General features: G+C 34.5%; 3 protein-coding genes and 1 long non-coding RNA gene across 5 annotated transcripts; 1 reads left to right on the forward strand and 3 right to left on the reverse strand.

Moving 5' to 3' along the window:
- Positions 1-14220: 14220 nt before the first annotated feature.
- Positions 14221-15412, forward strand: LOC145116007 (uncharacterized). Its single transcript, XR_013711825.1, has 2 exons — positions 14221-14355; positions 14948-15412. It is a non-coding gene; the product is annotated as an uncharacterized LOC145116007 (long non-coding RNA).
- Positions 15413-31558: 16146 nt separating this feature from the next.
- Positions 31559-33857, reverse strand: LOC145116008 (putative protein phosphatase 2C 76). Its single transcript, XM_079052374.1, has 6 exons — positions 33470-33857; positions 32969-33149; positions 32800-32902; positions 32591-32705; positions 32180-32336; positions 31559-32026 (listed from the first exon to the last, which is right to left on the reverse strand). The coding sequence occupies exons 1-6, from the start codon at positions 33762-33764 to the stop codon at positions 31714-31716; spliced, it is 1164 nt and encodes a 387-aa protein (XP_078908500.1). The 5' UTR covers positions 33765-33857; the 3' UTR covers positions 31559-31713.
- Positions 33858-34140: 283 nt separating this feature from the next.
- Positions 34141-38323, reverse strand: EOL1 (ETO1-like 1). Its single transcript, XM_079050504.1, has 6 exons — positions 37980-38323; positions 37405-37892; positions 35414-37141; positions 35041-35332; positions 34647-34956; positions 34141-34534 (listed from the first exon to the last, which is right to left on the reverse strand). The coding sequence occupies exons 2-6, from the start codon at positions 37527-37529 to the stop codon at positions 34314-34316; spliced, it is 2676 nt and encodes an 891-aa protein (XP_078906630.1). The 5' UTR covers positions 37530-37892; positions 37980-38323; the 3' UTR covers positions 34141-34313.
- A 20634-nt stretch (positions 38324-58957) lies between these two features.
- Positions 58958-62259, reverse strand: LOC145114488 (protein TIFY 4B-like). Of its 2 annotated transcripts, XM_079050505.1 has the most exons (9): positions 61975-62258; positions 61742-61887; positions 61417-61538; positions 60199-60289; positions 59995-60109; positions 59848-59913; positions 59712-59772; positions 59440-59645; positions 58958-59268 (listed from the first exon to the last, which is right to left on the reverse strand). In XM_079050505.1, exons 1-8 carry the CDS (start codon positions 62102-62104, stop codon positions 59495-59497), a joined length of 882 nt encoding a protein of 293 aa, XP_078906631.1. In that variant the 5' UTR covers positions 62105-62258; the 3' UTR covers positions 58958-59268; positions 59440-59494. The 2 variants fall into 2 exon arrangements, with proteins under 2 accessions (XP_078906631.1, XP_078906632.1); XM_079050506.1 differs by lacking the exon at positions 58958-59268 and having other exon boundaries at positions 59548-59651; positions 61975-62259.
- Positions 62260-72089: the final 9830 nt, after the last annotated feature.

A 72089-nucleotide genomic window follows, 5' to 3' on the forward strand; every position in this document is an offset into this window, starting at 1 on the left:
TTAATAAATCATAAATAACCTTATTCTCAAAAGTCTATCCTATCAAATTGTACTGGTGAAGGCAACCCAAAAGGACCATGCTACAATCGGGTCAAGTACATCCCAGTTATAGTTATGGGATTAGACACCAAATCCAACACATAATAGCATCCTACTTTCATTTTTAACACATAATAGCAGTAATCATTCAAAATTTTCATTCTAAAGTAGCAACATACACAATTTGTGTCTAAAAGATGAACCATCCAATTTTTTTTTACAATGTTTACGACAAAAAAACAAAAAAATGCAATTAACCAAAATTGAAAAAAAAATACCTTGCAATTAACCAAAACAAAATTTTAGAAACCAGCTAGATTTTTCATTTTCTCATATAACAAAATATCTCATCATTGTTTCTCTTGCAACAATTCATCTGTCTGATACATGAAAATATAAATAAATTATATTAAAAGTTTTAATGGGTGTGGAAAAACACCACATGTTAATGCTAGGCGAGCTTGTTTTTTGTGCATAAAAAATTATAAAGTATTAGAATAATAATGACTTACCTACAATCGACATATGAGATTTTTTTGAAACGACAAATCTAATTTATTCATATTATATTCGTAATACTACATATGTCCCAAGTGAGACTTAAACCATCGACCTCATGGAGAGAGGCACACACCATATCGCTACGATAAAGGCCTTTTGGTGGCATATGAGTTTTGAACAACAATTCATCATCCCTTTGTAGTTAACTTGTTCATTACACTAAATATATGAACATAATAACACCTTAATGTAAGATACAAATGTTTGTGTTGAAAATGCTAATAAGTTATGTTATATACGCTTTTATGAGCTAGTCCTCAAAAGGCTTCAAGTTTCATCACAAGTGAAAGAGTCTTTTGAGTTGTAGTTGTTAACATCAAGTTTTAATTTACCAATTAAGTATCCTAAAGGAAAGAACCTTGTGAGTTGTAGTATTAGCAAATAACTTGAAGTTTGAGTACTTAATAATTATAAGCTATATATTAAAAACCTTTTGAATGGTTGTGATTAAATGGTTAAAAGTTTAAAGTTTGTGGAGATTTCAAATGAATATGGTACAAAGATATAACCTATCTTGAAGAACATTTATTTGGATGTCTTCTATTATAAGATTTACTAGGCGAATCCGCGCGTGTTGCGATAGAATAAACTTACAAATTTAAAAGAATGAGCACATAGTCTAATTAGTAGTTGCCTTATTAATATTTTAGGCTTATTTTTAATAAACTATCTTAAATTAGTAAAAAAAAATGGTTAACTCCAATCAATTATTATTTTAAATCTTTTACATGAAAAAATCACCCTAGTACAAAACAAAAATCTAGTTAACCTACTTTTTTTAAACATCATAATTTAAAATCAATTGTTACATATCTCATTCAAACTTGGGTTACATGATTAACATTGAACAAATTCCAAAGTATATATCTATATATATATATAAAACGAATAATAAATAAAATAAAATACTAAATACTACAAGTTTTAATAATATTAAAACACTAAAATATGTATTAACATTTATTTAAATGTATTGACACTTCTAGATCTTTTGAGATTTATTGAACTTTTCAATGACATGTTTAAATCTCGATATGCCCTTCAAGTTTGTGACTGGGATACCGAGGATCACAAACAAGGTGTGAATAACCATGCAAATATACTTGGTACCCTCGATGTCATTTATCACCTAATCAATGTGTCGTTTAACCACACACGCTCCATTGATCTATGATAAACATCGAGTCACCATTTGCCACCATTGCTAGTCCATATTAGTTTGCCGGTTATCCACGCACGCTCCACTAACGATTTGGCAAGGGTACAAAGTGTACTTCATGGAATAACATCATTTCACATTTTTCTTAAAGTAACTAAGATTGAGAATTTTATAAAAACATTTAGTTACTTTATATATTCATTATACTTTTAATGAGAAATTAGTTGCCCTATCCTACCCGTTCGGCTAACGACCCTCCACCAATGAAGGAAGCGGTAGGTGAGAGTGGACACCCATTAAACTGCCATTTTATAGGCAGCAACCTTATACCCCCCTTATAGATCGTCTTCGTGAATGAGGCCTACTAACGGTAAGACTAGCTTTATCTTATACATATATATAATTTATTAATCTTATAATATTATAATAGTATAAGGGTTGAATTTTAAATTTGTAAATTTCTAGGGTTTAAAATTTAAATATTTCAAAATTAAAACTTTTAATCAAAAAATTAAATTCCAAAACTTGAGGGCAAGTTTTGAAACTTTTCAGAACCTTCTAGATCAAATTTCAGATAATTTAATTATCTAAATTTGACCTAATTCAATTTATGGCAAGATAATTCACATAAAAAAATACAAATAATTATCTTTATCATATAAACTAATAATTATCTTATAGTTTGACAATTATCTTCCAATTGGATTAAGATATGCATTACCATAAGAGATAAAACGATTTTTTTATTAGAAAAACAATTTATGGTAATTATCCAAATCCAATCTTAGCCAAAATCCCGAAAAATTTTGTCAGATCCCATTCCGTGTCGTGGAAGGCTATTCCACGTCGTGGAATTAGACAGAATCAAAAGAACAAAAATTTTCAGCTTTGAACAATAAACTTTGCATCAAATACATTAGAATAAACATCCTAGGCTCTGATACCACTGATGGGTTTTGAGCAAAACAACATTCCTATGGTGTTCATGCAAACCCTAATGCTTGGATCTAGTTTTTCTAATTGTACATGCATAATTTTCCAAGACTTGCAAAACCCTAATCTAGCATATCACAAAAATCGAAATCATGTCTAATAAACTAGTTAGAACATTACCTTTGATTGTTGCTTGAAGATCTTGAGCCTTTGAGAACCTTAGCACCTCAAATGTTGTGCCTCTAATAGATCACAAACACCAAAACAATTGGAGAAGGAAAGAGAGAGGGGAGAGGTAATTTTCGGCTCTTGAACTCTTCTTAGGGTTGTGGTAGCCGAAAATTGCATGCCTAGGGGTTCCTTTTATAGGTGAGGAGTTAGGGTTTCAGTCAAACACTTATCCGGTTGCTTAGGCTCTAAGCAGCCCATAAGATCTTTCTGGAATCCCTTCCTTGGACGAAGTCTTAAAGCCATATACACAAGATTTCGTCCACCCTATCTTTAGGGTTTCCTCAGCCTACTTTGCAACTATCTAATAATTACAATATCAGTCCCCTAAGTTTAATTAATATCTTTTGATCACAAAATTAATTCCTAATTTATTGACCAATATTAATTTAACCAAATATGATTTCTCCTTTAATATATTATTCATATAATATATTAATAAACCATAATAACCTCTTTCTTTATTATTCATCCAGTCAAGTTGCTTTGGTGAAGGCAACCCAAAAGGACCATGCTACAACCGGGTCAAGTACATACCAAATATAGTTATGGGCTTAGACACCTAATCCAACAAAAACTAGAGTTGAGATACATACCTTTATTGTTATGTAGTAATAACAATGATTGCTTTGAAGATCTTGACTTTGAGAACAAGTGCCACAACTGTAACACCTCTCATGGCTCACAAACACACCAATGCAAGAGGATAATTATGAGAGAGAGAGAGAGAGGAGAAATGAGGGAGGCACTCAAAGTTTCGGCTCTTCTAGGGTCTCTTCAGATGGTCGAAACTTAGATGGGGTGATGCTCCTTTTATAGTCAAGGTTGCTTAATCCCAAAGCTAGGGTTTTCAGGTGGAAACCCTAATTTCCAGCTTAATGCCTAAGCAGCCCATGGATCCACCTTCTTAAGGCCTTGGACGAAATCCTAAGGGCCTTACTTAGAAATTTCGGCCAACCCTCTTTAGGGTAATCCAAGAGCCCAAACCACAACTATTAACTAATTGTAAAACAGCCCCTATACTTTCAATTATTTCCTTTAATCCCAAAATTAATTCAAAATTAATTTCTGATTAAATATTAATTAATAATATGACTTCTAATTAATATATTATTTCCATAATATATTAATAAATCATTTATTAATCAAATTAATAAATTTTTCCTCTTCCTCAATTAATCATCTTGTCTAGTAGTCAGTGTGAAGGCAACCCAAAAGGACTATGTTACTATCAATTCAAATATATACCAAATGTAGTTATTGGCTTAAACACCTAATCCAACAGTCTCCCACTTGGATAAGTCTAATGACTATAATTGCAAGTATAACTTCAAAAATTGACCAGCAAATTGTAGCTTTTAAAGCCACTGTTGAACTCTGGCCTAGTCAGTTACGTGTCCTAAGATTAAGGATCATATAATCCTCCATTCTGCAAGATATCACGTGGACAAGTGACATGGATCATAATCATTCTCATTGTCCAACAGTCTTTTTCCCGATTTCTGATTTGTAATGACAAAGAACTACAATTGAACACATCAATTAAATCCTGACCGGGCCAGTCACACAAGTCAACACCAAATCATGGAGGGGCCTAAGATACCGCTTTTCCCGTTAGGGTTAAAGGAACAGATAAAAATTGACTTATATGCATGCACTATTTACTCATCAGATCATGCAAATCAATACGTTTTATAACACCAAGTTACTGATGCGTTTACGCATTATCAATGCACAACCAACTCGTAAACAACAACTCATATATCTCGATTTAAAGATTATACGATATTATCGTCTCAGAATTACTCGTGATAAATTTCATGAAGTAATTCACTGAGCGTAGGTTTAATCCAATACTTAAATCTCTATTTCAAAAGTACTCATGAATATTGTATCAAAACATTGCTATGTCTAATCCCTTAGACAATCTACAACCCAATTCATGACAGTCTTAATTCACTACTTACTTCCAAAGTATGATCGACTGTGGATATTTGAATAATCTAATTATTCGGGAAGTAAAACATGAAAAATGAAACACAATGATAAACAATTGACAAAATATGGTAAACAATACTCATAAATAAATCTCCATTATTTAATAATCAAATGTCAATTACATTTATTTATTACAAGTTTCTAAATATCTATCTAATCACTAAAACTAATATCATCCTTCAGACCAATGCTCCTCGCATGCTGAACGTGCTTAACCCTACTCAGACCCTTTGTGAGGGGATCTGCTGGATTCTCTTCAGATGATATCCTATTTACGACGAGGTGTCCTTCTTCTACTCGATGTCTGATAACGTGATACTTTCTGTCGATATGTCTAGATCTCCCATGATCTCTTGGTTCCTTGGTCAAGGCAACCGCTCCTTCATTATCGCAGAAAATCTCCATCAGCTCCTTAATGGCTGACACAACTCCATGGTATCCAATGAAGTTCTTTAACCATATAGCCTCTTTTGACACTTCGCTCGCAGCTATATACTCTGATTCAAATGTAGAATCAGCTACGGTCTCCTGCTTGGAACTTTTCCAAGTCACAACTCCTCCATTAAGGGTAAACACCCAGCCAGATTGAGAACGGAAGTTGTCTCTGTCTGTCTGAAAGTTAGTGTCGCTATACCCAGTAACTCTCAAGTCATCACTGCCACCAAGCACAAGGACCCAATCCTTAGTTCTTCGCAGATACTTAAGAATATTCTTGACCGCTATCCAATGAGCTTTACCCGGATTTCCCTGATATCGACTAACCATGCTCAAAGAAAAAGCCACGTCAGGGCGAGTACATCTCATAGCATACATGATCGATCCAACGGCGGAAGCATATGGAACTCGACTCATTTCTGCTATCTCTGCATCGATACTCAGACTCTGAGTCTTACTCAACTTGGTATTACTCTGGATAGGCAACTCTCATTTCTTTGAATTTTCCATGCTAAAACGCTTTAACACCTTATCCAAAAACGTGCTTTGACCAAGTCCAATTAGTCTTCTACTCCTATTTCTCAAAATCCTTATTCCCAGAATATAAGCAGCCTCTCCCAGATCCTTCATAGCAAAACACTTTCCAAGCCAAGACTTAACCTCTTGCAAAAATGGAACGTCGTTTCCTATGAGTAGTATGTCATTAACATATAATACCAGAAAGGTGACTATACTCCCACTAGCTTTGACATATACACAAGATTCATCCTCACTTATAGAGAAGCCAAACTCTTTAACCTTCTCGTCAAAGCAAAGATTCCATCTGCGAGAAGCTTGTTTCAATCCATAGATTGATTTCTCAAGCTTACACACTCTATTGGGGTATTTAGCATCCAAAAAACCCTAAGGCTGGCTCATGTAAACATCCTCAGCCAATTTTCTATTAAGGAACGCGGTTTTGACATCCATCTGCTATATTTCATAATCATGAAACGCAGTTATGCCTAACATAACCCTAATAGATTTAATCTTAGCCACTGGTGAGAAGGTCTCATCATAGTCAACCCCTAGGGTTTGAGTAAATCCATTCGCAACCAATCGTGCCTTGAAAGTGTGTACCTTTCCATCCATGTCGGTCTTCTTCTTGAAGATCCATTTGCACCCAACTGTCTTACGACCTGGTACATTGTCAACCAAATTCCAAACTTGGTTGTCATACATGGACTTGATATCGCTATCCATTGCCTCTTTCCACTTGGCAGACTCATTGATCTCGCTATCCATTGCCTCTTTCCTTGTAGTTAGAAGGCTCATCCAAATTTATCAGTGTATTATCACTGATAAACGTATCACTATCCGTAGTAATATGGAAACCATAAAACTCTGGTGTCATTCTAACTCTGTTGGAACGTCTAAGAGGTAACGACTCGTCAACTGGTTCAACTGGAATTCCTTCCTCAGGTTGAGTGCTAGTGTTAGAGGTTCCTTTATAGCTTGACTTGTGAATTTCTTCAAGATCAATTGTGCTCCCACTACCCTCTTTGCATATGAGCTCTCTCTCTCGCGAAAGACTCCCCTTCGTGCTACGAAGACCACGTTTTCACTAGGTCTGTAGGACAAGTATCCAAAGGAATTTTGTGGGTAGCCGATGAAAATACATCGCTCACTTCGAGGTTCAATCTTGTCATGAGTCTCTCGTCTAACGAAAGCTTCATAACCCCAAACCTTGATATGTGCCAACGAGGGAACTGTCCCCGTCCACATCTCGTGAGGTGTTTTGGCAACCTTCTTTGTTGGGACTAGATTAAGAATATGGGCGGAAGTCTCTAAGGCATACCCCCAGAATGAGATTGGAAGTGAAGCCCGACTCATCATGGAGCGAACCATGTCCAAAAAGGTTCGATTGAGCCTCTCATCCACACCATTAAGTTGTGGTGTCTTAGGAGGTGTCAATTGTGAAACAATTCCACATTCCTTAAGATAGTTGTGGAACTCGATACTAAGATACTCACCACCTCTATCAGATCTGGGCATCTTGATCTTCCTGCCTAATTGATTCTCGACTTCATGTTTGAACTCTTTGAACTTTTCAAAGGTTTCTGACTTATGCTTGATTAAGTACATATATCCATATATGCTATAATCATCAGTAAAAGTCATATAAACTCGATTTGCATCCCTTGTGGTGGATCTGAAGGGTCCACACACATCCGTGTGTATCAGATCCAACAGTCCTTCACCTCTTTCACAAGAACCAGTGAAAGGTGATTTAGTCATCTTTCCAAGAAAACAAGACTCGCATGTATCATCTGACCTTAAGTCAAATGATTCCAACACTCCATCCTTTTGGAGTTGGGCAATGCATTTCTTGTTGACATGTTCAAGACGACAATGCCACAAGCATGCTTTGTCTAAACCATTAGACGAATCAATATGCAACACAATATTACGGTATTACCTAAATTGTCTACAACCATCACAGTTTCATACACGCCATCACAAGGTAATGCTTCAAAATAAAATACACCATTATAATAAGCATAAATAGAACCATTCTCATTATCAAAAGAATTTCTAAAACCTTGTCTGTATAAAACATGAAAAGAAATAATATTCCTCGTCCTTTCTGACGAATAGCAAAAATTGTTTAAATCTAAACTCAACCCACTACTAAGCACTAAATAATAAACACCAATCTTGGTAACAGGTGACGATCTCATGTCGCCCATAATCAGGTTCATCTTCCCATGCTCCACATCCTCACTTCTTCTTAGTCCCTGCAAGTCAGAACAAATGTGAAAACCACATCCTGTATCAAAGACCCAAGAATTCGAATGTGATGAGTTTTTAGATAGAATAGTGTAAATACCAGCCGATGTTGGCTTAATCTTACCATCCTTTATATCTTGCAAGTACTTAGGGCAGCTTCGTTTCCAATGCCCCTTGTCATGGAAGTAGAAGCAAGTAGCCTCTTTGGGGTCAGAGGCGGGGGGAGCTTCAGAACTAGATTTGCCTTTAGGGCCATTGCTTGACGACCCGGCTTAAGACTTTACCTTCCAATTCTGTTTCGAGGGAGCTTTCCTCTTCTTCCCCTTCCCTTGCCCAATGGCCAAGACGGGAGCAACAGCAGTAGGAGTGGAGGCAATACTCTTTCTCTTCATTCCACTTTCGGCGGTTCTCAGCAAGCTTTGGAGTTGACTCAATGTGGTTTCCTCCTTGTTCAGATGATAAGTCACAACTAACTGATCATAACAGCTAGGCAATGAATGCAAGACTATGTCAATAGCCAATTCCTCATCGAAGTTCACATTGAGCTTCAACAGACGATCCACATAACATTGCATGCGTTTCAAGTGGGTCGTGACAAAATCTTCGTCCTTCATCTTGCTCGTTGATGGTACTTTTCCATCAAGTCCTTGTTCATCTCATACGGCCAATAGTCCTCATAGAACCGTTGTAGCTCAGGATTCAAAGTGGCAACCATGATGCATGACACTTTGGTCGCATCGTTGCAGTTTCGCCTATACTCAACTATTTCTTTAGGAGTAGCTTTAGTTTCATCGATCTCGTTCAGCTCTTTTTCGAGAACATATTCCTTGTCCTCGAAGCGTAAAGCCATCTTGATGTTGCGTATCCAATCATTATAATTGGTACCATCAAAAGTGACTTTTGAGCAGATGCTCAAGAGCGAGAAGTGGTTGGAGTTTTTGTTGGAGGAACCAGAAGCGTTGGTGGAAGTTGACATCTGAAAAGAAGAACAAGTTTTGATTAGATAAGGAATTCCTCAATATAACACCCAAATGAATATTAAGGCAAGGATCTAAATAAATAATTCTCAATTCAGAAGAGGGATGTCGTAATCTAATTGCAAATTATTTAAAGGTAGGTAAATGACTATTTACCAATTTCACCACGAAAAACGAAATTTTGAATGAATTAGGTTTAAATGAAATTCCTAGATCTTTTGAGATTCATTGAACTTTTCAATGACATGTTTAATCTCGATTATTCCCTTTCCATTTGTGATTGGGATACCGAGGATCACAAAAAAGGTGTGAATAACCGTGAAAATTAGCTTGGTACTCTTGATGTCATTTATCACCTAATTAATGTGACGGTTAACCACACACACTCCATTAATCAATGATAATTTACGAGACACCCATTGCCACCCTTTATAAGTCCATATTAGTGTGCCGGTTAACCACACATGCTCCACTAACGACTTTCATATTTTCCTAAAGTAACTAAGATTGAGAATTTAATAAAAACATTTAGTTACTTTATTTATTCCATTATACTTATCAATGAGAATTAAGTTCCCTATCAAATTCGTTCGGCTAACAACCCTCCACCAATCAAGGGAGCAGTGGGTAAGAGTGGATACCTAATGACGTTCATATTATAGACCGCTTCCTTAAACTCCCCTTATAGATCGGCTTCATGAATGAGGCATACTAGCGGTTCGACTGACTTTTCTTATACATATAGTAAATATTTAAACTTTTAATATTACATATAGTATAAGACGGTATTTTAAACATTTCAAAATACTAGGGTTTTTTATATACATTTAAAATTTCGAAAATTAAAGACAATTTTAATTTAAATTTTAAAATTTAAAAACTTTGATTTAATAATTATCCTTTAATTAAACCTTTAATTAAATTATTAAATCAATTAAGGATTATCCATTAAATTAAACGAATTAATTTAACCTAATCCCTTACCCCCTAGATTTCGAAAATGGGGAGGGATCATTATAAGATTCTATAATTATCTAGTTAACAATTAAAAGATAATTACCAAATATAAGTACCCTATCCAAAACCCTAATTTCGAAATCCATTACTTGGGGTGGAAGGCAAGGCTTTGAACCTTGACTAATATTCGAAAACCCTAGGGTTAGGAAACCCTAGATTTCGACTTTAAGGAGGCCAAAAGGAAAGGGTTTATAAACCCTTTGCATTTTCGAAAAAACTAGGGTTATAAACCCTAATTGCGAATATCACAAGCCTTAGGGTTATATTGCCATAAACCCTAATTTTGTCAAGTTCAATCAATCGCATCAAATATAATTGAAAACAACAACCAATTACTCTGATACCACTGATGGGTTATGAGCATACAAACAATCCTATGTGTGCATGCAACCCTAATGATTGGATCTAGGTTTTCTCTATTAGACATACAAGCATTGAACACAAAAACTAGAAACCCTAGGAGGCATGTACAATTTTTGAAATTAACATAAAACTAGGGTTAAGATACATACCTTTATTGTTATGTAGTAATAACAATGATTCCTTTGAAGATATTGACTTTGAGAACAAGTGCCACAAATGTAACACCTCTAATGGCTCACAAACACACCAAGGCAAGAGGGTGATTATGAGAGAAAGGAGAGATGAAGGAGGCAGTCAAAGTTTCGGCTCTTCTAGGGTTTCTTCAGATGGCCTAAACTTAGATAGGGCGATGCTCCTTTTATAGTCAAGGTTTCTTAATCCCAAAGCTAGGGTTTTCAGGTGGAAACCCTAATTTCTAACTTAAGGCCTAAGCAACCCATGAATCCACCTTCTTAAGGACTTAGACGAAATCCTAAGGGCCTCCCCTAGAAATTTCGGCCAACCCTTTTTAGGGTGATCCAAGAGCCCAAACCACAACTATTAATTAATTGCAAAACAGCCCATGTACTTTCAATTAATTCTTTTAATCCCAAAATTAATTCCAAATTAATTTCTGATTAAATATTAATTAATAATATGACTTCTAATTAATATATTATTTCCATAATATATTAATAAATCATTTATTTCAATTTATTAATCATATTAATAAATTCTTCCTCTTGCTCAATTAATCATCTTGTCTAGTTGCCAGTGTGAAGGCAACCCAAAAGGACTATGCTACTATCAATTCAAGTATATACCAAATATAGTTATGGACTTAGACATCCAATCCAACACAACCATCTCCAAAGAATTTATGTATTGATTGCTTAGTTTTTGTTGTTGAATATTGTTATTTACTTATGTTACAAATAAGGATATTTTAGATATTATCATTGATATTTTGATATTTAAGAAGGACATATATATGATATTTTGATGTTTAAAAAAGACATGATACTTTAAAATTTTATGAAGTATAAATATGATATTTAGAATTTAAGTTGGACAAATATAATATTTAATGTTTAATAAAGGTATATAAGAAATTCTAAAAAAAATAAATAAATAAAAAAATTAAAGTTTTAACTGAAAATTACCATTTTGGTCCAAACAAGTTTGGACTAACACCAGAGGTCCAAAGTTTTCATTTTGTTACGAGTTTGGTCCAATTTGTTTTAAAAATATTTAAAATGACAGATTTGCCCTTGGTATTTTCTTTTTCTATTTTTTGATTTAAAATGTTTTTCTGATTAAAAGAAAAATAAAAAGAACTCTCTCTCTCTCTCTCTCTCTCTATGCCCATCGGCATCACGAATAAGATGGGCATAGCTTCTAGCCCAAAATCCGTTGTTATACATCGGTTTTATGCCTCAATATTTCAATTTATACATATGCAAAGTTAGAGACATTAACCTAGTATCATGAGGTGTAAGATTTTCGATAAACGCTTCAATAATTTTCTCAATGTTTCTCTTGCGTCGCCGGAGAACAATGGCCTGAAAGTCACCGCCACTCTGCCAGAGTCCATCACCACTGCTACTCCACATGTTGCCACCACCACTTGCTGCGATGCCAACCCTCACCCAAACCACCGGTAAATCGCAGCAGTCGCCATCTCCTTCATATGTGTCGACTCTTAGGTCTTTAACAACATCCACCACTTGACCAAAGTAAAGGTACCTGGAGCGAAATCATGGATGAGATGGCCAAATCGGAGACCAAATTTGCAGAAATTGGCACTCTACAGGTATGTGTGTCTAGGGTTTTTTATTGGGGGTGAGAGAAGGTTAGAGAAGGAATATTCTGATGCCAAAACGACTTTAGAATTGCTCGAAGCAATCCCGACGATCTCGATTCTCAATTGCCGCTCTCTACAACCTTCTAAATCTCGGAATCGACAATGACTCGTAAGCACTTCCCTCCTATATTTAAACCAATCGATTTTCAGGAAACAATCGATTCTCACATGAAATCGATTCATGAAAAACACTGCTCAATCAATGTTGTTCCACTTCCCCCACATCGTCATCTCCTACAACAAGTGGTCACCTTTGATTGCCTTCCTCTTCTCCCTTTGGCACTTGTCGGATGCTTCTTCGATGATGAAACTGATGAACTCAATTCCGTTTTTGCTTATACCCATTTCAAGGAAGAGGGAAAAACGGCGAAGTTCTTTGAGATGGGAAAAAAGGATTGAAGATTTTGAAGGACGAGAGAGACCCTTTGTAATTAAATAATAAAATAATAGTAAAGTAAAAAAAGGAAAAAAGAAATATAAAGGGCAAATCCATCATTTGATTTTTATTTAAAATACTTTTGACCAAACTCGCAACAAAATGAAAACTTTGAACCTCGCTAGTCAAAATTTGTTTGGACCAAGAGAGCATTTGTGCAATTTAGAGTAAATTACACGAATGGTCCCCATGGTTTGAGGTAATTTGCACGTTTGGTCCCTAACTTATTTTTTAACTCAGAAGGTCCATGTAGTTTAGTTTTGTTTCAAACTTGGTCCCTAATCAACATAAAAAGTCTAATCTACCCTTAATACTATTTTTATTTTCTATTATATTATTTTTCATTTTTAAATTAAAACAAAAAGGAAAAAACCCATCGGCCACCCTCCTTCCCCTTTACCCCCCAAACAGATCGACTATCTCCCCCTCAGACTACACCCTGTCTTCTCCTCTTAATCGTCGACGCCATCTTCCTCGAAATCGACGACCCACCCGACCATAGTCACCGGCGATGACCAATACCCACTTTGCCGACCTATTTCAGACACTGATTCGTCTTTCAAGCGATAATCACATCTCTCATGATACTGACGCCAACAAGAAGAAGCAATATACTATGTGAGACCTGGCGTCCGACTGCTTATTCAACCAACAATTCCTGGAACCCGACGTCCAACGAACAAATCTTAGATCTCGAGGTTGCCTTGGCTGTTTCCCCTTCGTTTTCTCCCTACCATTATGCCCCATAAAACCATCGCGGTCAATTAGGGTTCAAAATAGCTGAAAAACCTAAAGAATATGTGATGTTCATGCTCCTGTTACTGTTAGTCGACATCGACTCTAGGTCTAATAAGTTGGGCTTCAAATCAGAAGAAATTTTGACTATTTGTGACCGATTAGGTTTCAAATCAAAAGAAATCGAAGTTGCATCAAATTTTTTTTTTGTCTATGTGTAAGTGTGTGTTTGTTTATATAGTGTTTGATTTCTTTTTTGATTTGGTTTTTGGATTTGATTTCTTGAATAACTTTGATCTCGTGAATGGATTTTTGGGTTAGCATTTTTTTCTTGGATTTTAACATCGGTGGTGTTTTCCAATTACAGAGGTAGCGATGGTGGTAGTCGGAGGTTAGTGGTGATGGTGGCCGGAGGTAGTTTTCCGTGACATAACACAATGAAGGGAAGGAGGGCCCGGATGGTTTGGTTTTTTAGTTTAAAGAACCAAAATATTTAACTCAATTTTTTCAACATATTTATTAATATTTTTTAATAATTAATAATGTAAAAAAGATAAAAGAAATGAAGTTTTTTTTATGTTGATTAGGGACCAAGCTCGAAACAAAACTAAACTTTAGGGATCTTCTGAGTTGGAAAAAATAAATTAAGGACCAAACATATAAATTACTCCAAACCATAGGGACCATTCGTGTAGTTTACTCTGCAATTTTAGTCTCTTTTAAATCCCGAACACCCTTTAGGTACCATCTTAGAAAAAAGTCCTTTTGACAGAAGACGCTTCAACTTGACAAAGAAAACCCTTCCTCTGGCCTTCTTTATCATCAGAGCTCCTCTCTCATCTCGCCTCCATCATCGATTCAGGTACGCTGCTGCTGTCTTCTCTTCTCTCTCTCTTCTCTCTGCTGATTCTAGGTTAATAGTATTGTTTTGTTTCTCCACCGGCATGCATTTTTTTCTCTGGTTCGTTTCATTTTTAATACAAATTGATTCTCCATCATTCGATTTTGGTATCAAGCAATCTCGTATATGTTTAATGTGTCTCTTTGTTTTGAGCTAGGCATGTTTTATAAATTTTGTTTGAAATCATTTACGCCTTTCATGTGTTCGACAAAATGCCCCAGTCAATTATGCCTTTCACGTATGTCAATCGATGTCAGGGATGAAAGAGCAGTATTTATGCGTTATTATGGAGGAGAATATGAAATTTAGGGTATGTTTTTCAGAAATTAGTAGTCTCACTATATCTTGTCACTCTTAGCTACCACTGTTTATCAGTATTGGTCCTATTGTGTTAATATTGAAGTTGGGTGTGCTTTTATATTGCAGAAATCTGTTATGGTTGATGTTAAATTCGTGTGGTTGGTGGATTGATATGATTATTGCAATTGAATAACCTTTTTCTCATAAACCCCAATTAGGGTTTTCAATCAAGTTCATTTTCCCTCATTTTCAGGTATTGGTGAAAGGAAGGGCTTCTGAATGGCACCACTTATAAACAGGTTTCCATTTGTAGCTACTCATTTGAAGAGAATGATAGCTAAGCTGAACGCAAATGATGAGAAACACACAATAAAATCATGGTCACGTGCATCTATGATCATACCCGAAATGGTGGGCCATCGTATTGCTATTCATAATGGAAAAAAACATCGTCCTATTCAAATAAAAGATGCCATGGTAGGCCACAAATTAGGGGAATTTGCACTTACACGTGCACGTAAGCCACAGAAACCACAAAATGTGAAAAAACCTGCAAAAAAGGGTAAATGATCAAAAGATTGAATCACTTTACTAAAACTTGTTACATTGTTAGATTGTATTTTGCTTTTGGTTTACCAGCATTTTCTTCTGGATCATTCTAAAATTTTGTCTCACATTCACACTTTATTTTTGTAATAAAGCCTACTACATTTGAACTTGTGTTGGTTTTAGCATTAAACATGTCTTGTTTTCTATGTGTGTTTCATTAGCATGAAAATTGTGATCATTCTTTCGTTCCAATACAGTTAGATGAGGGGACATTTACGTCTTTTCCATTGGGATATCAAGAGCGAGTCTTTCTTTGTCCACCTTGCTCTACCTTTTTGACAGCAATTGACATTTTTTATATCAGCCCTTGAATTAAACCTCTTCTACTGACGGATTATTCAAAACTTTAGTTTCCATGTAGGATATTCACGTGTAATTTAATGCTGATGTGTCAATTTATTTATTTTATTATAAATCACATCAGGTTTTTCGGGAACTCAGAGTTACCCGAAATCATTTTCACCAATAAAAATATAATTCACTACATAAATTATCTAAAGTACAATGCCCTAAAAGGAATAAGTAGGAAAACTAGGCTCTTATACGGAAATATAGAATTACAATACTATATTAAGGAAAAAAAAAATTAGAAAATGCATTACTATTTCTTACATTTTGCCCTACATATGTTGCATAGCTTGTTTTTACTTTGAATCAGATATAATCACCTTTAATAAAAGTAATGTATGTATGTGGTTTACTGCTAATTATCACTTTTGATGATGGTTGTAAGTGTTTGTAATATTAGGGTATATAAGTAATTTTTCTTGACCAAAATAAAGGAAAAAAGTAGATTGGTGTCCTTTGAGTTGGGAGATTGAGCCTACTAAAGAAAGAGATTTTTTTTTCTGAGGTATGCATGCATGAGTTAGCTAAAAGTAGCAACATGCTTTTGGCTATTTGCTTTATAATATAAGTAGACATTCTAGTATTCTACTTACGGTTTGTTTTTTTTTTTCATACTTTTTAAAAATATACCAATTGTTTTTATTGGATAGATTTCTCAAAGTATAGTGTTGTAATAGGAATAAATGAAGTAGGATGCTATAATAAACAAATAAAAAAGTTTTTTTTTCTTTTTTTTTTAGTTCAACCCAATTAGATACTAATAGCTTCATGGATCGGCATTTTTTGGTTTTAACGTATATGTGTGTTGTTCCATTCCTTGTAGTTCCAAACCAAAAAACTTGACTTTTGAGCTTAAAGTACATTGCTTTACTAATTTCTCTTATTAAATAAAGTATTGAAACTATCACTTCATATCCTTTTGGGGTTAATGCAGTAAAAGGGTAATATACTTTTTGATTTGTGTATATTTGGTCATTAACTTTTTTTTCGTCCACATTTGCCCTTTCAACTTGTTTAACTGTACACATTCAGCCTTTATGACCGGCTACTCCACGTAAGCCGAAAAAGAATGTCTTAGTAGGGTAATATATTTCTTATTTTGTACGCATTTAGTCCTTAATATTTTTTTGCACATTTACTCCTTAATATTTTTTTGTTGCAAAATAAGTCATTGTTGTTTTTGTACATATTCAATACTTATAACCGGTTTCCTTAAGTTTTTCTCACGGTATCCTACGTGGGAGAATCATTACTGATGCGTTCGGGGTTGTTGATGCTTATAGTCATTGCGTCCTCGATTGCTTAGGTCTTGTGATTTGGGTTAGATCTTGTGTTTTGAACGTCGTAACTTCTTCATACGATATCAGATTTTAATGATCTTTATATCCACACGTTCATATTTGAGTCTACTATAATTTTCTTTAAATTTAATCCCGTTAAAAACTAATATATTTTTACTTACGCTTTTATAAAAAAATGTTCATACATACATTTATAAAAAAACACATGTATATAAGTGGGTAGGGCATTTGGGGTCCCGGACCACTACTCTGATTTAGCCCCGTAGGGTAAAAAAAATATATTACGTGCACCACCTTCGTATATGAGCGACACAACTATTCAAATGTTCTGCGTTCGCCACTGATGTATATACAGATCATAAGTAAAAATATATTACTGTTTAACGGGAGTAATCTGAAAGAAAGTTATAGTAGACTCAAATACGAATGCGTGGATATAAAGATCTTTAAAATCTGAGATCGTATGAAGCAGTTACGACGTTCAAAACACAAGACCTAACCCGAACCACAAGACCTAAGCAACAAAACAGTCGAGGACGTAGTGGCTATAAGCATCAACAACCCCGAACATATCAATAATTATTGTCCCACGTAGGATACCATGAGAAAAACTTAAAGAAACTGGTCATAAGTATTGAATGTGTTGCAACAAAAAAAATATTAAGGATTAAATGTAACACCCTTAAATTACAACCCCAAAATTTCATTTTTAATTTTAACAATCATAAAACAAACCATTTCATTTTTCCCAAAACCATGAAAACATAAAATAGTTTAGTTGTGCAATCCATGATACATATAAAATTATCATCAGAGTCATAATCCCAAAATCACTGGTGCGGAAAATCCATCGTGTGATGCGATACGATCAAACCGACCCTTTTCCCTTCGAGCTAGAAGTACCTGAAACAAAAACTGAAAACCGTAAGCACAAAGCTTAGTGAGTTCCCCCATCATACCACATACCATACAATAACATACTGTCTAACATATCAGGGTGCTGACCTACCCCTTCAGTCTCTTTCAACCGGTAACCGCCTAGCATATCAGGGTGCTAGCCTACCCCTTCGGTCTTTTGCAACCGGTAACCGCCTAACATATTAGGGTGCTGGCCTACCCCTTCGATCTCTTGCAACCGGTTACGGGGACTATTTCACCCCCTACTACTACCACATAATAGCATACATAATCATACTGCCAGACATATTTGGGTACCTGACCTACCCATTCGGTCTTATTGACCGGATACGGGGTCTATTTCACCCCTTACCATTATCACATAATACTATAGCATACTAGCACATAAATCATAAAAGATAGTGGCATACCAGATAATTATCACAAAGACAATTATCTAACTACATACTCCTACTAGTGGGCCGGCCTTGGTGCCTTAGACCCACTGCTACCGGGAAGGTAACTCACCTCGCAAGGCTGAATGAAAAAACTCACGGCAAAAATCTCTAACAGCTTCTCCGACGACTCCCCAAGTTATCAGTACCACAATAACACTTAGTCAAAAACTAATAATCCTTCTTAGGGTAAAATAACCATTTTACCCCTGATCTAATTTGGCCAATACCTAAGGCCCAACACCATAACATGAAAGGCCCAAATCTAAATGGTCTTCCCAAGCCCACTAGTGGCCCACTAATGGCCCAATTTTCCAAATTGGGCCTAATTCCTCAAATGGGCCTTAACTCAAGGCCAACATACTCTTAGCCCAAAATAAATAATTTCTAATGGCCCATTATGGCCCAAAAGGCCCAATACCATAAATCTCAGTTCTAGGCCCAAAGGCCTTATTCCACAGTGGGCCATGAGGCCCAACAATCTAGGCCTAAACTTCTAAGGCCCAAAAGCTCATATTCGACACTCTGCATGCGTACGCGCGGCGTACCTGGCACGTACGCCCAGCGTACGCTGGCCTTGACTAGAAGCGGGAAGTTGACCTAGTACGCACAACGTACCAGGGTATACGTCCAACATACTGGCCAGCTTCCTAAGGACTCCTTTTGTGACTTAATCCATTAAGTTCTAACGTCTAAAACATAGATCCAGGTCCTTTAAGACGTCCTAATCCATAAAGTTACAAACTTTATGTCTTTGCATGCATAGATGGGGGTTAAAACATGATTTAAGTCCTTAAGCAAACTTTTTGACCATCAAACACTTTCATGGTTGTGGCTTAACGATCAATGTCCGATTTATATAACTCTAAATGCCTCCAAGAGCTCAAAAGGACAACTCTTATGGTCTGGAACTACCAAGACTCAAGAAACCTCAACAATGGAGTCCAAAAGTGACATAAAACACCCCAAAACCAAATCTAAACATGCATTAGCCAAGTTTGAAGCTTGATACCTCAAATGAGTCAGAAATGATGCTAATCCCCTGGATCTACAAGCTCTCTTCAAGTCCTTGCTCATTCTTTAAACTTCTTTCTCTTCAAATTCACCAAAACAACACCAAAATGCTCAAAGTAAGCTCCAAAATGCAAACAAGAGGATTAGGGTTCGATTTGGGCACTGAGAGGGCAAGGGAGGCTGAGAGGATAAGGACTTTGAAGATTATAAGTTGTTTAAATAGGGTGCAAACCCTAAAATTTAGGGTTTGCATCTGACCGCCTTACGCCCAGCGTACGCTTGGGTACGCCCAACGTACGCTTGGGTACGCCCAACGTACGCATGGGAGTCCCCCGATCCGCTCCTCATATGTGTACGTCGCGCGTACACCTTGTACGCCCAACGTACGCTTTGCCCTAAAGATTCCAACACTTACTAATTAAACTTGAATAAAAGCAGTACAATACCTGATAAATCCCGGGCGTTACATTAAATGTGCATAAAAAAATTAAGGACTAAATGTGTACAAAATGAGAAATATAATTTTTTTTTTCAGCTTACCTGGAGTAGCCGACCATAAGGACTGAATGTGTACAGTTAAACAAGTTGAAGAGAAAAATGTGGACGAAAAAAACTCAGTAACCAAATGTGCACAAATCAAAAAATATATTACCCTTTTAAGTCATTATCCCTATCATTTTTTTTTACTTTCTAAACCGAAAACACACTGCTATTTCTTAAAAGAATAAAGTTATAGTATTAAATAGTTAATTGCTTGGATTTATCGATTATCTTTTATTATTTTTTGGTATGATAAGCATTTTGTTGAACTATGTTTATTAGTTTCCAAAGCAAAAACGAAATGGTTGATTTATATGTAATGTTATTGAAATAATAATTATAGTATATTACAACTTTTTAAGTCTTCTCTATCTCAGATAATATATAATTTTGCTTAAGCTAAACCAAATTTCAAACTTTTTTACTACATTTCTTCATCATTCCATTTCCAACTCTTTTGTCCGAGATCAACACTTTATTTGATAATACATCACCGACAATAAAAATGAGCTATTTGTCAACATTAGAAAAGAGCTTTCCCATTTGATAATAATTTTTAAAACATACTTTATTTTTTCCATCACATTTTTAACATTGACAAATTTATTCTTTTTAAACAAAATTGATAATAAAAATGAGCAATTTGTCAACATTAGAAAAGAGCTTTCCCATTTGACTATAATATTCAAAACAAACTTTATTTTCTTTATCACATTTTTAACATTGACAAATTTATTCTTTTTAAACAAAATTGCATAAGTGGTCTTTGTGGTTGGCAGAAGATACCATTGCAGGTCATTTTGAGAAATTTTAACATGATTGGTCCCTCATAAGTTTAAAACACTCACAATGGGTCTTTTTGACTAACATTAGTTAACAAGGGTTAAATGTCTGTGAAATTACCACTATACCCTTAAAGATTCGTTTTCTTTTATTTTTTATTAACTAATAAAAGAAAAAATGGCCTCTCTCTTTTCTGCCACATCCATCTCCGCCAGAAATCGTTCCAAATCTCATTTGCCACCACCGTCTGCCACCACAACCACCATATCTGTTGTCGGAACCCTAGACCCCCAAAAAAACTCAAATATTGTTCTATAAGTCTGGTCACCGCCTCTCGAAAACCCATATCTCTATCTATTTATCTCCTCGTTACTCTCTCTCGTAAAATGGATGTTCCTCAAAACCCTTTCACCCATATTAGTGTAGATCAAGAACCTCACTGCAACATCGACGAAGATTATACCGGATGCGATGAGTGGTCGTTTAACTAAAAAAATAATGAGAAAGAGAGAGAAAGACTTTGGTGATCGGATATGGGAGCGATAAGGGGTATCAAGCCCGTTTTTTTTTCTTTTTTCTGGAGATCTCCACCGTCAGAAAAGAAAGAAGGGGACGGTGAGGATCGAAGATAAAGAGGGTGAGGTGGCACTCATTTTTCTTTTTTCTTTAATTAACAACCATTTGTATAAATCAGTAAGGGTATAATTGTAATTTCACAAACACCTAACCCTTGTTAACTAATGGTGTTAGTCAAAAGGGCTCATCATGTACATTTTAAACTTGAAAGTGACCGACTAACCATGTTAAAAATTCCTCAAAATGACATAATTTTATTTTCCGCCAAAGACAATGACCATTTGTGTATTTTTGTCTTCTTTTTATTTGTTATATATTTGGAAGGGGAAATGATACTATAGCACAACAAACTATTTCTTTTGGCCCGATTTCGTCACTGAAGTATTTTGTTGTGCAATATGTCATCAAACTCTTAATTTGTGTATCAATTTTGTCATTTTTATTAAAAAAATTTGTTAGTCTCGTTAAGTTTGATGGCATGGCATGTCATGTAGGATCCCATTGCCACGTCATCATCTTCAACCCATAGTTACACGAAAACGTGATCGTTCCGGTACATGGAACGAAAACGGGATCGATGATCGGTAATCTATAAAATTCGGTAGTAATTGGAATCTTTTTTTCTTTATACACACATAAAATGGAATTTTTTTTACCCTTAATGCTCTCTTTTTGAGCTTGTTAACGAACAAAAATTACTTTAATCTTGCTTTAGAAGTTTCACCTAAAGACACATAGTGCACCCGTAACATTCAAGAAATGAAATCAAATGCAATATAATTAATAAAAATAGAATCTTACATCATATGATTAAAATAAATCATTCTATACTTGTACTAACTGTGGAGATGTTGGGATGTTGAAGACGAAATATCGAAGATAACCTCAGAAGTGATCTGCTTTTCCAAGAGAGAGGGAAAATTGCAATAAAGTGAAACAACAAACTACTTCAGATGTGATAAAAAAATATATACTTATATAGGACTTGCCGCAAAACTACCCTTCAAATTTCCCCTACACCACATCCACCACCACGTTGCCTATCTTTATCTCGTTCAACCATCCAAACCAAATTAAAACCCTAGATTACAGAAGTTGAGGAACAAATCTTGGGGCAATATCAAATAAACCGCCATCAGTTAATCAAATAATGGACGTTTGAGAAAGACGTACTGTACCAGCCTGAGAGGAAAAGAAAACAAGAGACCATCATTTCAATCCTAAAATGAGTTTACTGTGGCATTTTATCGAACACCAAACAAGAGACCCTCGTCCCTTCCCAATTCCACCCTGATTTGATTTTGTCTTTATTGTTTTTTTTTTTTGTTTTTTTCCTATTTTTTTTGTTTTTAATTCCTTTTTAATTTATATTATTATTATTATTATTATTATTATTATTATTATTATTATTATTATTATAAATTCCGAACAAAGTTTTATAATTCGGACGACGTTATAAAATTCGAACGACTATATAAAATCGATTTTTAATTATTTTTCATTTTATATATTATTATTATTATTATTATTATTATTATTATTATAAATTTAGAACAACATTTTATAAATCGAACGAAATTATAAATTCGAACGGCTAAATAAAATCGGTTTTTAATTCTTTATTATTATATATATATATATATATATATATATATATATATATATATATATATATATATATATATATATATATATATATATATATATAATTTAATGATGTCAAATCAAATGTCAAAAAATTGATTAGATTGAGTTTAGGGGGGGGGGGGGGGTAAATTTGGTTAAGGGGGTACTTATAGCACAACCCATGACAAATCGTAATTAACAATCTAACATGTGAGTTAAAGGGCGGTGATAACGGAGGTAACATCGACACTAATTAATTTAATTGGACTACACGCTCAAAAGTCACGCGCCATGACACGCACGCACTTGGACCCGATCCGAACTGAAACGACCCGAAAACAATCTGGATCCATACTAAAGACTCCCACTTTTACTCAAGGTAGAGTGGAAAAACCAAAAATCCTCTAAAATTCACCAAAAATCCTCATAAATCCTCTAAAAATTAGGGTTGTTCACTATTTGGATAAAACTGCATTATCCAATTGGACAATTTTTGGATTTGACTATTTGCTTCGAATATTCGGATTTTTGGATTGGATTTCACCGAAACCGAATTATTATTTTGGATTTCGGATTGGTTTTGCTTTATAAAATAAGAACCGAATAGTCCAAAAAACCGAATAATAATTTATTATTTATTTATTTTTAATATATCTATAATTATTATTAATTTTATAAATTATCTTTTTCAAAAAAGTTCAAAAGGTTTATCTAATAAAAAATATTAATATGCATTTTGTCTCAAAAGTGTTTTATTTATAAAATATTAAATTATAATATACCATCTTAGTAGTTCTTTATAAATTATAAATTACAACTAAATAATTTATTTTTGCTTCTTCTATAAAAATTGGATAATATTATTATAATTATATATCGTTTTTTAATGTTATGCCTTTTGAAAACCGAATTATAAAAACCGATCCAACCGAATTGTAATTGGATTGGATCAGATCGGATTTGAATTTAGTTTGGACAATTCGGATCCATATTTTGAAAACTAAAATCAATTTGGATTTACTTAATTGGATCGGATCGAACCGATCCATCCAAACGAACACCTCTACTAAAAATCATGCTTAATTCTCACGTACTTTCATCTATCCACTTACCTCAAATTCTAAAAAAGGACGGTTATATATATATATATATATATATATATATATATATATATATATATATATATATATATATATAGAGAGAGAGAGAGAGAGAAAGAGAGAGAGAGAGGTAGGTTCAAATGTGAATGACTAATTATTGTGTGGTCGTAGGGACAAATAAAAATTCAGAATAAAAATAATCATTAATTAAATTAATAGGGATAATTTGGTAATTTCATTTAAAAAAAAAAGATAACTTCCACAAATACTCTCCTATAATTATGGTAACTACATTGACTTAACCTAACCTAGTTTTCTCCCCTCTTTAAAAAAGAAACGCCGTTCTTCTTCTTCCTCACACAATAACCGATCCTTCTTCATCTATCTCCATCGTCGGCCACCTTCCAAACTGTAGATGATGTCGGTGATTCCTTCACCCAATACCAGCGACACCTACGTCCTAAACCGCCCTCTGCCAACGTCGCACACCTACAGCCCCCCGTCGATTGACTCCTTCCTTACGCCTACTCCTCCCATGTTCTAATTAATTTCACAGATTTCGGAATTGCAATGTCAAGATGTAAATTCGTTTCATAAAGGTAATCTGTCATTCAAATAAATTTCTAATTGCAGGTTTAAGTTTCTTATTTCTTTTTATGAATTGTCTAATAGCAGAACAATCTTGGTTATTCTTTTTCTATTATTCTATTCTTCCCTTCGTCTACATCTTCACATAATTCCGAGTTTTGCTGTCTTCAATTTTTTCTTAAATGTACCAGTTAAGTCTATTCTTATATGAATACACCTAATTCTTGTGCATAGCAATTTCTATAGAATTGATGTTTTTATGTGGATTCATTTGTGTGTACATATAGACAATGGTGTTTCTAACTGTGTTAGAAGGCAATGAATGAACCACATCTGTTCTTGAAAATAGAGTGATGTTGTTTTCTAAAAAGGGGGTTGTGGTGAGTTGGTAAGACATGTGAAAGATATGGTGGATAACCTATTGACCCATGTTCAAATCCTGGCACCACTCAGCCCTTGTGGCCATGGAGGTTCGCCTGCAGTGACTCCAGGGCATGAGGTAAAGCCTCATGTTTGAAGCTGGGATTAGTCGGTGCGCGAAAGCTGGCCCGGAAACCCTCGTTAGGGAAGTTCCCTTTCCAAAAAAAAAAGGACATAACCCACATAGCTTTTAGTAACTGCGAAGTTTAAAGCTGTCAAGTTTTTCTTAATTCAGCCATAAAACTTAATTTCTAAACCATATGTTTTCTTGTTGGCTATTGCAAGTAGCTAATGTTTTATCATGATTTTTTGTTCATGTTTTTCACAGGTTTCAAGATTTACCAAGGGATCACATGTCATTCTTGAGTTCGTCTCTTTCTACAACTAGGAATTCTGCTAGAATGTCATTCTGCGAGAATGATATTCTACTAGAATGTCATCAGACAGCTAGGAACGAACGAAGAAGGGGAATAAGGATTGTTTCAAGAATGACGATATTTATTTTTGCAAAAGAATTCAAGAATGACATAGTATTACTTAAAAAATGAAGCTTTGTATTTGTGCTTGATTGCATACCTGGAGGAAACGAACCAAGAAGGAAAAAAAATTCATTCAAGAATGTCAAAAAAAAAATTAAGATTTTTATTCTTTTGATGTATTTCACTTTCTAATTGTATTTTAAGTTCGTTATCACAAAAGTGTAATTACATTCTGAAAGAATATCGTTTATATTAACATTTTACCATTGGAATGATATGTTATTGTTCTCATTCTAAGAGAATGATTCAAAATTCTATATTATTTTATTGTTGATATTCTCATAGAATATCATTCTAACAAAATATAATTCCGACATAATAAAATCGGTTATGATTAAAAATTACATTAGAATTGAAACTAGATTAATTTAAAAAAAAATCAAATTTTTAAAATTTAGAGAATCAATAATCCCTAAAAATCCGAAAATTTCCATTTTTAAATATCGTTTAATTGACTTAAATACCCTTTCAATGAAATGTGAGTGATTATAGGGTACATGTTATCCATTGTAACATCATAGACCCTCGCATCATAGTCACTCATTATTTTCATCTATTGGTCCAGAATTATCCTTACGACCACACAATAGATGTAATCCACATTATAACCTAGCCATATATATATATATAATAAAATAAAAAATTGGTTAACGAACACAATCTAATTCACCACGTCTCTTCGTCTATATTTATACGCATATACGCTATAGAAATACTACTGAAAGACCCTAACTTTCGTACTAAAGACATTGTCACTCCAAAACATGCTACATGCATATTTATAAACAATATTTTACATTGATAATTTAATTACAAAAGACTGGATACAAACCGACTAAGTTTTAGTATATTATATAACTACCCAGGATATTTAAGCTTTTATACAAATGTAAACCCAAGTACAAAAATAATAGTATAAACTATTCTAAATCTTCCAACAGTATAAGACTATATTGGTTACTTATCTCCTGCAATTGTTAAACATTGAGAGGGGTAAGCGGTGACGCTTAGTGAGTTCAATAATAGATACAATATAACGTTATGCCATATATATACTTCAATATGGCAGAAGCAAAGAGGAACAAGGAACAACAAAGGCATATGTGTATCATATGACAAGCTTTCCATATCAATCGATGATTTGATTCAATAATATATAATCAATGAGACATAACAATTTCAACTACTTGATATACATCAATAACACTTCGGCTCAAATGGCACAGAAGACATACAATTTCGGATTATCATTTTGCTAGAATATACAAGCTTTCAGCCCTACATATATGCCAATACCATAAGGGATACGAGTCATGCTCTACATGGCCAAAGGCATAAAGCCAATACCAAGTGATACGAGACATGCTCTACCTGGGCAAAGACATAAATCCGATACCAGAATAATACGAGACATGCTCTACATGGCCAAAGGCTCAAAGCTAATACCAAAAGTGATACGAGACATGCTCTACATGATCAATGATATAAAAATCAAGATAACACAGGAAAGCACATAGCACATATAACACATAACAAACAATTGTTCCTATATATTAAACTCACCGTGAAATAATCAGGGATTAAGTGATAATTTTGGGCAGCACTTCGGCTCTAAATATAACTTTCTGTGATGAAACCGGGGATTTTTATCGAAAACCGGACCTTGTGCGGGCAGAGTTTCGACTAGAAAATATATTTTTCTCGGGAACTTCGGAGCGTCGGGACTTGCTTCGGGTGTCGGGGATGATACCGGGACTTCGGAGGGTGTTAGAGGGGCTTGAGAGAGGCTAGAGAGTGAATGAGAGTGAGAATTTGTAACATAAACCCGGAGGGCTCGATTTCTATTTATAGGCTGAAAAATCGACTCTCACGTCGTGAACCATGTATGTTCACGTCGTGGCTTTGATCCTGGTCATCCCCTAGGATTTTCGTGTGTCTTCTAGGCTCGAAACGCGTTGTTCACTGAGTTCACGTCGTGAACACTGTGTTCACGTCGTGAATGCAGTCAAATTCTCGAAGTTTGTGCTCCGAACTTCAAAAATTCATATCTTTCGCATACGAGCTCCGTTTTTGACGTTCTTTATATCCACGCGTGGGTGAGATTATGCTCTACATCTTTCATTTAGACTCCGTCGGCTAATTTTGACTTTATTTTTAATATTATATTAATATTATATTTTTAACGGGCCGAGACAGGAAAATTCCGTTAAAATTTCATAACTTCTTCATCTGACGTCCGTTTTTGTCTGTCTTTTTACCGTTGTACTACTATTGACGAGACCTTCGATTCTTGTTTAGGTTGTGTCGGCTAAAAATCACTCGATCTTTATTTCGAGTTTTTAGCTGTCTATTGCTATTCCGAAACTTAGAAAAATCATAAATTCCTCATACGAAGTCAGATTTGGACGTTCTTTTTATGGAAATTCTCGGTTTAACGAATACTACGACTTTCGTTTAGATTACTAAAGCTAAAAAGTAGTTTATTGAAAACTCACTTTTTACGTCATACGGCGTCGTGTCGGTTCTGTCGCGGATCTTCGATTGGTCATAACTTCTTCGTTACAACTCGGATTTCGATGAGGTTTTCGCCTAAATGCTTTTAATGAAATTATCTACAACTTTCAATAATAAAATTTTACTTATTTCAAATTTTATATTCTCGTTAAATTTTAATATTTGCCTTTTGTTCGGAATCTCATAAGACTTCCAAAACATTCTGAATGATTCTAAACATAGTTTTACTTCATAATTATATAATATTTCATAATATTATTCACTTTTAAAATTAACAAAACACGATTTCAAATATTATTCACTTTTAAAATTAACAAAACACGATTTCAAAACGTATATGTTACAACTATTCTTTTAATTTTTTACTTATAATATTTTCTGTACATTTTGTGATTAATCATACAATGAAAGAAGTGTGATAAAGACACGAGACTATTTGACTTAGACCAACCAGTATACATAGCACGCGCCGTCCGTGGTTGAGCTGGACCACGACCACGACCGTGCACACCATCCTGGCCGGTCGTGGTCGATCGTTTTCGTTGTGAGTCTTTCTTCGGACCATGAAACGCAACGCCCAATATGGCTCTTTCCCCTTCTTGACCGTTTGACTAGTCGTTCCAACGGCCGAATTTTTAATTTTTTTTTAAATAATATTTTTTACATACCAATGTTACCTATAAATACCATCTTCCAACCCTTATTTCTTACACCATTCTTTTCTCATTCTATACACAAAATACACACAACATTTTCACAACCAAAACCATGGATCGCAACCAAAATACCACTCCAAACTACAGAAATCGCAAACCCGATAATGCTTTTGCGTTAGATACAACCCATCGGCAATTCCTGACTAGAGAATCACCTCAAAGTGGATTTGTCAGTTTGTTTCAAACCAGTTCCCTTGTCCAACAAACACCACTTTTCCAACAACAATATCAAGCTTGCCCGGCCTTTCAACAACAACAATTCCAACAATTTCAACAATTCCAACGACAACAAAAATTCCAACCACAACCATCACAACCACAACCCCTCATTCGTCGGATTTTGTTTCGGAAACTCAACCTTCACCACCACCACCTCAACCTAAAAAGAAAAAAGGAAAAAACTGGTCCGACCCACCACCACCCAAGAAAGGGTCCATGGACAAAAAAGGAAGAAGAAAAGCTAGCGGAGGCATGGATTTCGGCTTCTCAAGACCCAATTGAAGGAGATAGTCAAACGTACGGTTGTTTTTGGGAGAAAGTTCGAGCGATGTTATATGATTTAACGGGAAGTGAAAAACGAAATCCCGATCAAATTAGCTCGAACTGGCGTGATATTCGACTAAAATGCACCGAATTTGGAGGAATTTACAACAACCTCCTATACATACAAAAAAGCGGGTCAAACGATTTCGATGTCTTCAAGGCGGCTTTGGACTAATTTGAAAAAATAACGCCAACCCGCAAAGCTTTCCGTATGTGAAAGCGTGGCTAAAATTGAAAGATGATCCAAAATGGAAAGAGCAAACGGAAGGAACTTCACAATCTTCTGGTTCAAAGCGTTCAAGAAACCCCGATGCAACTTCCCAACAATCGGACGGACGAACACACTTTGACATCAACGATGATCCGCTCGATCTTGAAGACGAGCAACCTTTTTATCGGTCCGTTGGAAAAAATAAAGCAAAAAAAGCGGCTTCAACTGATGAATTAAAATATAAGACAATAGTTTTTTTTTTGTGAATGGAAGATAATATGTTAGTTTTTTTCTACAAAAGTTAATGTTTTGAATGTCTTTATGTTATTCGATGTTGTAATCAAATGATTAATTGCTTGAATATTTGACAAATATTCATTATGTATATATATAACTAGTAAGCAAAATGACAAAAAAAATCATATTGGTCAAGTATTTAAAGATTTTTTTTTCCTGGCAACTAAAATACTGATATTTTATGAATGATCTGTTAATCCTTTTTACGGAAATCATTTAATGTAAAGGTTGGTGCATATTTTATAAAATATTTTACGGAATGATCTATTAATCCTTTTGGACCAATTTGAAAAAATAACGCCAACCCGCAAAGCTTTTCCGTATGTGAAAACGTGGCTAAAATTGAAAGATGATCCAAAATGGAAAGAGCAAACGGAAGGAACTTCACAATCTTCCGGTTCAAAGCGTTCAAGAAACCCCGATGCAACTTCCCAACAATCGGACGGACGAACACACTTTGACATCAACGATGATCCGCTCGATCTTGAAGACGAGCAACCTTTTCGTCGGTCCGTTGGAAGAAATAAAGCAAAAAAAGCGGCTTCAACTGATGAATTAAAATATAAGACAATAGTTTTTTTTTTGTTAATGGAAGATAATATGTTAGTTTTTTTCTACAAAAGTTAATGTTTTGAATGTCTTTATCTTATTTGATGTTGTAATCAAATGATTAATTGCTTGAATATTTGACAAATATTCATTATGTATATATATAACTAGTAAGCAAAATGACAAAAAAAATCATATTGGTCAAGTATTTAAAGATTTTTTTTTTCCTGGCAACTAAAATACTGATATTTTATGAATGATCTATTAATCCTTTTTACGGAAATCATTTAATGTAAATGTTGGTGCATATTTTATAAAATATTTTACGGAATGATCTATTAATCCTTTTGGACCAATTTGAAAAAATAACGCCAACCCGCAAAGCTTTTCCGTATGTGAAAGCGTGGCTAAAATTGAAAGATGATCCAAAATGGAAAGAGCAAACGGAAGGAACTTCACAATCTTCCGGTTCAAAGCGTTCAAGATGAGATATGTTACATATCTCATCTTGATAGAGAGTTAAAAATACTATCCTTATTCATTTTATAAAATATACACCAACCTTTACATTAAATGATTTCCGTAAAAAGGATTAATAGATCAAAATCTTTAAATACTTTGACCAATATGATTTTTTTTTTTTTGTCATTTTGCTTACTAGTTATATATATACATAATGAATATTTGTCAAATATTCAAGCAATTAATCGTTTGATTACAACATCGAATAACATAAAGACATTCAAAACATTAACTTTTGTAGAAAAAAACTAACATATTATCTTCCATTCACAAAAAAAATCTATTGTCTTATATTTTAATTCATTAAAATACTTTTATGCTTTGATATTACCTAAATTAATGCTACGTGACTATTTTATAGCAATATATTTTCATTAAAACCAAAGTATAATAATATGCTTTTATTCACATGTTCATTAAAACTAGGATATATAATGACTTCTTCATAGGGGTCAATCTCTGAAAGACCATTTATGTATTTACTCTAATATCAATTGGAAAGATATTTGATCACTTTTGATATTTGTAGATATGGAATTATGGATGACATATAAGTTCTTTTACTCTATATTATATTGTATTTGGGAGAGTTAAATGCAAACTACAACAACATGATTTTATCTTATGTTTTTAACGTTATATTATAAAATATATAGCCAGTTATAACAATGAAAATTATTATGTATGTAGATGACATTTCTATAATTTGATACATGTTTCAATACACAATGAGGTAATAGAAAAACAAAACGGAAATAAATTGCTATTTCTTGCACTTTCCCCTATTTGACATATTTATTATAACCAATGTATTTGACTTTAGTTTTCCAAATTCAATGTTGTTAAAGATTGTTTCCAACTATAAGCATTGTCACAACTCATCCTTGTGCACTAGAATCACACCAGCTGCTTGTGCCAATGGAACCACAATAGCACTCAAATTGTCAGTACTACCCCTCTGCAAAGCCGTCTTCACAACGCAATATGCCAATGACAACGAGGGTAAAAAAGGAAATTTATCATATGGGGTCCCGTTTTCTTGAACTTTTGCATCTCCAATAAGTTGACAAACACTTTGAGGAGTCAAACTCTCAAAAACACCATCACTTGCAATCACCAAGTAGCCATCTTTATCACTCATGCTTCGCCAGCCTACCGTTTCCGGTTCAGCAATCACACCGTACCTATTCATAAAATTTCAATATTTGAAGGGTATAATGGTCATTTTAATCATGTGTACGTCGTTATTTTAGCCTCCAATAAACATTCCGATTTAGTTATGAAGCTTTTAACATGACAACAGAATCTTGAAACTAGAATGAGTTTAAAGGTTTAACCTTTTTAACAAAACATCACCAATGGCTCGAGACACGGCCAATACACCGTTGACACGTGGCACATCCCAGTCAAGAACAAAACCACCAGCAACTTCTATTCGGGCTCGTTCATCATCTCTATCTGGATGATGATCACTTGTCAATTCCTCAGCATATCCTGCAATTTTCAAAGATAAAACTGCGAAAATGGTCCCTGTGGTATGTCGAAAATTGTCATTTTGGTCCAAAAATGTTTGGACTAGCAACAATGGCCCAAAACTGGACCTTTGATTTTGTTGCAAAATTGGTCCAATTTGTTTTTGAATTTTTTTTAATGACGATTTTGCCCTTTGTATTTTCTTTTTTCAATTTTTTATTACAGAAAAAAAAAAAAAAAAAACCCTCGCAGTTAACCCTTAAGAGTGATTCTACCTGAACATAAGATGACTTTGGAATCGCCAACATTTGCAACCATTAATTCTTCATCATTCAACAAAACAACAATACTTGCAGTTGAACCTGCACTATAACCTTTCTGAATCGCCTCCTACATTATTAATAACAAATCAAACGAGAATATTAAAGCGATTAATTTCAACAAATCTTGAATCATGTAAAGAGTTTTAAGTTTTTCTACTTACCAAGGAAAATTTCAAATCAATATCACGAATTGCGCCCAATAGAGCTTCTTTCAAGATGTCATGTAAAGATTTATCTTCGATCTCTAGTAAAGATCCATGGGAACTACACCAAAATCAAATAACTGTAATTTGTTCAGAAATCAAATACAATGTATTAACGTAGCTTTACCCTTTTACTAAATCATGCTGATTATCATAAAGTGTTGATGATTTCTTGAAAGCACCCGCGATAACATGAACAAGAAAGTAATCTAGTAAGTTTTGTTTGGCTGTTTCACTAGCTTCTATTCCTCCATGGCCATCGAATATAGCAAGTAGATCAACCTTAGCTGCATTTCTCGCATCTTTTCCTGCATTAATTTTTTTCACATTAATCACATTTTGTTAAACTTATACAATATAATCTATTTATAAGAAGATTGGATAAGACATGAAAACCGTTAAGAACGTATAATACAAGACATTTGACACGTGAAAATAAAAATGGCAACAATTATGTCAAATGAAGCATGAAATAGCAGATTGATGTTCAAAATTTGAAAGTCAAACTAAACTTATTCACCCCAACCAACCAAATTCTTAAATGAAAACTAAGCATTTGACATAAACTCAAAACAACAACAATAATGTCAAAGAAAGCATGAAACCATGAAATTTAAACCATTCTTACCGATTAAAGGTATTCGTATACCAAGATTGCAGGTGACACAATCCTCTTGGTACTTCCTGTGCCCTTGAAGACTCGCAAATTCACAAATTTTCGTTGAATTTTTCAGAGATTCAACCATGAAACCCCATTGAACAACACACTCAGAAGACTGAAGAACGGCAGGAGCACCACCGTCGTCGTAAGTAATCATACACGAAGAAGAAACCGCCGACACCACCCAATCAATGCCGCTTAATAATCTTGCAAGAAGAAATAATATTTCCGCTGCTAAAATCCCGTTCTTGAATCTTCCCATAATCAATCTGGGAATAATATTTCCCACATCACGAAAAAGGGGGCTAAAAGCAGAGATTTTACTTTGGAATAGGAAATTTTGTAGATAATCGAGTTCTTGTTATAAAAAAAAATATATTATATATATTTATGTAGAAATTTGCAAAGAAATTATGATATTCTTGAAAATGGATGATTTTTCAATACAAAATGATCTTTTAATAAATTATAAAAATTGGTAATTAGATCGAATATGATATTCTCAGTTACAAATCTACATATACAAAAACCAACATTCTTTATAAAAACTAACATCTTATAGTTGATGAAATGAAACGATACAATACACCATTTGTAATCAATCAGATTCACATCTTGTACATTATATCTCAGACGAATACAAGGCCAAAAACACATGTTAATAATACACAAACTTGAATGTTTACAAATATTCATGAAGTGTTGTTACATTTGCAAGATACACACACAAACTCAAAAATAAAAAATCTCTCCTTTTCTTCACCATTTGTGTAACATTGCATCTAATCTTTCTAAATTGTTGTTGGATTCATTAGGGTTCTTGGCTGTTTACACGGTTCCTTAGTTCCAGCATTTCTTGATGGTTTGGGTCAAATGAGAGAGCTGCCCGACAATCCCTCATGGCACCTGAAACATCCCCAATGTGTTCATGGAAAGCTGCCCGTAAATGCAGAAGATGTAGGTCAGCTTTGAATGCAATCGCCCTTGATAGCTCTGCTATTGCTTCTTTCTCCTTGTGATTGTCCATCAAAACTGGCATTTAATAAAACCCCATATGAGAAGAAAAATATATAAAGGAGTTGAATTTAATTAAGCCAGGTTGTTTGGCTTAACCCATTAAGTCATTATGTCTAGATTAACTAACCTGCAGCTCGATATCTGTAAGGATAAACACGAAGAGGATCTAATCGAGTCACCATTTCAAGGTCTATTTTGGTCTGTTCGCGTTCACAGTATTCAGATCTCTTCTCATAAGCCGATGCATTGTTACGTGCCTTTTCAATCAATTTTGTCATTTCTTCATACGCAGCAGCTTTCTCATTTTTCAAATAATGGACACGAGCAAGCCCCTGGTGGGCCCTAGTGTGCCGAATCTTAAGAGCATTAATATAGCAATCAGCCGCAAGGTCCAGTTTCCCCGAGTCCACATAAACACTTCCAAGATTGTTCAACGCCTGCCACACCACAGTTTCAATTCACTACTACTAGTAAAATGTCTGAAATAACCTTTGACTTTAGGAAATAAAGATTGTTCAAACCTGGCCTTTACGAAGCCTATCAGAAGGACACTTAAGGGCATCTTGAAGAAGCGATACAACTGTAGAAGAACAAGTCGGATCTTGACTAGAATCAGCTAAAGCATACGCTTTCAAAAAGAAAGCTTCAAAAGATCTACTTAAGCTTATAGACTCTTCAGCTTTTGTTAACCCTTCATCACAATGACCCGTATCATATAATATCCAACCCTCGTAAACTAACCGCTCGTGTTCACTTGATGCATGTTGTCGTGCCAATTGTAAGCTTCTCATCGCTGCTTCCGGACAATTTAACCTTTTAAAAAAATCATAATTAGTAATTATTTATTATTTGAAAATATTAAGTCGTTCTTTCTGTATTAAAGTAAAGTAATACCTGAGGAGAAGCAAAGATTGTCTGAAATATAAAACGCCTTTAGCAGCTTCGGACTCGAGCATTTGGTAAATTACGGAAAGGGACCCGATGTCATCAACCGCGGACCACCTGTCGTACAGCTGTAACCAACAATCGGCGGTTGTCCAGCTTGGCACATGCTCACGGACAAGTGTTTGAAATTGAGAAGCCGGGACCCGCCCTTCAAACATCCGATAATCCGGACAAATCGTAAGAATCGCTTGAACATCACAAATCGCGGATCGATAATCTTCAAGAACCAAAAAGAAACAAAACCTCAATTCCAAACATTCAACCGCTAACTTAAACCCAAGAATCTTATTAATCTCCCCCATTGATTCTTCAACATTTTGTCTCTTCATCAACGAGGCTGCACGATACATGTACGGGTACGTAAGCGTAGGATCCAACCCCGTCGCCTTCTCCAAATCCTCCCACCGTTTCTCATCATCGGTGTCACAGTATAACGAACGTTCTTGATACATCCACCCGAGAGGGGTATAATCGGAAATAACCGAATTAAGTTTTTCATACGATTCGCGTTTTTTCCCGTTAATCCGACCGAGCCTCGCGAGCCCGACAACCGAGTACACGTGGCCTTCGTTTACTGCGGCTTTAAAGAATCTTTCCGCCTCGTTGTATTCTTTTTTTAGTAACCGCACGCATCCCAACATGTGATACGCAATCATTTTTTGTCGGGTGTTTTCGGTTGAGTCAACCAATTGTTCTAAAAAAAGAGCGGATTTATCGGACCCCGGATCAAGATCCATCGCCACCTGGCTTAACAAACAATAAAGCGAAAACGAAGCGCCCCCGACCATAATCGAACGATGCAAACGGTTGACACTTGTCAAAATATCAACAACGCGTTCATCATGTAAACATTCCGGAAGCTCTTGTAAGAAAACCTGCAAACAAGATGAAGCAAGAATCGGACAATTCTCATCCAGCGCGTATTCCAAGAACTCAATCGCGTCGTTTCTTGATAAAACAAGTGTCGCGAGTTTCCTATCGCAAGAATCTTTGAGATTTTCACAACAAAATTTATTCGAAAACACCATGATTTCGAGTAAAAGATCGGTCGGGAGTTTTTCGGGTAATGTCCCGGTTTTGGAGAACTCACTGATGACACGCATGCCAGCTGGCGAGATATCGTTTTTGGATAAATCGATGTTGTCTGAAAGCGATTCGAGGAAACACCCGTTAAGCATGGACTGAAATGGCGGCGAAAGTGCCGCCATTTTTTGTCTATCGCAAATTACTTTTTCGTCCCCGATTCGAAACGTGACGGATTCTGATAAATAAGTGTTGTGGTTCATCATTGCAGCATTTGCGACACTATTATCATTTGCGACAGATGGGAGCTCAGAACCAATGTCTATTAATCCAAACTCTTTTGCACATTTACCACATGAAGAGAGTAAATCTGATATGAGTTCTTCGCCTCTTTTTTCATATTTTAACCATGCCCCAAAAACAAGGCGTTCATGGACTGTGATTGATTTGAGCCAAGCTGATCGAAGGCTTCTTCTCATCAATTTGAGATCACCGAGACCTTTGAAGACCTGAAACTGCAACAAATAGAGGCTTGATCGCTCATGTGAAGGGCATGATTCGAGTTCTTTGTGGATTTGTGCTAAAACTTCTACATAATCAACGGGTTTAAAGAATGGAAGAATTGGTGGATCCGGTACTTTGATCAGAGATTCTCTGCAAAACAACACAATCATAAAGGGGAATCATTGCATCTATGTTTGTAACTAAAAGGGTTTTTTGATTTCAAAATGCACATCCAGACACTCCCAAAACATGATGTACTAGATAGCATTTAGATGAGTTTTTGCTGATTGAAGTTATAATAAGGGTAATTTTACTATATGATGATAAGTTTTGTTGCAGAGATAATCGGTAAACCACTTTCAAAATGCACATCCAACCAAATAACCACTAAAAATAGCAAAGAAAAAGCTTACAATGAAGAAGGGGAGTGAGGTGAGACTTTTGAAAGCTTTCCTCTTTCGACTTGCAGCCATGATTGCGGATTCAGAGCATTTAAATGTGTTTCTTTACAAGATTCAGATGGAAAGAACGTCTTCATACGGCATAACAGAGGAAGTATATCCCAGATCTCCACAATAGACCAATTAGGGTTTTTTAAGGGCAAATCCTTCAAATTGAATGAAATAAGAGCATTCAAACCCTAAAAAAATCCCCAATTTCCAAACGGTTTTCTTAACTTGATGATGAAATGTATCCGAGATCTCCACAACAGCACAATTAGGGTTTGGGAGCGAATTTTCAAATTGGATGAATTAAGAACATTGAAACCCTAAAAAAAAATCCCTAATCCGAGCTTTTTCTTTGAAGGGATACCGAAACTATACCAAAAGCACTGTGATTTCTGCTTCGGTTAAAAAGAACCAGAAATCACCAAAATCCCTAAAATGATTACGCAAGATCTCTGCCAAAAACGACCAAAACCACATTAATCTCACCAAATCCTCTAAATACCAAACCACGAACAGCACACACACAGAGAGCTACTAACCTTGTTTGAAATTAGGGAAGATCCACGGTAAACATACAAAATTTCTATACCAAATAAATTAATTTAAAAAAAAAAAGAAACAGAACAAACCCACTAATCTAGTGGTTTGAACGAACAAATCCCACAAGATGAAAGTGAAGGAATCTGCAGAAAAATTCAATCTTTCGCTTTCTTTCTTTCGTCTGTTTGGTAAAAGGAAAAGTTTCCCCTTTTTCTTTGTTTTCTATTCAATTTCCCACTTCCTTTTTTCCCGTTGGAAAACATAAAGATTGCAGCTCATGCTATGTTGTTCGTTGTTGTTGGGTTGGGGGAATATAAAAGAGAACGGGAATTGATTGGTGCCAGCAAAGAGTACAAGTGTTAATGCATAATATCAAGATTCAAGATTGTCTTCGCTTCGTTAATGACAAATTTGCTTTTTCATTCAAACAACAAAATTACTCTTCCAAAGTGAATTACATACTGATTGGTGGGGTACATCTAGTGCTTCTAAATTCTAATTGGAGTAAAACCGCAAAATAACATTTTCTATAAGAAATCAATTACATTTATTTTTAATGGGTTAGTATTTGTTTGGGATTGAAACCAAAATCTTCTGATTAGGAATTTTTAGTTAGACACATTGTTTTTAACGATGTTGTTACATCGTTGTTAAAGATGTTGTACAAATGATATTAAATTAAAAAGATAACACACGGAGTACAAATGACATTATGACAACTTAAAGACATACCATAACAATTACAGACTCTTTAAAAAACGACATAACAATATCGTTTTTAACAAGGTGTCTAACTAGAAATTTCTAATCAAAGGTCTTGGATTCAATCCCAAACAAATACTAACCCGTTAAAAAAAATGTAATTGATTTCTTATAGAAAATGTTATTTTCCTGTTTTACCCTCTATGCATATTAGAATTTAGAAGCACTATATTAAAATCCATTATATACATATATTAAAATCCATCCTAAACTTTATCAATTTCAGATTTTAACCGCATCAATTTGTACAAATGACTACTTCGTCCTTCAAATTCCAACAACCGTCCTCCCCAATCGTATACTCCGACCGCCAACGGTTTTCAAATGTTTCTACAAAATCTTTGTACTCCATCCTTCTTCCTTTCTGATTGTCTGCGTTTGAACCTTACGACTTCTTCTCCTCCAAGAAATTAGGGCTTGAATTTCATCGCGTCTGATTCATAAGGTATTTCAAATGCAATATATATATATATATATATATATATATATATATATATATATATATATATCATACGCACACATTAACAGTAATTTTGAAATGAATTGACAAAATTGGTTCCTCTGATCGGGGGCTATTTCTTCCTCTCTGAATTTCACAAAAACAACGACAAAATTGGTTTCTTCGTATGTATATTGGCGACCATATGGACTTACTTCCTTCACTTTCACCATTCGTGTAGGAACTCGATAAAGAGAAACTTCTCAAAGTTAATTTCAACTTCCTTTTGTTTAACGTAAGTAGATTTCTCAAATTTCCACAAAAATGCCTAATTTTCAATCATTGTTGTACGAAATTTATTTTGTTGTGTTTCAATTTATTTTCATACATTTTTTTATGCCAATTCATTATTTGTAGCAGATGTGAATCGGTTTCTAAAATTTTCACACAAATGCCTAATTTCTAATCATCGCTTTAAGAAGTTACATCTGTTGTGTTTCAATTTATCTTCATACATTGTAAATTTCAATTTCCGAACACAAACATGTTCTGATGATAAAAAGATTAAAATTCGAAACTCTTCCCCAACTCAGAGAGCTTCATGTGGGACACTGCATATTTAGCAAATAATGCATCCTCATCATGTTTCAAAACATTTAAAAACAAATAATCATCCAATTTTACACAATATCAATATTTGTATGATGTACAATTTTTTAGGGGCGATGCCTTTTCTTGCTCCCTCTGACAGATTTGTTTCTCTTTAGAACGATTGTAGTTTCATATGTGCTTTCAATACATTTATGTTGAATCTGATTACATCTTTCGTGTATGTTGTATGTTGATGGAATTCTTTAAAGCTTTACTGCCATTCTTTGTCATCCAAAGCATTTTTGTACTATTTGAATAATTATTTGTGTACAATTATAGAAGTCATTATTGCTTTTTATGTTAAGATACCACATTGAATTCAGTTGGAATTTGGGATTCCATGGGATTTCCTTAGAATCGGATTTGAATTCCACTCCAATCCTAGGTTTTGTTGCAAATGAGCTCCGTTTGATTTTCAAAATCGTTTCACCAATGGGTTTCAACATTCCATCCTAAAACCCATGTAATTCAATTTCTAGCATTTCATCATTTTTATGAAATATTAGAACTTGATAGGGGGGAGTCTTATTTTCCTCCCTTTTACTTTTGAGTGTTGAGTCCTTCTTTCTGCATTAAATTAAAAAGAGACAATTGCTTTATATGCTTTACAATCAAACATCAAATTATATAACTGTTGTCTCTATAGCAATTCGTTTTGACAAGTACCATGGAATATTTGAATTCAGACATCTTGTATATTGTAGAAATTGAATGTAAAGCTGAGACATGTATATGTTTTCACTTTTGCTTAAAACCAAATCTAGGTGGTTTTATCCTTGATGAAAGATATGTATTCATTCATCCATGCATAGTACCTAGATGGTAAATTCAGATTGTTGGGATTTAGCTTTTAGTTATACACGCAGACTGCCAAACCTACAACTCTACAACCAACAATAACATACATATCCACGACACTATATTTGATTAGTAACTAGATCAGATATTGTAACACCCGTCAAAATTAGGTCAATAACAATCACATGTGATTATGCCAATCATGTAATGTGATGTTATTAAACTAGTAATGTGATAAACTTACTATGTAGTTCATGATAAATTCTAATACAAATATGAACTTTCTTTATGATACAACTCAAAGTATATGTCCATACGATTCCAAAAATATAGAGAACGTCTGAATCTGACTTCGCGTGAAGAAGTTATGATAACCGAACACTATAAATCTCTATAATAAGAGGAATTTAAAATAGACTTAGAATTAGCTATTGAAGTCTAAAAGAGAGTTGTAGTACTCATAAATACCTACGCGTGGCTATAAAGAACGTCAAAAACGGAGTTCGTATGCGAAAGTTACGACCTTCCGAAGATACAACTGTCTGAAACCCTAATCCGACTGAACTCACGACGTGAGCATAGAAACTCACGACATGAGGAGTCAAATTGCCACATTTCGGACCTAGAAGATGCGTGACGAGGCTACGAAGGGATAAGCTCTAAGCTCACGACGTGAACAATGATATTTCACGATGTGAGGAGTCATATGGCCACCTTCGGAAGCTAGAAGACGGATGGCAAGTCTACGAAGAGATAAGTTCCAAACTCACGACGTGAACAATGAGTTTCTCACGTCGTGAGGGCCAAAAATATTCCTATAAATAGCAAGTCCGGTCTTCTCTTTCCTTACACCTGAATTTCTTCTCTCTCTCATTTGCTGAAGCCCTCTTGCATCTCGAGTCTGACGACCTCGTACTGGCTGACCGTTTCTCCTTAGATTACATAAAATCACGCTATTAAGGTGAGTTTCACGGCCCCACTTTTTAATGTTTTCGGGGGAAAACGCATGCTAAATATTGAATACAAGTTAATACTATATTTATATGATAGTATGTTCGTTAATCGAGATATAATTATTTTGTATCTATATAACTATCGTAAACTTATTAGCATGTTATTGTTATAGTGTATACTAATGTAGATCTTGAGTTATACTTAGGATTCTATATATATTTCGTGTGCGATATAGTTCCAGAGTTATACTCGGAAGTTCTATATGTTAATTGATATGTACGTTGTTATTGTTGGTTTTATGTCAAGATAAAACTAGGAACGTTATATGTTGTTATTATTGGTTTTATGTTAAGATAAAACCTAGTTTTAATTCTAATTATAGCTGTTGTACTGCCTAAGTATTATAAATATTAGGATTAATGCTTAAAGCATAGGCTAATAACTTAGGGTTTTTGACACGAATATGTTTTTACTACTAGAACTAACGGAACTCGACAAGTCTACATGAGTTATTGTATTCATCAACTAAGATTGGAAATCTTAGGGAAAATCCTCTGACCTGTAACCGCTAATCCCATGCGAGCGAGGAAGTCGTGTATGAATAAGATACGGGTTGACAAACCCACTCATGGTTGCTAGCTACAACCCAACGGTCTGCGAGTGACGAACTGTCCTTTTATTTGTTTATTGTTCCGATGTTGATGAAGCGTGTGGAACTTATCTTAAGATGCGAAACTTGTAGCATCAAGCAGAGGTTTGAAACTAGTCATACAACCGCGGTTACGGACTCATGGTAGCAAATTGTTAGAAGCATTATACTTTGTCGTTATACAAGTATTAATGTTAAGTATAAGTTTCCCAAACACTTATACTCTAAGTACAAGAAACTGGTAGGTATACTACTTGTATATTAAGTAGATAATTATACCTAGCACACATACTCGTATAGAATTGAAATAGATTTATACGTATCGGTTTTTACTCGTATAGAATTGAAATAGATTTATACGTAGCGGTTTTACTCGTATAGAATTGAAATAGATTTATACGTAGCGGTTTTTACTCGTATAGAATTGAAATAGATTTATACGGAGCGGTTTTTACTCGTCTAGAATTGAAATAAGATTTATACGTAGCAACCTTCGTTTGTAGGGAATTACAAACCCTTATATTCATAGTATATGAGACTTATAGGTATACTACTTATTTGGTAAGTAAACTATTATACCTAGTGTGTGTGTGTGTATATATATATATATATATATATATATATATATATATATATATATATACTATATGTTAGAAACAAGCATGAGTCAAAATGATATCTTCAAACTATATTATATACTTTTCCAACTTGGGAAAAAGTACTATTTTTACTCAGAGTCAAAACCTGTGAACTCACCAACTTTATGCTGACGTATTTTAAAATGCATGTGTTTTCAGGAAGTTGATAACTATGATACAAGGAATGACGTTACACCGCCCGGTGTTTCCGCCGACGGCTGGGGGTGTGACAGATATGGACATGTTGCATCATAACCTTGGAACAAAAATATATATTAATTATACTTGTATATGTATATTTGTCAACCATCAATTTTGGCCTAGCTAAGATGATTAAAACACTCCAAAATAGGCCCCACCATTGAATTTGATAACACCAAAACAATGGTAATGAACGACTGTTCTCACTTGTAAGGAGAACTAAACCAAAAATTATTGCTACAAGACCAAACAAATATTGAAAACATGGAATTCAGAATCAATAGACATCGCACACCTCCTGTAAAAACACAAAAATCAGTATAAACTTCTCGTGTTTACTTTTTAAATTTATTTTGAGGTTATTGGGTTGGGGAAGTTTCTATGTGACTTAATTGGCTTAATTGGTTAAGCACTTAACCTAAATCCTCTAATGTTATTTAATATAATAAAATTTGTTTTTGAGATTTAAGGGTAAAATAGTCATTTTGTCTTTGTTAAGAAAAAGACCTACCTCCATTTGAAGCACCGTTTTTATTCTCGACCACTATTAGGCATCCATATGTTGTTGGAGCAATATAAGCTACAATCATCCTTGTATATCAGTTACCATTGAAAAAATGATTTACTAACATATATGAGCATTAACTCAGTATTAAACCAACCAGTTCTATAAAATGTGTGAAATAGAACTGATTCTTCCAAGACTATACAAAAAGCTAAATTTCGAAGATGGAGATTGTTGGGGTACAAAGTTCTCCTTGAATGTGATGTAGGCTTACCCTCTTAGGAATATGTAATGGGTTGATCTTTTCCTATAAATAGGAAGTGAGTTGCTCCCATTTATGTAACAACATGAGTGATTAGTCTAGTGAGAGAAAAATTACAAGACCCATTTTGTAATAACTTTCTAGACTAATGAGAGCTTAAACTGTTTTATTTACTTCTTGTGTTCTTGATATTGTTTGATTCACATAATCATTACATTTTTGCATTCGTCATCATTCTCGGGATCTTACATGTGGTATCAGAGCGGGTTCCTGCAGTTTTCAAGAAATTGATCCATGATGATATTTTTGATTTGGTGAATCATTAATCAAACTTCATGATGTAAGTTTTCTTTCTTTGAGAGAGATTTTGGTTCTAGAAATCGAATTAATTCTTTGATCTTGATTCAATTCGATTTTCCCTCTCTAGAATTCATGTGATTTTTGCTTTCTCTCTCTAGAATTTCATTCGAAATCACTTTCTCTCTCTAGAAATATCCAAGTTCTTGTGATCTTTTTCGTTTTTGGATTTGAAATGGAAAAATAATTTTGTGAAAAATGGTTTGTATTACATGGAGATGATCCATATCCATACAATTTTGAAGGACTTCTCGATTGTTTTACAACCGGGTTTGTGACATTCCCAAATTCACAATCATTTTTAAAAATTTATTTATGCTTATTTCAAAATCAGAGTATTCATTTTAAAGAATATCATTGTGGAATTTGTTCCCAGAAAAACATGATAATAATATTATCAAAGCATCTCCGAAGAAATGTATTTTGTTTATATTAAAACTTTGGGATGTCATCGTCAATACAGTAACATAAGCATAAACAGACCTTACATTCATTTACACTAGTGATTTACATCTCCTTCAATCTCTCAGTGTAATGTAGCTTCGTATCGACACATGCGATACAAATAAACTGAGTGGGTCAGGTTGGGAAACATGGTGAAGTACATAGGCTTTTCAACCCACAATAATAAAGTTATTATGTTTCATCATCAAACAATTAACCCAATTACACATCCCCGTTATCTTCTTTACTTCTTAAGGATCTACCCTAAGAATTATCTATCATTCACTCATTCATTCCTAAGGATTGTCCTAAGGAATAGGCATAAATTCCATCGTTGTCAGGGTTTATTTAACAGACATTAAGTCCATAGTTGTCGGTGTTCATCTATAGGGCACTAAATCCATAGTTGTCAGGGTTTATCTCCCTTATTGGAAGTATTATTTTAGGGAGTCCACCCACAATACATGTCAATAGGTTTTTAGAGTACATATGGTGAACACATCGTTCACAACACCTACAGATTGCGAGTCTGCTAGTGTTCCACTGGACTGTCTAGAATAGTCTGTGGTTGTCATCTATACTCTGCTAGATGACTAGGCCATCGCTTGGGTCGTCGCTTCTCATTATCTTTCACCTCTCATCATCTATATCATCTCTCATCATTCATCACATCTTTCATCTCTCATCTCATCTCATCCTTAATCTACCCATCTTTACCCATTATAATTATAGGTATAAAATACGTATACAATTTAAATCGAATAAAACATGTATATTTTGTTCATCCAGCATAGATATCAAGAACACAGATAATATACACACATAGCACGTAATTTATATTAAATATTTCATATATATATATATATATATATATATATATATATATATGTGTGTGTGTGTGTGTGTGTGTGTGTAAGATGAAAGTAACTATGCACTCACTTGTTAAAGTGATGATTCCAAACTCGGGCAGCGCTTCGCTTCTAACAATTCTATTTTCCTTCGACGAAATCTAGTATCATTATCGCTAGATTTTAGTCTGATATTTATTGCGACTATTTACAAGCGATATTGTTTTATAAGTGTTAAATAATACTTTTCAACTACTATGTACAGACAGGGGCCAGACATGAAACACCGGAGGGCAGGACCATTTTGGCATTTAAGCACTTCTGAAATCCAACAACCCTATGCGGCCCTTCAAACCAGATTCTCCGTACCGCGAATAGTTAAAAGATATTATAATAACACTTTTTATAATTTATACTTAGAACATATATTGCTTATACGTTCATAATAACGATAACGAACTTAAATATAAGCTATACTTAAAGTAGGGTAAGCATAACTTACTTACTAGAAGGTTTGGCTAGGTACCGGGCTCTGCAGGGGCAGAAATTCCGAGCCAAAAGCTCTTCTTCTCAGAGCCTTCTGGCACTCCGAGACTCGCCTTTTAGCACTTAGGAAGTACTAGGGGTTGGGAGAGGTTTAGAGAGAAGTTTGAGAGAGAACGACCGGTGAAGGTGTGAGTTTTTGGGGTGATTTGCGCCTCTATTTATAGGCTGAGTCCGATTCGAACGCGGGGCGTTCCCTTCTGAAAGTTGGGCGTTCATGACCAGGTGTCATCATCTGGTGCCAATCCGTGGTGAGGAAGCAGTGGCTCAGATCGCGCCACGTGTCGCTCGCTGGTTACTCCAAAAACTAATTATCTTCTAAAATCTGTAACTTTTGCATACGAGCTCTGTTTTTACCGTTCTTTATATCCACGCGTAGGTATCGATGGGATCTACAACTTTCGTTTAGACTCCGTTGGTTAATTTTGACTTTATTTTTAAAGTTATATTTTAACAGACTTAGACAGTTAAAATCCGTTAAAAATTCATAATTTTTTCATCCGACGTCCGTTTTCGACTGTCTTTATATCGTTGAGCTCCTATTAATGAGATCTTCAATTCTAATTTAGGTTGTGTCGGCTAAAAATCGATCGATCGGAAATTCGATTTTCGGGTTGTGCACTACAATGCTAAATCTTAGAAAAATCATAACTTCCTCAAACGAAGTCAGATTTGGACGTTCGTTTTTTGTACGCTCTCGGTTTAACATATATTATGAATTTCGTTTAGATCGCTAAAGCTAAAATGTAATTTATCAAAAATTCACTTTTTACGTTATGCAGTGTCGTGCCGGTTTAGCCGTAAAACTTCGTCGTGTCATAAATTCTTCGTTATAACTCGGATTTTTAACGTTCTTTATATGTACGGAACCCTTGTGACGTATACTATATCTTGGTTAAGGATATTTATTATAAATAATCTTCTATCAAAATGTCATTTTTAACGCTCATTGTCTCTAAATTGGCTAGTCCGAATCTGCGGGCGTTACATGGTTTCTTAAAGAAAATTCACTCATTTATTGTGGTGAAAAAGATGAATGTGGTAAGATGATTGGTTATCCTCTTAATCACGATAATCATAAAGTTTTGCTTAATCGTTTGGTTGTAACTTATCATGAAAGGAGAAGGAAGAAGAAAGAAGATGAAATCATTAAGCAGATAAGAAAACCTAGAAATGATCAAGAAATATATGGCTAATTCTCCTAAAATTTGTATAATATCATGCAGCAGTCAATGGCCAATTTTAAAAAGCCTAGGAAACAACTATTTTCACCACAAAATAAAAGTTCTAAGCAAATGGTCATTATCTTAATCATATAACATTTTCACCATAATATTTTTGTAAATATAACATAACTGAATTTTATTTATTTATCTATTTAAACATAATATGGGTATTTTGGTCTTTTATTAGAAGGCAAGAATAGGATCGAGTACCTTCATTCCTCCCCTAGAAAATGTAAAATCCATTAAACATGGGATTTGAAGGATTCCAATTTAATTGAATTCCTTACATTTCTCAACCAAACAAACCACATAATGGAATCTAGAATTCCAGTTCCATCAGAATCCAGGAACAAAACACAATTTGGTAGTCATACCTTCACCTAATATTGAGCTTTATGGAATTACTCAAGATTATTTATATCATATATAATAACTACAACCGTTACACCTCGCTAATAAAGTGGAGCCAAAGCTGCATATGTAGAAAAATACACAAACAAAACAAATATTTATCTTTCTATAAGAAGTATAAAAGATGGGAATCCATATTGACCAAGTCAACAAAAAGAACTATGAAAGAAGGGATAAAATACACAAACAGGTAATTCAATATATTGGCCTGAAACACCCACACACAGATACAGTCAATGGCCAATTTCCAAAAAAAAACCTACAAAACAAGTCTTTTCACCACAAAATAAAAGTTCTATATAGATGGTCATTATCTTAATCTCTAGTGTAGTTAACTTGGATTGCATCTAAGTGCACGTACTAGAAATTCATTACTCATTATAACAAAGTACTTACATTTTGTTACATTCAATAACAACTTGTAACGAATAAGGGACAATATCCATACCGGTACCAAACTTAAGTAGATTGCTATTATGAGAAAACAATAAATTTTGGTGATCACATACACATAGACTTACTTAGTGTATACTTGGATGAAATGCTATTTTTTTATCAGTATCTAACATCAGAAAAGTCAAAGCCTAAAACAATTCAAACCAAAGCATTAATACATGTTGATGTCTCTCTTATTGACGCAACATAAACCATACAAAATATTTTTATTTGTTTCTATTTTGTTTTTGTTATTGTGGTGTTAAAAATTTTCAGACCAACCACGAATTTCAGCACAGACAATAAAAAAATTTGACCTGTGATTCACCACAGGATCTAGTTATAAAGACTTTAACTAGCTATATTTTAATCATATATCATGGTTTAAATGTTACACACTTTTGTACTTGTTACATACCATTTTGGACATATTGTGTACAACATTAATTAGTGATGAGGTGGAGTTCCACTCATCCCTTTTTCCTTTCTTTGAAACCGTCAAATTCAAGGGCAAACATGGGCTTGTTACTTGCTTTGACTTCCTTACTCTTACATGATCTTTCTTGAAAGACTTGATCTTATTAATGGAAGTATGTTCTTCCAATGTTTGTAATAGTATATAATACGAAAGAGTGTGTAAACAAGCTAGCTTTTTCTTCTTCCTTTTTGTACACAAAGCCGAAAGCTCTAATGGGTTTTTCTCTCTCCTCTCAATTGCTAGTTTGTTGCCATTTTGTGTTTGGTTTTGCTTTGAAGTCTTATTTTATATGACTTAAAGGCTTAAGAACATCTCCTTTCAAGTGAAGAACTAACATTCATTACTGGGTTGGTGACTTGTTTTGGGTGGATACATATAGAGAGCTCCTAGCTTGGATCTTGCCTTTCTTCATCAACTACCAAGCCTCCCTTCAAGGACTTAAAGGACATCAAAGTTTGTTATTCTTCTAACTCCTCTGTAGTGGTTGTTTTTCTTTCCAAATCTTGTAAGATGATCCTTGGTGGGAATAAACTAGTTATGTTGTTTAAATTTTAAGTCTTCCGTTTGCTAAATATATTGAGTTTTTAAAACTATTTTTGAATAAAACCCAACAAGATTGTGTGCGCAATTACTGTCAAATGATGGTTATGCGATTATCCATTTTTCCACCTTAGTTTGACGTGGGGCAGATCACGACAATTGTTGTGACCCGCAAGCAGATCGTGGTTTTAACTAAGAGCTCGACAAATAGTTTGGAATAATGCGCTAGAAATCATGCATTGCATCAAATTACATAACTGCATGAAAGTATATTGAAACTTTTGAGCAAGTTTTCAAACATGAAAAATGCAACAAATAATTTGAATCGCACAATTTTTTAAATCAAAATGTTATGAAATATGGAACTTTTATGTCTAACCCACTCACGTGACAATTTGTCGTATGTATTCTTTTTTATGTGACATGCATTCTATGTTAAAAAAGAACATTATAGAAGGCTTACTTTCTTAGTATGCATTTTGTTGGATATTAGAAGACTTGAAATCTTAAGGATCAGTATGAGAGAAGCTTTAGTCATTATTTATATATTATAATATTTAGGTACCTGTATAACTTCTTTACTATTTTGATGGTTTTTATAACTCCCATATTGGACATAATTATGTTTTTTATATGGTTGGATTGGACTTATATGTCAGATTCCACATTACTGAAAATAATGTCTCATATCGCACCCTAGTCTGGTAGTCCTTATGATTGAAATGGGGTGTTACATGAATGGATTGGTGGTTTAATTGATTTTATGTGTTAGATATGGGATATGATGATTAACCAAATTCAAATTCCATTTTTTAGAAAATCCATTTGTAAACTGTAAAAAATGATAGAGAGAGGGAGAGAGAGAGAGAGTTGGGTTAGACACGTTTGATACAAATAAGGTGTGGGGTGTTACATATTTCAATCAATATTTAAAAAAAGTTATAAATAATAAATACAATTTAAAAATATCATAAACGTTATAACAAGTATTTCATAAATAGTCTTTATAACTGTCTGATTAAAGAACAACATTTGACTACATTAAAGCATAACATTCCCCACACTCAAGTCCAAAATATGTATCTCATGTGTTAAGGATAAAATGATGCTACCTTTATCAAGTATTAGTCATGACACCGATCCACAAAGTGATCTTGTACGAGTCAGTTCTATACCAATTCTTTGATAAGTACCTATGAATATTGGTTACAACCCAATGTATACTTTCATATAATGAGATTCAACCAATCCAATTCATATTATTCTTACTTCATAATTGCTTCCACGGTTATAAACCGACTATGAACTTTTAGAACAATAAAATTATTCATAGATTAAACATGTTAATATAGAACACAACAAGTCTTTTTATGAAAATCATATCCCAGTATATCAAAACAATAAATAATAGTTGTTTTTACAATGTTCTAATATCTAAATACTAAATCCAAATCAAATCTCATTTCTAGAATAACAATGTCTTATAGCTGAAGTGTGACCATTCATACTTAGCTTAAATGAAAGACTTTATTAACGAGTTTGACTAAATTTAGTTTGTGTGAATTCTGCGAATACAATCATCTCCATATTTAACTTTATTTTGAGTATAGTTAAATATGTCGTAGAATATGATTGGTGTTCTGATGTAATATAGAGTCTCTTAGCGTGATTAAGTATACTCCTAACGTCACAAAAGATTTCCATGTGATCATTGAATGGTCAAACTCAACATAGTTTTTCAAGTAGGTGTCTATTAAGAAAATCATTTTTTCTTGAAATCTATTTGTCATATCTCATATTAAGAATATATAGTTATAGTAAACAATATTCGTGTTGATCTAATCATATCTACTTATGAAAATATTTGATCATAGTCAATGACATGGGTATGATAAAGATCATAGTCAATGACATGAGTATGAGAAAAACTTTTTATAACAAGTCTGGCCAAATATGTATAGATATCCACATATGTATTCTTTCTAACAGAATTAGTGGCTATTTCTAGCCTTGATATATAGAGGAAGATTAATGAAACTCGTACTTAATTGTTAGACATGGATTTCATCTCAGTGTTCACGACTCTTAGTCATTAACCAGATTCGAGATCTGATATAACATTTTGGTAGTTGATGTATTTGCAAGAAACCATCAATAAGAACTCATCAATGAGAGATTTCATATGTATCAAGTCATAGATGATTTTTACCATTAATGTGAACAGTTTGTTTTTATGAATAATTGTTAATCATGTTCAACAGTTTCTTGTTGATACAATTTCATTAGAATATTGTTTCATGTTAATTCAATTTTCAGAGGAATAAGAAAACTTATTCTTGGTGGGTTTGTATAAATAATCTAAGCAACTTTTAAAGTATTCTACAGATATGTAATTAGTAGATTTTGGGTTTAGAAGCTTTAGTCCAGCATAAGCTTCAAATCCTCAAAACATTAAGTAAGATAATGATGGAGCCTTTCCATTCTAAATCTTGCAAAGTGTTTTATTTACTTATTAGTTGCTGTTTGTATTCGAACTACAATTGATAGTGATTAAAGCATAATCCCAAAAAGATAAAGGAATATAATTTCTACCGATTAGAAAGTAAATCATATATAGTAAGGTTTAATTCATCATTTATTATCACTAAAGTTTTAGATGGTTCTTACTAGTTTGTGTGACATCCTCTAATTTTCAGAACCAAAGGAAATATTTCTTTTATGCTTTAAAAATCGTAATACTTTATTTGCAAAAAATCCTAGTATATTAAAATCTTTTTGAGTACAAATGATTGTCTCAAATAAAAAAATCCTAAGGATGTCATAAATCGATACAATACATATATTACAACGTAAAGGCCTAGAGGTCCTGAACGATATTGCATGTCTTTTCTTTAATCACTCAGCATCATATTTAAGTCTCCAGCAATCTAAACACCACTACTTGTGATGCATATAAAATGAGTGGGTCAGGTTGTGAAACCTAGTGAGATACATAGGGTTTTCAATCCCACAATGTTATAATATAAATATATCTCAAACCTTCAAAACCAATTGTTACCAAACAATATATATATATATATAACTTGAATATCTATAAAAACCTTGCACACATACATATCAATCCCAATCGATCCTTATGGATCCTAGTCCACTATTATCAGAGAGAATTATCACACCTAGTGAGTCATTTAGAGCAAGGGTTTAACTACACAGCTAGGGATTCCTTTGTCGATGTATGTCATAAAGGCATGTGAGCCATCATAGTACTTTGATGAATATGGTATCCCATTTCATCTACGTCTGTGGGTTATGAGTCCACACTAGCAACTTAACTCACAAGGTCATCTAGAATGATCAAGTGTTGTCATCTTACTCTCGAAGATGACCAGACATATCGTTACAGTTGCCTGATCTGGACCCAACATTTATGGGCATCCAAAAGGAATATTATATTGTACTCTGCTACGTAATTTGTACATCGACACTTGATAGTGTCATGGAACAGAACTCTACTCTCCATTCATATCTCATGTATCCCAAAAATGAGAGTACCAAATATCAAACTTAATGGGACTAATCCTCCTTTATAAGTCTTAGTTTAAAAACTAGACTAGACTACAATCCATGTGATCAACACAAATATCCCTGCTTATGTATTATTTTTACAATATGGGGTATAACTCAAACTAAGCATCATGTGTAGGTCGCATCTCCTTAATAGGCAAGACTAAAAGTCTTATAGTTTAACTTCCAATACCAACTCCATTTAGGCAACACATTTAGTGTATATATTTACCACCGAGTATTAGGTATTAATATACTTTTATCTTTCTTTCTAATAATACTTCTATTATTATTATCACGTAATATATATATATATATATATATATATATATATATATATATATATATATATATATATATATATATATATATCTTAACACATATAGAACCATATTTGGTTTGCACATCGTATATCATCAAATATATTTCTAACACATAATCCATGCAATAAGCGTATATGGTTCACATGTAAATTTTCGAAAGATATTTAATACTTTAATTAATACTTGTATTAAAATCATGTTAATGAAATGAACTATGCACTCACTTGTTAAAAGTGGATGACTGGTGATTTCGGCAACGCTTCGCCTGACACCTTGACTTTCTTTTGATATGAACTAAGTACGAACATCAATAAGTCTTAGTCTTACATCTCTTGCGACTATAATGACGATAGTCTAGATTCCTCAACAATCTCAATGTCTACATCAAGATCTATCAAGTAAGGAATAACCAGGTAAGATCATATCGGAGGTAGAGTCTATTTGGTATACAGAGTATACTATTCAGAAATCTCACTTTAAACACCTCACTAAATCTATCCTAGACATAATAACGACTATGAATATAAATAAAAGGTACACTAGAAGCATAGGAGTGTAGCTTAACTTACAAATATTTTCGACAAAAAGTCTGAAAAGTCGCGGGTAGAACTTTGATCTGGAAGCTTCTATTTGTCGGGCTATCTAATTCTTTATAGCCTAGTTCATACACTAAAATTCTAGAGAAAATTCTAAATTGAGAGAGAGATTTCCAAAGAAAGTTCTGAAAAGTTATGTGAGGAAATGAGCTGATTTGCTTCAATATATAGGGCGGAAAAGGGGGCGCGTCGCGCCTGATGTCTGGTGCGCGTCCTACCTCTTGTCGGGGCGGTTGATGTGGCTCTATTCGAATGTTGCCACGTGTCGAACTTTGGGTGGGCCGCGTCCCACTTGTGTGCGCTACGCATACTGTTCGTGCACGCAAATTTTTAACATTTTCAAAAATTCACATCCTTTTCATACGAGTTCCGTTTTCAATGTTCTTTATATCAACAAGTAGCTATCACCGAGTAATACAACTTTTATTTAGACTATGTCGACTAATTCTCACTTATTTTTTAATTTATATTTTTAGAGAGGCTTAGACTGTTAAAATCCGTACAAAAATCATATCTTTTTCATCCGACATTCGTTCTTGACTGTGTTTATATTAACGGACTTCTATTCATGAGATCTTCAACTCCAATGTACATTGTTTTAGCTAACACTCAACCGATTTACATTTCGATTTTTGTGTTGACGTTGCTGCGTTAAAACTTTGAAAAATCATAACTTCCTCATATGAAGTCATATTTGGATGTTTTTTATATGCACACTCTCTCTTTTACGATTACTATGACTTTTGTTTAGATTACTACTAATAAGCGACCTATCTCCGATTCATTATTTATGGCACACTTTGCCATATATGGTTGAACGCGAAACTTCAAAGGATTATATCTTCTTCATATGAAGTCGGATTTAAGTGCCCATCATATCCCCAAGATAGTCATTACGACTATTACATCTTTAGCTAAGATTATTTACCATATCTTAAATGTTTAGCCCGAATTTACGGGTGTTACACTTTGTTTCTTAACTTTATATTTGAAAACTTCAACAAAGGTGTCACAATTATGTTTTAACATGTAGAATATAATTATAATGACTATATTTGTTAATAAAGTTGATTTGTTATCTAGTGCTAAATCTTGAACATTTATTAGAAAAGAAGTCACACATTACAGTGTAAAGTTCCTTAATAATTATTTTCTATATAGTTTAGTGAAAATATCATTAGGAATCTCTTATATATAAATAAGATTCACATATATCAGATAAACTAGATTATTTGCCTTCAAATGTATTCTTTTTGAAGTTGGAATATATGTATTTCATTTCTAAAATAAAGATAACAATGTCTTAGATAAGTTTGATTCAAAACAAGTTTAAGTCAAAAAGGGTTTGTATATAGAACTTGTTATTCATAAAACATTGATATTTACTTTTTAATTCCTATTAAGAGATATAGTCTCATAAACAAAATTTTAATCATTACAGAATATGAAGTGATTGTTATGAAAAACAATTTAAGTAAATAATCAAATTTTAATAAATTAATTGAGACATGCATTTAGATAGGCTAAATTAAAACACATATTGTTCCAAAACAAATATTGTTTATAATACAAGTACATTATGTCCTGAGCATAATTAATAAACTAAACTCCGAGAGTACAGTTCTAACTTGATTGTGCTAAGCTGGTTACTCTTATGTAATATATGCATGCCATTTACAAATATTAGATTAACATTAAGTACCAAATACTTGAGTGTTATATGAAAAGTATAAGTTCTATCTAGTAGATACCTGAAGTACTAGTCTCTCCATATTTTCTTCTCAGATAAGTGAGACAGTTCCTCTTCCAATGTCTTGTTTCTCTATAAAAGAAACATGATCTATCTATGTGAGCCTTCTTGGACTTATTGGGCTTGAAGGTGTCATTTCCATGATTTAAAGGCCTCTTAGAGCACACATGATAACTCTCTTCAACCTTGCATTATTCATGTGTTTGATATGGTTCAAACCAAATCGAAATCTTTGCTCAACCCGACGAAACATATAAAATGCTTCTAATCCTTCTAGTTTCGTCCTTATGTCAGGAATAACCGAATACAATATCATTTAAAACACATTTAGAATTATTGTAATGCTTCCACCAAGCATTATGTTCAGTTTTATGGGTAATATCAGGATTTTTAGGAATAGGGCCGTCAAGAATGTACAATTTATTATCTTTCTTGAGATTGTCTTTCAAGACACAAATCCATTGGATAATATTGTATCCATCGAATGTTATATGTTCATGTAGATCTCTAAGATTAAAGTGATGCATGGTAACAATATTGGATTTTGTTCTCATCTACAAATTTTTTTAACAAAATTCATTTAGTATTTTCAACATTTAACTCTTTAATAATTAATATCATTTTAGTTTCTAGAAACATCAATTATAAAATATCTACTCATTTCGGCTAAATGATTTTTATAAAGTTACTTTGGATTTTAAAATTAGTTTTCTTATCATCCAATGCATTTATTCGATAGATACATAATTGAAAAATGACTTAGGAGGGTAACAATCTCTTGCTTTTGTTTATATTTTGTTATTTTTTTTATACATAATTTACCATTTAACTTGTTGGTGTTCACAAAATACCATTATGACATGTTATTGTAGGTTTTCGGTGATTTTCTCATCTCCGACGACTCTCCCGTCATCTTCTTTGATGAGTCTTCGATCAGATGAGTTTTTTTGGTGACTTCGTCGCAGTCAAAAATCTGACATTGATGTACTTCAACCCCATAAATTGAAGTTCACCCACTTTCCAGATCACTAAACCTTCAAAGACACAAGCACTCCAAATCAATTTCATCAATGGAGTGATAAATTTGAAAAACAAGCAACTATGGATATGAAATCGAATGGACGGACAAGAATATATATGCGTTTAAAACTGAATCAAGAAAACAAGCAGATGTGTGTGTTTGTCTGGGATCTAAAAAACCCACATCCGTTGAACATCTTCATCATGTTCATCATCCAAAAACCCATAAACTTTGTTCATTTTCATCGTCCAACAAAACCCTAAATCTTGTTTGCATTTGAGAAATCAAAACCCACATTTTCCATATCCAAGACCGAGTCACTTCAAAACCCTATTCACTTCAAGCTTCAATGTGTACATGTATTCTTGTGAGTTCTACACGCTTCATTCGCTTCAAGCTTTTAAATCCAAAATATATTCAAAACCCAAGATTTATTTAGAGTTCTTAAACTAGAATCCGGATTTCTTATGTGTTTGTGTGTATTATTTTGCTCTTGAATGTACGTTGTTCTTGAATGTGTTCCGAATTCATATGTTCATGTGTATGAGATTCTTGTGTGTGTGTTGTTGTGTTCTTAAGGTACAAAACTTGGAAAAAAATTGACGTTTGTTCAAATTTGATCCATAACCCGGAAAATAGTATATTCAAAAGATTGTGTGCTTTCATGAGAGAGAGAGAGAGAGAGAGAGAGAGAGAGAGTGTGTTCATCTTGACTAAGAAATTCAAAGATGGTCAGGAAACTCAAAGATTGCCGGAAAGCTCATGTATGGCCGGAGGCTAGTCGGAGATATCAAAGTTGTTGGAACCGCTAAATCCAGTCATAATGACATTTTTTAAAACACTAGAAAAAAGTTCAATGATAAATTATGTATAAAATAACTAAACGTGAACAAAAATGACAATTTGTTACCATCGTAAGTAATTATACAATGCATATTAAAAAAAAAGTGTTTAGAAACGTAGCCTCGTCACCTTTTAAAAACAGTACTATAAAAGAAATAAATGGATCATTTAAGAGGAATTGATAGATAACCAAATATTATTCAAAGTCCCATAATCGAATTGTATAATTGAGGTGTGTATGAATTTACAAAACTACCCCTATTAACAATTACATTGTTTATTTGGATTACCGGCCACGTGGATTTTAGAATTTTAGATTTATTTAAAATAAAAACTTCGTTTACAACGTTTCTAAGCATTAGTTTTATACATTTTTTTTGTCCGAAGCATTAGTTTTATACATTTTTGCTTCATTTTTTGTACATTGGTCTGGCGAGTGTTGTACAATATTTTTCTAGATTTTAATTGATTAGGATAGAACATTCTTTTGTCATATTTGAATCTTAAATCCTCCTTGCAAACGTACATTTTCTTGATGAAACTTAATACCAATTTAAGCATCCAACCACGACCTTATATGAATGAATGACATTGTACGTTCGTACTTTGCCTTTTTGTCATTGATGATAATCAATCATTTTGGACATGCCTCTAGTTTCTATACATATTTCAAGCCTTAAAATTTACATCCATTTGAATACGTATTTGGAGACTTTTTTTACCCTTAATGACAATGTATTATGTATACTAAAACACCTAAGCGTTATACTTTCCAATTAAATCTTCATGACATATAAATCCATTTTTCAAATCAAATAATAATATAATATGAAATCCACCTATTAATGCTCAGTACAAAAATATCATATCGGTTCTTCGTTTTGATTTCCATGCACATACTTCTACGATAAGATAGGCGCAACTTAAGCACAATCTTCGAATACACAGTGTACAACCATTTAATGCACACCCTTTTACGATTTTATTCATAAATATTCATGTTAAATCACTAATAGTGTGTACATGAAAAGATAAAATTTTGCTTGTATAGATTCCAGACAAAACATCAACAATTTTTTGAATCGTGATCTTTCCTATAATACCATATATGAAGATGTATAGATTATTTTTATTTAATTTAAATTGATTTGAATATGAATGACACTTAAAATGTAGACTATCTTTTTATATTGCCTTCTGTCTCATCCTTTCATCCCAAATACAACATAATTAAATTAAGTTTGATTAAACACCCCAACTCCCCAAGTGAAGTCACAGGGAGGAACATAAACATGTATCAACACGGACTACTCAACCATCTGGGCCCAAGATACAACCGTGGCCCAACTCAACAACACCCCACAAATCCACACAATCCGCATGGCACATGGGGTAGGGACTAGGGTGCACACTTTCCATCAACGTTTAAAACTTGTCTGCAACACACGATTTAGGTGTTTAAGGCCTCCCAACTTATTCTCTTTACAGATATTTTAAAATATGCAAAACTCAATCCAAACCAATAAAGCCAAACTATGACTTAATCAAGGTTAAGTTTGATTCAGTTTTATGTTATATACTCTATTTTTTTAAACGCTTTTCCATTTAATTCTCAATTACTTTTACCTCAAAAAACGGACAAGGTCATCTTAGGGAGACATGCACAAATAGGTAAATTGCACACTTGGTCCCTATCTTTTTTACACTTGGATGGTTTTGGGGTTCCATGGCCACCAACATTCAACTTTTAAATGTCATAAAATATATTTACCATTCAGAAAACTCTCCAACTCTCAAGTTTTTAAACGCCTTAAGCAACCACCAACATTCATTCTTACAAAACCATTGCCCCATGAACATAACAACATACAACAACAAGACTAGCAAGCACCTCAAAATCCTAACATCTTTTAAAAGCTTCAAACTACAAATTAATCTCCATTCTACTTCATGCCTCTACCATATCTTAATTAAGTTGACTATATTTACCTTTAATGAATTCTTAAAGTCCTCACATCACATCCTTCGTCATCTTCAAAGGAAAAACAGCCTACACAACAAGTTGAAATCATCTATATATATATATATATATATATATATATATATATATATATATATATATATATATATATATCTATCTACTTTTACACTTGTATTAATGAAGTAAAATAAATATCGTTTGGTAAAAGCTAGATGACATAAAAGGGTATATTTGGAAAACCTTTGGTCAGCAAGGATGGCAGAGAGAGTTGTGGTCTGCATAGGTGGCTTTGAATTTAGCTAAAGCGGTTAGGGGTGTTGGGTGGTCTGACCGGAGGTGGTGAGCAGGTGGTGCTCCTGCTTGACTGCTCATTAATCTGTTGACTGTTTATGTAAACATCAAACGTTCCACCACTGCATGCTCCTCCTTTTCTCTTGCTCTTAAACCTTTAACTAACAGATATGTCAGAAAAATATGACGGATTTACCCATGTACAGAATTCAAGATATTACCTATCTTTCCGCTTCTCTAGATATCTTTGAACCGATGCTTTTCTGCTTGCCGAACCTTCACCTTTCAAAATTTAATCACAAAATTGTCAATTTTGGTAATTTTGTATTATTGTAAAAAATCTGTATATTTATTTACCAGAGATTTCTTCACGCGATATGCTGCTTTCCTCTTTGTGCAATCGATAGTTATCACTCATTCTCACTGCATCAGTCAACTTAACTTAGTAATACTACTTCTTGTTTCAGCATTATTAGGGTGAAATACATACTTTTTTTTTTGTACCTGTTTGCAAGATTGGCAGATTGATGTTTGGAGGTTGTTGCAACATGTTTCCATCAACTGGATCTTCATGAGGAAACTGAAGAGGGCTTGCAGCAAGCTGCAATAACGCACGTGCCTGAAATGAAATTACTCAGTTACTGACATTCACATTAATAATTAATAATTAATTACAAGCTGAATTTGGCATAATAACATATTATATACCTTATCAACTGGGATATCATCATACACATTCACCTTCCCACTATAAAATATTGTCATCTGTCCTTTTGCCTCTTCTATCACACCACCAATCCTGAAAAATTCAATTATAACTTTACTCATTTTCTCATACATTTTAAGTAACTTTGTCTTGCAGTTTTGACTAATATATGAATAAATACAGGGTATATAAGCTTAGCGTATGAGTTAAGAGGCTTTAAATGTGTACAAAAATTCCATTTTATCTCACAGGTCAATCTTACGATTTATGTGAGGGTTTGTAAGCCGGATTTGAGCAGTTGATTGTTCAGGCATCAATAAAGATGGAAAACAATTATAGATGTATCTTCCGGAAATGCTAATGTACAAAGCACTTTATAGTTTATAGTTGGAAAAGTCATAAATAGGGTAAATAAAAAACGGCAACACTAACATATTAGGTCAACTGTTACTTCCTTTCAATAGTAATGGGCCACACTTAGAAAAAGGGTAACTGTTTGTCAGATGACACCAAATATAACATCCCTATTAGAGCCACTATGGTGTAGAGAACTAATTGGCTGAAGAGTTTTATTCAACCTACTCCCACCTAGTTTGAGATAAAGTCATAAAGTATTCGATTAGTTGATGACTTGATGTGATTGTACATGCAAGAACCTTATATTATGATGTTTATCATCAGTTAGTTAAGAGCTTGTTATGTGAAGTTTTTAACTTCCATCACATACAATAAGCCAAACTATAGGTAGTGGATATCCTGAGAAGGAGATTGAATAACACCTTCTTGAAGTCTCTATAGAACATTAAGGATATACAACCTCAGTTAAAGTTAAACAACTTGATTCTCTAAACTACATTTCTATCATTAATTTAACATTGCTAAGACTAACCAATAATCATGTAGGTTAAAAAAAATACAAAATACTATAAAAAGATGCAGGCTTTACCAATGTATATGTAACAGTCCCCACCCCAAACTTGTAATAGGCTAATCCACATTCTTATATGCATCATCAACCAAAATGTAATATATATGAAAGAAACAATACAAATTATACAAGAAAGTCATGTTTGGGGAGTAATGATGTCGAGTTTAAACCAAATTCATTTAGAATGACAATGGGCCAAAGAGAAAAAGGCTTTGCTATCAAATTAGGGCATCAGTCATGAAACATCTATACTCATCAAATCAGATAGCGATAAAATGATTTGAGAGGTTACCCAGGAGGAGTAGAATCATTATCACCCAAAAAATCAGACTTCTCTGTATCATTGCGGTGACCTGGAACTGATTCTTCCGCTGAAAGAGAGATCTCCGTATCCGCACTTGTTCCATTTTGGACCTACATTTGATAGTTTTATATAATTAATCAAAGTTAGCAGGTAACACAGTAAAGTAATCGTGGATCAAATAGTAATATAATATACAAAAGCATAAAGTATAAGCATGTCAGTAACTTTGTTAACAATATTATATAAGCATTCACGATTTATTTAAAAAATAATTAGGAAAACGAGTGGAGATAATGATATCGGTGAAACGTACACGAGTGGTTGGGGTTTGTTGTTGCCGTGAAGTAATGTAGAGCTTCCGGCTACCATCTCCGGATTCCGGTGCCGGTTCAAGCAACGCTTTTAGCATAATTACTTGCTGGATCGCCTGCGATTTGTTCCACGACGGCCGTCTCATCCCTGTACGTACATCAAATAAGCAAAATTCAAACACAAACGCAGAAAACGCCTCCAAGAAACGAAAAGAACAAGCGTCGCGATGTGCACCTTTTTGCTTGAGATACCGGCGGCAGTCTTCGCGAGTGAGCTGAGAAATGTCGTCTTCAGTCAGCTGATGAAGTGGTTTATCAAGCGCTGACAAGGCCGAGGTGGAGAACGGTGGCTCCTCCGTTGACATGGTGGGATTTTGACAAAAGTAACCGAAATTAGATCAAAACCAGAGATTCAATTTTGAAGAATTTTGCCCCAATTTCATATTTTTATGTATGAGAAATTTGGGGGAGAAGAGAAGTGTGCGTGTTTGTCGTTTGAGTTTGGGACATTTTAGCCGCCGCGTCGATTTATAAGGGCTTTTTCTTTAAGCTCGCCATCCAATGGGGAGGCCGCAACTTGCCACCCCATAATGCCACGTACTCCATCTACCTTCTATTTCTATTTCACTTTTTCTCTCAAAATTTCTTTTACATTTTGCTTCAAAACTTCCTAACTTATAAAAACTTCCTAACTTATAAAAAGGATAAAAATTGAGTTAGGCTGAGTGGTGTAGTAATGTGGACGTGTATGCCGTCGCCATTCTACCAGGACTTTAATGTCGACAGCAAACACCGTCCCTCGATAACTACATTACATTTTTTTGTAGGTATCTTTAGGTGGCGATATATCTATACCGCTTAAATTCAAATGACAATAACACTCTATACCTTGATGCACAACTATTAAAGTCATAGATACAAACAAAATTTACAAATGTTTGAGGCATTAGATTACACCACATAGTTATATCAACATAAAAATGCATTGAGTGGATATGACATTAAATGCAGAAATATTGTTAGACACCACACCCGTTAGTTTTGAAAGTTTTAAATTAGATATAAAAAAACTTTAAAGAAGAATCGGTTAAATAATTGTTTTGAAACCAACCTCGTTAATAAGTGTTTGTTCATGTTTTTCGCACATAAATAAGAACCTGATACAAAACCTTATTGTATTCGTAAAATCTTACCGAATCTTGTGTTTAACTGGTTGAGTTTAGTTTTAAACCGACGAGACCATGAATGAACGTATGTGGTGTTGAGTATACACATAATACTCTAAGAAATTTATTATAGTATTTGCTATGTAAACAATATAAATCGAAAATATTTATTATCAGGGTATATTTTCTAAAGATAAATCGATCACAACGGGCGTACCCTTATTAGAAATATGGGGTTTTGAATTTTTAATATCATTGGTTTTGAATCGACTTTTGGAAATTGTATGAAAAACACCATGTAAGTAAAAAAAAATTGGTTTTGGTATTATAGTTTTTTGTTCTAAATTGAAAATCACATTTTACAATTTTGTTCAAACGTTGAACATTTTAGTGGGACCTTCCAGTTACCGATTATCATGCAAGGTTGGAATTGGCTGTTAACATGGCACCAAAGTTACTACATCATCAATTGTGTTTGATTTTAATAATTCATTAGTATTTTTCTTTTCAAATCGAACAACTTCATGCCATTGTTTGTGGACATCGTGAACTTGTGATTCTCCCAAAAATAATGTCACCACAATAAACTTATTCAAGCAAAAATATTCCAGGAAATCTGCTCTTATACGTATCGAACATATTCATCACATCGATTTAAATGCTTCGAGGTTCTTGGGAGTGAAAATTTTAGGGAAAGAATCCATTATGTTATGTTCTAAAGTTGGGGTTTAGATCGGATAATATAGTCAAGAATTCCATAATTACTTATTACTTCAAACATGTAAACATTGATAATATACATACATTTTCGATCTTTTGCCTGAGATGTATTTGATTTGACCTTGGTGTTTTGCATGACACAAATTTAACCTTGGTATTTACAATCTAATCTTAAGTTATTAGATGAACAAAAAAAGACAACATGGTACAAGGGATGATCTAGGTTTAAATCATTAAAGAATTTAGATTGTTGGATACACGTGAAGCCACCATGGATATGGGACAGCAACAACATCCAACTAGAGATGAAACATATTGGATTAGGTGTCTAAGACAATAACTAAATTGGTATATACTTGAATTAAAAGCAAAGTTCCTTTGGGTTGCCCTCAAAACTAGTAATTAACATAATGACTTTTGGAAAGAGATGTTAATTTATTGGTTTATTATAAGATTAATTAATTAGAAATAAATAATTTATTGATATATTATGAGTTTAATATATTAATTGGAAATAATATTATTTAATTGATAATTGATCATGAATTAACTGGAATTAATTTTGAGATTAATTGGATAATTTAAAAGTGCAAGGACCAAAGTTGTCATTGTTTAATAGTTGAACAAGAGAAACATTCTAGAATAATCTAGGGATGAGCGAAAATTTGAAGCCTTATTACGTTTCTAGATTAATCTTCAATGATAAGTAGGAGTGTGGATAATTACCTAATTTGAGATATTAGTATTATATTCAAATTCAGGTTATCCAGGGTTTCCTTGTTCAGCTATATAAGCAGCCTCAGGGCTCATAATTTCGGCTACTCCTCCTCAAGAAGAGAAAGTTGAAAATCACCTCTTCCCTCCTCTCTCCTCTCAAGTCTTCATTTGCTAGGGTTTGGGTACAAACCATTAGATATACGAGATTTATGGTGCTTGATTTTTGAAGCTTGTTCAATAAGGAATTGTTTGATTATTTACTACAATAATCAAAAAGTATGTAAACCAACGAATTTCGAAAATAGTAGAGTATTCCTAGGGTTCTTGATGTTCAATTGTTTGTTGCAATCAATAGAGAAAACTTAGATCTAATAGGTTGCATGTGAAGTTAGGGTTAAGTTTTTCCGCCACATATTTTTTTTATAACCTATAAAACCTATCAGTGGTATCAGAGCCATTGTTTTCAATTGATCTTGCATAATGTTAAATATATCAAAATTAGGGTTTATAGAAATTAAACCCTAAAGGAGACATTTTTCGAAAATTGCTAGGGTTCTTGAAACCCTAGCCTCCACCCTTAGATTTTTCAAAATTTGCTAGGGTTCTTGAAACCCTAGCCTCCTTGACCTTTTTTGAAAATTAGGGAGCCATTTTAGGGTTTATCTAGTTTCCTTAATTGTTATTTTAAAAGCCTTAAAATTTGAATAATTAAAACCTGATAAGCTGAAACCCTATTTTCGAAAATTAGGGGGTTTGGATTAGGATTAAATTTGAATTATTTTATTAATTGGTTAGTTGTAAATAACTATTTAACCCATAATAATTTAATTAATTTAATTAATTGGTTAATTAAAATATAAAGATAAATCATAAATGGTTTAATATTAATTATTAAAAGACTTAATTTAAATAATTAATATTTAAACCTCATATTTTGAAAAGTTTAAAATATACCTTATATATTATTATTAAAAGTTAATTACTATATGTATAAGTCAAGTTAGTCAAATCGCTAGTACGCATCATTCACGAAACCATGCTATAAAATTGGTATAAGGAAGCAGCCTATAAAATGGTCGTTGAATAGGTGTCCACTCTCACCCACCGCTCTCCTGTGTGGTGGAGGGTTGTTAGCCAAACATGTTTGATAGAACATAATCTCATTAATAAGTATAATAATTGTAACACCCCGTTTCGAAGACAAACCCTAAAATCCGAAGATGTGTTTTAAGTATTAATTTATTCCGATATATGTATATATTTAAATAAAGAGTTTAGTGAAAAAGTGTGTAATTGGCATTATGATTTGTTTTGGAGGTCTAAAGAATGCTTTCGGGGTTCGTAGTGTAAAGAATATTTGAACATATGGCTAAAGGATAATCAATTGGGCTCGTTTTGTAGTTTTTGGACTTATATTGAAAATATTTTGCAGAGGAGGGCCTATTTGGGTAAATTTGGATTTAATTCGAAAGAAAAAGAGAAGGAAGGGCTGAATATGTCATAAGTTAGATTTTTTTTTTTTGTGTGTGGGGGGGGCTAAGTGTAATTCTGGGATTAAAAGGGTATTTCCGGATTACTTTTGCAAAAGATTCTTAAAGCGGAGGGGTGTTTGGTAAATATTGGATGCATGTTGAAAGAAATTGATATGGAAGGGCTGAAATTATAAATATGGGAGAAGTTGCAAAGTGATCGGGCATATAACCCGTCACCTTGTCCTGAAACCCTAACCCTAAGAGACTCCTTCAGCCGCCACCCCCCTTCCTTGACGATTTCCGGCGCCACCTCCTTACCCGTTGAAGCCGGAGCACCCGTTGTCAACCACCGAGAAGCCACTGGTTCCGTTCTGCTGCCAATGAAGACGAAGAGTCGTCGCCCGTCGTTGATTCAGTCGTGAAGGTTGTTGTTGCTCGTGTTGGATCGCGCCTCTTCTCTGTCACCTTCTTTCCACAGTGCAGCGCCGCCGACCGCTAGCGTTGCTGTCGTTTGCAAGCTCAAATCGGCGTCTCTTCATCGGTGCTACGTCCCAACTCCTTCTGCCGCTGTTGCTGCCCCCTATTCCATGTCGCCACCATCGCCATACGCCACCAGGTGGGTGGTCGTGTTCAGCTTTCAAACAAAGACATGCATATTTCAGTTTGTGGGCATTTGTTGCTTGGCCGGACTTCATGAGAAAAGCCCCCACCACCACCGTGAGGTGGTGGCTGTCACCTTCTACCACCGCCTGCCACCACGAGGGTGGTTGTGGGTGTGTGTTTATTATGTATTTAGGTATGTTTTGGTGTAATATTGTATGTACATTGTATGGATGGATTATTCAAGGAAAACAACCCGTCACCACCGTAAGGTGGTGCTTGCCACCTCACGCCGCCATTCTGCCACCACCAGCCGCCACCTTGGGTGCCTGTGTGCTTTTGTGTGTGTGTAATTGTTATTTTGGGATGCTTGGACATATTTCGCCAAAAATCATAACCACCACCACGAGGTGGTGGCCGCCGCCGTGAGCCGTCGTTGACCACCACTACCCGAGGCGGTAGTGGGTGGTGCCCGACTTATTTAACCCTAATTGACCTAATGAAGCCATAATTGACCTAAAAACCTAACCATTTGACTACTGGGCACGCGATTGGGTTGGAAACCCTAATTAGGGTTTAGAAAACCCTAATTTTGGATTTGTTGGTTTGGACTTATCGGGACCCGCATTTGGCCATTGGAATTGAATTATAAATTACACCCGATCACTCCGTATGATTTACCTAGTAGAATGATGGACTTAATGGATTAAGTCCTTAGTGGGTTAAGTAAGAACACTTAACCCTAATCGTCATTTTATGTGAAAACCTTAATTTTGTTTAGGTCTTGAGTTGGGCCTTTCTGTTGGGCTTTGGTGATTGGGCTATGGATGGGCTATCCAAGAACAAGTATATAAGCTAGATTATTTGGATGGGCTTTAGGATAAGACCCATTGGAAAGGCTTGGGCCCAATTTGGAAAATTGGGCCATAGGTGGGCCATAATTGGGCCTTGATGATTATGAGATATTGGACCATTGGAATGCCAAGTGTTTGGACTAGAATAAATGGTTGGGCCTTAAGGTAAGACCATGTGAGGGGTTTGGGCCCAATTTGGAAAATTGGGCCATATGTTGGGCTTTGGTTCATTGGTTGACTTTTGGGCCTTTGGAGTGTGAGTTTGGGCCTTGAGCCTGAATGAAACTAGGTTGGGGGTAAAGTAGTCTTTTTACCCTGAGCATGGACTTATGGTTATGTATTGGAACCCAATTATTAACTGGTTGTTGTTTTGATGTTGACAGTTTGGGAATCTGTCATCCAACAGCTAGGGTTTTGTCCGCGGTACTTCAGCAGTGTGAGGTGAGTTCTCCTCACTATACTTAAGGGTCTAAGTGTTGGGTTTTAAGCATTATAACACTCTTAGGGTTCACATGCAACCCTAGATGCTTTGGATCTATGTTTTCTCTAATTATACATGTATTTTCAATTTTCCAAATCATACATTCTAACTAGCATACAATAGAGGATATACAACATAAAACTCATAGTTAGATGAATACCTCTTATGTAGTTTGAAGTTCTTGGCCTTTGAAAGCTTTAGCACCTCAAGTGCGATGCCTCTGATGTGTCACAAACACCAAATGAAAGATGAGGCTTGAGAGAATAGGCTAGTTAGCTCAAAACCGATTATCACTCTCTTAGAATGAATGGGTAACCGATTTTGGCTTTAGGGGATTGCTTTTATAGTTTAACAAATGTTAGGGTTTCATCCATGCAAACCCTAATGCACCATGACCCTTCATATCACTTAGGCTCCATGGGTTAAACCTCCATGGACTTTCATATTGGTTTAGCCCATCCTAATTAACCATGGATCATTGGCCCACACTATAAGAATCATTGATTTACTTAATCAGTCCCCGTATATTTAATTAGTCTCTTTTTATCACTAAATTAATTCCAAATTAATTTTTGATCAATACTAATTAAATAATATGATTTCTCAATTAATATATTATACTTATAATATATTAATAAATCACAAATAACCTTATTCTCAAAAGTCCATCCTATCAAATTACACTGGTGAAGGCAACCCAAAAGGACCATGCTACAATCGGGTCATGTACATCCCAATTATAGTTATGGGCTTAGAAACCTAATCCAACAGTCTCCCACTTGGATAAGTCTAATAACTATAACGGCCAATGCATCTTCAAAATCCGATTAACAATCGTAGCTTTCAAAAGCCGCTGTCGAACTCTGACCTAGTCAGTGACGCGTCCTTTAGATAAGGGATCATATACTCCTCTGTTCTTCAAGATATCATGCAGACAAATACATGGAACATAGTCATAGTTATTGTCCTGCAGTTTGTTTCCCAATTTCCGATTTGTCTAACATAGAACATAATTGAACACATCAATTTAGTTCTGACCGGGCCCAACACATAAGTCAAAACAAAATCATCGAGGGGACCAAGATATCGCGTTTAATCCTCTTAGGATAAAAGGAAAAGATAAACTTTGACATCAAGTTACTAACTACTCGTTAAATCATGCACAACGATACGTTTTATAACATCAAGTTACTGTTGCGTTTTCGTATCATCAATGCACAACCAAATCGTAGTCAACAACTAATATATCTTGGTTTGAAGACTATATGATATTATCGTCTCATAATCACTCGTGATAAATTCCATGAAGTGATTCAGGTGAGCGTGGGTTTATTCCAATACTCAAATCTTATTTCAGGAGCACTCATGAACGTTGTAGCATACTTTTGCTATGTCTAACACCTTAGAAAATCTACAAGCCAATTCATGACAGTCTAACCTCATAACCTACTTCCAAAGTATGATCGACTGTGGATAGTTTGAATAATCTTATTATTCTGGAAGTCAAAACATGCAAAAGTGAAACAATAGTAAATAATTGACACAAGACAGTAACTTTACTTATAAATAAAACTCCTTTTATTCAATCATCAAATGTCAATTATAGTTTAGCTATTACAAGTTTCCAAATATTTATCTAATCACTAAAACTAATATCGTACGTTAGCCCAATGCCCCTTGCATGCTGCAAGTGCCTAACCCTACTCAGTTCCTTCGCAAGGGGATCTGATGGGTTGTCCTCTGACGATATCATCTTCACAACGAGGTGTCCTTCTTCTACTTGATGTCTTATGAAGTGGTACTTTCTGTCGATATGCTTGGATCTACCATGATCTCTCGGTTCCTTGGTTAAGGCAACCACCCCTTCATTATCGCAGAAAATCTCCACAGGCTCCTTTATGGATGGCACAACTCCAAGGTCTCCGATGAAGTTTTTCAACCATATTGCCTCTTTCGATGCTTCGCTCGCTGCTATGTACTCTGATTCACACGTTGAATCAGCTACAGTCTCCTGCTTAGAACTTTTCCATGTTACTTCTCCTCCATTTACGGTAAACACCCATCCCGACTGAGAGCGCAAATTATCTTTGTCGGTCTGAAAATCGGCGTCACAATACCCTGTCACTCTCAACTCATCACTCTCACCGAGGGTAAGAACCCAGTCTTTAGTCCTCCACAAGTACTTAAGAATGTTCTTTACTGCATTCCAGTGAGCTTTACCAGGATTCCCTTGATATCTGCTGACCATGATCAAAGCAAAGGCCACATCAGGGCGAGTACAAGTCATAGCATACATGATCGAGCCAACTGCAGAAGCATATGGAACTCGACTCATCTCCGCTATCTCAACCTCTATACTCGGACTCTGAGTCTTACTCAGTTTGGTATTGCTTTGGATAGGTAAGTCTACTTTCTTGGAGTTCTCCATGATGAAACGCTTCAACGTCTTGTCCAAGTAGGTACTTTGAATAAGTCCTATTAGTCTTTTACTCCTGTTTCTCAATATCCTTATCCCTAGAATATAGGCAGCTTCTCCAAGGTCCTTCATAGCGAAACACTTCCCAAGGCATGATTTAATTTTTTGCAAGGTTGGGATGTCGTTTCCTATGAGCAATATGTCATCTACGTACAATACCAGAAAGCTAACTATACTCCCACTGGCTTTGACATATACACAGAACTCATCCTCGCTTCTCGAAAATCCAAACTCTTTGACTTTCTCATCAAAACAAAGACTCCATCTACGAGATGCTTGTTTCAATCCATAGATGGATTTCTCAAGCTTACACACTCTATTAGGGTAATTTGCATTGACAAAACCCTATGGCTGACACATGTAAACATCTTCAGCCAACTTTCCATTAAGGAAAGCGGTTTTGACATCCATTTGCCATATTTCATAATCATGAAATGCAGCTATGGCCAACATAACCCTTATAAATTTAATATTTGCTACTGGTGAGAAGGTCTCATCATAGTCAACTCCCTGAGTTTGAGTAAAGCCCTTCGCAACCAGTCGTTCCTTATATGTGTGTACTTTCCCATCCATGTCGGTCTTCTTCTTGAAGATCCATTTGCACCCAACTGTCTTTCGACCCAGTACATTGTCAAACAAGTTCCAAACTTGATTGTCATACATGGACTGAATCTCGCTGTCTATTGCCTCTTTCCATTTAGCAGACTTGGGGCCTGCCATGGCTTCCTTGTAGTTGTTAGGTTCATCCAGATTTATCAAGGTGCTATCACTGATAAATGTATCACCCTCAGATGTTATATGAAAACCATATAACACAGGTGGAACACTAACTCTACTGGAACGTCTCAGAGGTACAGAACGTCTCAGAGGTACAGACTGGTCAATCGGTTCAACAGGAGTTTCCTCCTCAAGTTGATCGCCAGTGTTTGAGGTTCCTTCATCACTTAACTCTTGAAGCTCTTCAAGGTCAATTTGCCTCCCACTGTCCTCTTGGCATATAAGTTCTCTCTATCAGAAAACCCCTCTCCTCGCAACGAAGACAACATTGTCACTCGGTCTATAGAAGAGATATCCAAAGGATTTCTGTGGGTAGCCGATGAAAATACATCGCTCACTACGAGGTTCGAGCTTGTCGTGAGTCTAGCGTCTCACGAAAGCCTCGCTACCCCAAACTTTGATGTGATCCAATGAGGGAACCTTCTCTGTCCACATCTCGTGAGGTGTTTTGACAACCTTCTTAGTAGGGACTAGATTAAGGATATGGGCAGTAGTCTCTAAGGCATACCCCCAGAATGAGATAGGTAACGAAGCTCGACTCATCATGGAACGAACCATGTCCAACAAGGTTCGATTGCGCCTCTCAGCCACACCATTCAGCTGCGGTGTCGTAGGTGGCATCAACTGTGAAACAATTCCACATTCCTTAAGATAGTCTAGGAACTCAATACTAAGATACTCACCACCCCGATCGGATCGGAGCATCTTTATCTTCCTGCCCAATTGATTCTCCACTTCTTGCTTAAACTCTTTGAACTTTTCAAAGGTTTTTGACTTATGTTTGATTAAGTAGATATAGCCATATCTGTTGTAATCATCAGTAAAAGTCACATAGAAGCGGTTAGCATCCCTTATGGCAGTTTTGAAGGGTCCACAAACATGAGTGTGTATGAGATCCAACAAACCTTCACCCCTTTCACAAGTACCAGTGAAGGGTGACTTGGTCATCTTTCCAAGCAAACAAAATCCGCAAGTGTCATCCGACTTCAAGTCGAATGACTCCAAAACTTCATCCTTTTGGAGTTGGGATATGCGCTTCTTGTTGACATGCCCAATACGACAATGCCACAAGCATGCCTTGTCCAAA

This window comes from Lactuca virosa, chromosome 5 (assembly GCF_052849685.1).
Source record: "Lactuca virosa cultivar CGN04683 chromosome 5, Lactuca_virosa_CGN04683_v6, whole genome shotgun sequence".
In the NCBI taxonomy this organism is placed as follows: Eukaryota; Viridiplantae; Streptophyta; class Magnoliopsida; order Asterales; family Asteraceae; genus Lactuca; species Lactuca virosa.

Coding starts and splice junctions, on each gene's coding strand:
- LOC145116008 (XM_079052374.1), bottom strand. CDS start 33,764: ATGGGAAGATTCAAGAACGGGATTTTAGCAGCGGAAATATTATTTCTT. Junction 33,150..33,469: donor TATACGAATACCTTTAATCG/GTAAGAATGGTT, acceptor AAATTAATGCAG/GAAAAGATGCGAGAAATGCA. Junction 32,706..32,799: donor TTGATTTGAAATTTTCCTTG/GTAAGTAGAAAA, acceptor TTAATAATGTAG/GAGGCGATTCAGAAAGGTTA.
- EOL1 (XM_079050504.1), bottom strand. CDS start 37,529: ATGAAGACGTTCTTTCCATCTGAATCTTGTAAAGAAACACATTTAAAT. Junction 34,957..35,040: donor ATAGGCTTCGTAAAGGCCAG/GTTTGAACAATC, acceptor GTGGTGTGGCAG/GCGTTGAACAATCTTGGAAG. Junction 34,535..34,646: donor TTACAGATATCGAGCTGCAG/GTTAGTTAATCT, acceptor ATTAAATGCCAG/TTTTGATGGACAATCACAAG.
- LOC145114488 (XM_079050505.1), bottom strand. CDS start 62,104: ATGTCAACGGAGGAGCCACCGTTCTCCACCTCGGCCTTGTCAGCGCTT. Junction 61,888..61,974: donor CCGGTATCTCAAGCAAAAAG/GTGCACATCGCG, acceptor ATGTACGTACAG/GGATGAGACGGCCGTCGTGG. Junction 60,110..60,198: donor ATGATATCCCAGTTGATAAG/GTATATAATATG, acceptor ATTTCATTTCAG/GCACGTGCGTTATTGCAGCT.